General features: G+C 37.8%; 4 protein-coding genes, 1 non-coding gene and 1 pseudogene across 15 annotated transcripts; 3 read left to right on the forward strand and 3 right to left on the reverse strand.

Annotated features, from left to right (window-relative positions):
- The first annotated feature begins 7007 nt into the window (after positions 1-7007).
- Positions 7008-14242, forward strand: LOC104092176 (transcription factor GAMYB-like; annotated as a pseudogene).
- A 1576-nt stretch (positions 14243-15818) lies between these two features.
- LOC104092100 (fructose-bisphosphate aldolase-lysine N-methyltransferase, chloroplastic) lies at positions 15819-17632 on the forward strand. The gene has a single exon (XM_009597637.4). The coding sequence runs from the start codon at positions 16118-16120 to the stop codon at positions 17486-17488; it is 1371 nt and encodes a 456-aa protein (XP_009595932.1). The 5' UTR covers positions 15819-16117; the 3' UTR covers positions 17489-17632.
- A 469-nt stretch (positions 17633-18101) lies between these two features.
- On the reverse strand, positions 18102-25036 carry LOC104092026 (cyclin-dependent kinase C-2-like). The gene is made up of 12 exons (XM_009597537.4): positions 24704-25036; positions 22455-22536; positions 22227-22317; positions 21752-21781; positions 21500-21609; positions 21338-21410; positions 21135-21255; positions 20925-21042; positions 20122-20261; positions 19955-20012; positions 19127-19197; positions 18102-18982 (listed from the first exon to the last, which is right to left on the reverse strand). Exons 1-12 carry the CDS (start codon positions 24811-24813, stop codon positions 18457-18459), a joined length of 1530 nt encoding a protein of 509 aa, XP_009595832.1. The 5' UTR covers positions 24814-25036; the 3' UTR covers positions 18102-18456.
- A 1384-nt stretch (positions 25037-26420) lies between these two features.
- On the forward strand, positions 26421-29947 carry LOC104091407 (molybdopterin synthase catalytic subunit). Of its 8 annotated transcripts, none has more exons than XR_001968477.3 (4): positions 26421-26569; positions 27341-28007; positions 28864-29046; positions 29503-29947. XR_001968477.3 is itself a non-coding variant. In XM_009596767.4 (2 exons), exon 2 carries the CDS (start codon positions 27352-27354, stop codon positions 27934-27936), a length of 585 nt encoding a protein of 194 aa, XP_009595062.1. In that variant the 5' UTR covers positions 26421-26569; positions 27341-27351; the 3' UTR covers positions 27937-28130. The 8 variants fall into 8 exon arrangements, 1 of the variants encoding a protein (XP_009595062.1); XR_001968486.3 differs by having other exon boundaries at positions 29509-29947; XR_001968492.3 differs by having other exon boundaries at positions 29544-29947.
- A 5733-nt stretch (positions 29948-35680) lies between these two features.
- LOC104091706 (G2/mitotic-specific cyclin S13-7-like) lies at positions 35681-39456 on the reverse strand. Of its 4 annotated transcripts, none has more exons than XM_033655233.2 (10): positions 39128-39456; positions 38446-38584; positions 38246-38300; positions 37924-38151; positions 37709-37834; positions 37283-37531; positions 37027-37191; positions 36751-36932; positions 36527-36662; positions 35681-35976 (listed from the first exon to the last, which is right to left on the reverse strand). In XM_033655233.2, the coding sequence occupies exons 1-10, from the start codon at positions 39165-39167 to the stop codon at positions 35932-35934; spliced, it is 1365 nt and encodes a 454-aa protein (XP_033511124.1). In that variant the 5' UTR covers positions 39168-39456; the 3' UTR covers positions 35681-35931. The 4 variants fall into 4 exon arrangements, with proteins under 4 accessions (XP_033511124.1, XP_070033713.1, XP_070033712.1 ...); XM_070177612.1 differs by having other exon boundaries at positions 37924-38148; positions 38446-38587; positions 39128-39455; XM_070177611.1 differs by having other exon boundaries at positions 38446-38587; positions 39128-39455.
- Positions 39457-40195: 739 nt separating this feature from the next.
- Positions 40196-40268, reverse strand: TRNAA-UGC (transfer RNA alanine (anticodon UGC)). The gene has a single exon. It is a non-coding gene; the product is annotated as a tRNA-Ala (tRNA).
- Positions 40269-71890: the final 31622 nt, after the last annotated feature.

The following is a 71890-nucleotide window of genomic DNA, read 5'->3' on the forward strand; positions in this document are numbered from 1 at the left end:
AATGTAGAAAATTTCATTTTATTTTTCTGAAGGTTAATATTAACTGTTATTTTGCAAACTTATCATTTTCTTATACCTTTGTAATAATATTTTTATTATCAAAAATAAATTTTCATCTTGTGATCAGTTACAAATTATTAAATATACTCCATAAATAACCGATAAGTGAAGTTTACTCTACTATTAGACACTTCTACCACCCATTAATAAGTTAGGAAGTTTAAGCTGTGTGAAAGATAATTCGGCAAATTCGACTATCAATATTTTGTTACGAAAATAATTATATTGTGGATATTCATTTATTACTCCGCTATAGATAATCTTCCTGAAGAAGATTATCTATTTAGTACTTTGTTGAAGTTTATCTACAAGCAGCTGATGCAGGCGGGTTGCAAGCAGCTCAATGAAATGATTTGCAACAGCTTCTTATTAAACAGGCAGGTTGCAAGCAGCTCATGCAGACAGCTTACAAGCAGCTAAAGAAAAGCCTTGCAGCTGCTTCCTGAAAAGCCTTGCAGCTGCTTCCTTTCTTCTATAAATAGAGGAGTTTTTAGTTCATTATGTACATGAATTTGAAGTTGAATAATATATCAGTTTCTCTCTATACTTGTCTTTACTTTACAGTCTTTATTTTATAACACATTATCAGCACGAGACTCTGCCATCTCGAGAAAATACTTTGAAAGTTTCAGAGGTACAAACTTTCTTTTTCTAAATAATATCAAATCTTTCTAAACTTGAATTTGTAGCCCTAGATATATCGGGCAAAAGCTACATGTCTTGGGTGCTTGATGCCGAAATTCATCTTGATGCGATGGGTCTGGCAGACACCATCAAAGATAAAAATCAGGCATCAAACCAAGACCGTGCCAAAGCAATGATATTCCTACGCCATCACCTTGATGAGGGCCTGAAAATGGAATATCTTACTGTTAAAGATCCAGTCATACTGTGGAGTAATTTGAAAGATAGATATGACCACCTGAAGATAGTCATTCTTCCACAGGCACGTTATGATTGGACTCATCTAAAGCTACAAGATTTTAAATCTATCAGTGAGTATAATTCTGCTATGTTTAGAATTATTTCCCAATTGAAACTATGTGGTGATAATATTACTGATTATAATTCTGCTATGTTTAGAATTATTTCCCAATTGAAACTATGTGGTAATAATATTACTGATCATGATATGTTAGAGAAAACTTTCACCACTTTTCATGCCTCGAATATGCTCCTGCAGCAACAATATCGAGAGATGGGATTCAAAAAGTATTCTGAACTTATCTCACATCTTCTTGTAGCCGAGCAACATAATGGGCTATTAATGAAAAACCATGAAAACCGACCTACTGGTTCTTGTCCATTTCCAGAAGTAAATGAGACGAACTTCCACCAAGCTAAACGTGGAAGAGGACGTGGCCCCAGTCGTGGTCATGGCCGTGGTTGGGGAGGAAACTCTAATCGTGGTAATAATAATGCACCAAAGAACCCTCCTCACCACCAGCAGTGGAAAAGAAAGGAACAAAAGCATGAAGCGGTGCAAGCAGCAAAGCCAGAAAATGCATGCTATAGATGTGGAGGAAAAGGGCACTGGTCACGTACATGTCGTACGCCAAAGCACCTGGTTGAGCTATATCAAGCTTCCCTGAAGAAGACAGAGAAAAATGCTGAAGCAAATTTTATTTCTGAAGATAATTTAGACTTCATGCATTTGGATGTAGCTGATTACTTTGCACTCCCGGAAGGAAAAACAAGTCATGTGATCGGTAGTGAATCTGTAGGGATGTAAATATTTTAATTTCTGTTATTTGTAGTAGATAGTATAGTTATGTAATTGTTGTACATAAATAAAAGTTATAATGTTTACTATCATATTTATTTTGTTTATGTCATTTTGAAGAATATGGATAATCCTCAAATTATGTTTGGATCAAAGACCAATCATGGAGATATTTGTATAGTTGATAGTGGAACAACTCATGCCATATTCAAAGATCAGAAATACTTTTCTTATTTGACTAAGGAAAAAGTAAATATTTCTACAATTTTTGGTAATATAAGTTTGATTGAAGGCTCCGAAAGAGCTATTGTATTTCTGTCTAAGGGAACAAAACTTATTATCGACAATGCATTGTACTCCTCCAAGTCCCGAAGAAACTTGTTGAGTTTTATAGATATCCGCCGAAATAGATATCATGTTGAGATAATAGATGAAATGAATGTGGAATATCTTTATATTATAAAGAATATTTCTAGCCAAAAATGCATTGTAGAAAAGTTACCAACTTTATCTTCTGGCTTATATTATTCAAAGATTAGTACAGTTGAATCACACTCTATCGTAAACCAGAAGTTTACTGATTCAAATACTTTTGTGCTTTGGCAAGGCCGTTTGGGCCATCCTGGATCAATAATGATGAGACGAATTACTGAAAATTCGAGTGGGCATCCATTAAAGAACCTGAAGATTCTTACAAATAATGAATTTTCTTGTGATACTTGTTATCAAGACAAAATGATTACTAGACCATCACCAATGAAGGTTGGCATTGAGTCCCCTACCTTCTTAGAACGTATACATGAGGATATATGTGGACCTATTCACCCACCAAGTGGGCTGTTTAGATATTTTATGGTCCTAATAGATGCATCTTCAAGATGGTCTCGTGTGTGCCTATTATCATCTCGCAACCTGGCGTTTGCAAAGTTATTAGCCCAAATAATTCGATTAAGGGCACAATTCTCAGATTATCCTATAATATGCTGGAGAATTCTCATCTCAAGCTTTTGATGATTACTGTCTATCAGTTGAGATAAAAGTTGAACATCCGGTAGCTTATGTTCATACTCAAAATGGCCTTGTAGAGTCATTTATTAAACGACTGCAATTGATAGTAAGACCACTACTTATGAAAATAAAATTGCCCACTACTGTTTGGGGCCATGCTATCTTGCACGCAGCATCACTTATCCGTCTCAGACCAACACATTATAATAAATAGTCTCCGTCACAATTAGTTTTTGGTCATGAACCAAATATTGCCCATCTACGAATTTTTGGATGTGTTGTATATGTGCCAGTAGCACCACCACAGCGCAGTAAGATGGGCTCCCAAAGAAGGTTAGGAATATATATTGGATTTGAATCACCCTCTATTATTCGCTATCTTGAACCATTGACGGGAGATTTATTTACTGCTCGATTTGCAGATTGTCGATTTGATGAAACAAATTTTCCACAATTAGGGGGAGAGAAAAAGGAAATCAAAAGAGAAATTGTGTGAGAAGTTTTATCATTATCTCACTTTGATCCACGTACCCCTATATGTAATCAGAACGTCCAGAAGATCATCCATTTACAGAATATAGCAAATCAAATGCCAGACGCATTTACTGATTTGAAAAGAATAACTAAGTCACATATCCCTACAGAGAATGTGCCTATCCGAATTGATGTCCCAGCATGACCATCTATTAGCATGAGAGCTAGTGAACCTAAAGCACGCCTGAAGCGTGGTAGGCCTATGGGTTCTAAGGATCGAAATCCTAGAAAAAGAAAATCGATAAATGATCAAAATGATATTATAAAGGGATCTCCTAAAGAGACCCAAGATTTGATTAGTTATGAGATTCCTGAAGAAATCAATAAACCCGAGGCTCAAGTGAGCGAGAAACTTTTAATAAGTTCTACTGGTGATGGGATTAATTTAAATCGATCTAAAATAGTAGTGGATAATATTTTTGCATATAATATTGCACTTAACATTATGCAAGATAGTGAGAATTTTGAACCCCGATCTGTCGAAGAATGTCAACAAAGATCTGATTGGCCAAAATGGCAAGGGGCAATTCAATCAGAATTGAACGCACTTGCTAAAAGAGAGGTCTTTGGACCAGTAGTACAAACACCTGCTAGTATAAAACCAGTTGGTCATAAATGGGTTTTTGTGTGAAAAAGGAATGAGCAAAATGAAGTTGAAAGATACAAGGCTCGCCTTGTCGCACAAGGATTCTCACAACGACCTGGAGTCGATTATGAAGAAACATATTCACCCGTTATGGATGCCATAACATTTCGATATCTCATCAGTTTAGCCTTATGTGAAAGGCTTGAAATATATATGATGGATGTGGTTACAGCTTATCTGTACGGGTCACTTGATAATGAGATTTACATGAAAATCCCTGAAGGATTTAAAATGCCTGAAGCATATTCAAAATCTCGGGAAATGTACTCAATCAGATTACAAAGATCTTTGTACGGTTTAAAACAATCTGGGCGCATGTGGTATAATCGCCTCAGTGAATATTTGTTGAAAGAGGGTTACATAAATGATGTTATTTGTCCATATATTTTTATAAAAAAAATGGCATTAGAATTTGTTATACTTACTGTTTATGTTGATGACATAAATCTTGTTGGAACTCTAGAAGAGCTCCAAAAGGCAATTGAATATCTTAAGAAAGAATTTGAGATGAAAGATCTTGGAAAGACAAAACTTTGTCTTGGACTGCAAATTGAATATTTAGCAAATGGGATCTTTATGTATCAATCTGCCTATACAGAAAGGGTCTTAAAACGCTTTTACATGGACAAAGCGCACCCATTGAGTACACCAATGGTTGTTCGATCACTTGAAGTGAATAAGGACCCGTTCCGACCTCCAGAAGAGGATGAGGAACTCCTGGGTCCTGAAACACCCTATCTCAGTGCAATTGGTGCACTTATGTATCTTGCTAATGCTACAATGCCTGACATAGCATTTTCTGTTAATTTACTAGCAAGATATAGCTCTTCTCCTACACGGAGAAATTAGAACGGAATTAAGCATATATTGCAATATTTAAAGGGAACTCTTGATATGGGTTTGTTTTATGCTAACAAAGATAGTGCAGATCTTGTTGGTTATGCAGATGCAGGTTATTTATCTGATCCCCATAAAGCTCGATCTCAAACCGGGTACGTGTTTACATGTGGAGGTACTGTCATATCATGGCGCTCCATAAAGCAGTCAATTGTTGCTACTTCTTCAAATCATGCTGAGATAATAGCTATTCATGAAGCAAGTAGGGAATGCGTATGGTTGAGATCAATGATTCATTTTATTCAAGAAAAATGTAGTTTGGAGTGTGATAAAAGATCCACAATTTTATACGAAGACAATGCTGCATGCATAGCCCAATTGAAGGGAGGATTTATAAAAGGAGATAGAGCGAAGCATATTTTACCAAAATTATTCTACACACACGATCTTCAGAAAAATGGTGACATTGATGTGCAGCAAATCCGTTCAAGTGACAATCCGGCAGATTTATTCACTAAATCTTTGCCAACTTCAACTTTTGAGAAGATGGTATACAAGATTGGAATGCGGAGACTCAAATATTTGTAACAAGGTTTTCATCAGGGGGAGTAAAATACGCGATGTACTCTTTTTTCCTTACTAAGGTTTTTTCCCATAGGGTTTTCCTTATAAGGTTTTTAATGAGGCATCTAGAAATGCGTATTACTAAATATGTGTACTCTTTTTCCTTCACTAGAATTTTTTCTACTGGGTTTTTCCTAGTAAGGTTTTAACGAGGCACAATACCTTTTAATGAACATCCAAGGGGGAGTATTATGAAAATAATTATATTGTGGATGTTCATTTATTACTCCGCTATAGATAATCTTCCTGAAGAAGATTATTCATTTAGTACTCTGTTGAAGTTTATCTACAAGCAGCTGATGCAGGCAGGTTGCAAGCAGCTCAATGAAATAATTTGCAGCAGTTTCTTATTAAACAGGGAGGTTGCAAGCAGCTCATGCAGACAGCTTACAAGCAGCTAAAGAAAAGCCTTGCAGCTGCTTCCTGAAAAGACTTGCAGCTGCTTCCTTTCTTCTATAAATAGAGGAGTTTTCAGTTCATTATGTACATGAATTTGAAGTTGAATAATATATCAGTTTCTCTCTATACTTGTCTTTACTTTACGGTCTTTATTTTATAACATATTTAATTTAAATATCGATTTTTTTGTAATTAATTAAATAAATATTCAAATTGTGTGAAAGATAAGTGGAGATACTGTTTATCCTCTCTCCAATCGAAGAAGAAGAAATAAAAAATCTCATAAACGACACAAGACTCCATGTGGTTCTGTATAGTAGAGACGAAATTCTTGAATTGTGCAATTTTCAATAAATGAAAGATAATTCTTTATTGTCATGCTGTGGGGCCTCATAATTACTTCCAGTAGCTTAATCATTTAGTCATTAATAAATGATTAAACCCATGCATACTATAAATAAAGAAATAATACTCCCTCCGTCTTAAATTATTTTTCGTGGTTTTTAATATAGTTGTCTTAAATTATTTATCATTTTAAAAATTCAAGAGCAAATTAATTATTTTTTTCTATTCTACCCTTAATATTAATTCTTCTTGAAGACTACAAATACCTTAATTATGAGTAAGTATTAAATGAATACAGATTATATCTTAAGATATAACAAGGGTAAAATAGTCAAAAACCTTTCCTATTTAATATATTTTTTAAGGGATGTGTAGAAGAGAAACACAATAGATAATTTGAGTCAATTTGAGGCGGAGAGAGTAACTCTCTCCTTTCATTTTTACTTGTCCATACAAAACTTTACACACCTCCTAAAAAATAATAAATATAACATATATTTTACATAATACCTATAATAATAATAGCATTTCAAAATATCTTGCCAAATAATTTAAAAAATAAGTAGTTAATGATAAGAGTAAAAAAGAGAAAATTATTTTATGTTGATTTACTTAAATGGATAAATAAAAGTGAAAATATATATTTCAGTTTAATGAAAAATAAAAGTGAACGGAGGAAATTAATATCTTAATTAATACACTAATCATTAATAGAAATGATTAAATCCCCATCATGCTATAAAAAAAGGAATTCTCAACAAATAATTTAATAACAAAACTCCCACATGTTAAAAGTCCCATAATTTTTTCTTCGGTCCAAGATTTTCTCTCTCTAGAAGCTTCACCCCTATAAATGTCAATCTCCATCTTCCCTGCTACGCGTAGTAGTTGAGAAGAGAGAAAAATAGGGAGAGAAAAAAATGGTGAAAAAGAAAGAAGAAAAAGATGCCAATAAAACAAGCAAAAAATGATTGCAAAAAGAAGAAACTTTCTTTAGTTCATTCTTTTTAATCTAATGATGTTGTGTTAGCCATTCCTCATATTTCTCTTCTATTTCCCCTCTTCTTTTGCCATCTCTATTTTCTCTCTCCCCATTTCACATTTACCCTTTTTTTTTTTTTCCTTCTTTTTTTTCTCTTTTTCAAAATTCCATAATCAGCTGACACCTTTTATTTCTCTCTCTATCTCAAAAAAAAAAATCTTGAAAAATAAGTGGATCTTGCTGCTATCCATTTCTTTTCTCACCGACCCCTTATCAGGGTTTCAAAAAAAAAAACTTTTTTTTTCTTCAAAAGTTGGACATTTTCGGATTCACATTTTAGCTTCTAGGTTCTGGGATTTTAGGTGATGAATTTGAAGGTTCATATTTGCATGATCCATATTTAGGGTTTGGATTTTCATTTGAAGGTTTTTTTTGGGTAATATTGAGGTGGTTTAAGGGACTGGGTGTTCAATTAGATTGAATACTATTTACTGCTTTGAAGGTGCTCCACTTACTCCAAAGAGTCCTTGTGGCAACTTCATCAGCTTTCTTCATTCAGGTAAAAATAAAAATTCACAAATGATGTTATAATAGTAATTTATTTATGTTATAATAGTAATTTATTTAACTATCTTTAATATCAGTTTCAGCTTGTGGTATGTTATTGTTTTTCTTTTTTCAGTCATTATAGGGCTGTTAATTGTTCAGCATTTATCTATTTTGATACTTTCTTATGCTTTTGGTAATGTGTTATGAATTTGATTGGTCTTTAAGTTATAGAGGTTTTATTGACTTTAGCCTTTGGGGGTTGGGGATTCTTTATTGGTGTTGCTGAAGTTTCTGAATTGTTAATATGCATTAATTTGAGGTATTTCACGTATTGTAGGTGTTAGATTTGACAAAATTAGTATTTTGATGCTGAAGTTATGCCAGTGATCTAATTAATTGTGAAATTTGATATTTTTTTATCTATCTATGTATCTATTTATTTATTTATTTATTTATTTATTTATTATAATGCTTGTTTACTCATAAATGATATTTTTATTAACAAACACCCAATGGTGGAAGAGATTCACATATGCACGATTGATTTGCGTTTCAGCAAAATCATTTGAGTTTATTAGCTGATTTGAAGCTAAATGATTGGTCGATATTCTTGGCGGTTTCTTTATGTTGTTCAGCTGCTATTAGGTTTACAAAATATACTTACTTGAGTTTTGGACAAATCATTACTTTTTGGTTACAGCTGGACGTTGAGCTGAGTTTTTTCTTTTTATGAGTATGGGATTAAGTGGTAGTTGATCGATTAATTTGTAGATAAAGAACTTAAAGCCTCTCTTCGCCGTGTTTCCTTCATTTTATTTCAAGAAGTTATTATGTCACAGTATTTGGTAGTTGGATGTGATAAGGTGATGTGATGGGTTTTTAGAAGTTTGGTGCCCTGAATTATGTGTTAAGGAATTTAAGAATAGGTTAATTATTTGGAAATAATTTAAGCGTATCACGATATTTGAATGGTCTCTAAATGATAAAATCTTTTTATGGAGTTGAGAGTCGGGGTCTTTATTATATTTGACATTTCAACCTTTTGAGGCTGATAAACGGGGAATTTGAACTTTTTCATTCTAAATGTTTGTTTAATGATAATTAGTAATTGAATATTGGGTGTCTTTTGTAGAGAATCATATCTGTTTGTAGATTTTCTATTTTTTAGTATACAACTTGTATATCAGGGAGTTTTCTTTTCCAATCATCAAAAAAATTATTTTCCTTATTAAAAAAAAAAAATCTGATAAAAGTTATGATGGAACCGACAAATGCTTAATATGGTGTAAGAGGTTCTCCTATGTACAAATTGAATTCCTTATCAGCAAAATCGTTGAGTTCGTTGGCTGGTTAGAAGCTATATGATTGGTCAATATTCTTGGCTGTTTCTTTAGGTTTACAAGTTATTTTTATTTGAGTTTTGTCAAAACATTCCCTTTTTTGCTCACCTGGATGTTGAGCTCAGCATTTTCTTTTTTCAAGTATGGGATTGAGGTATAGTTGATTTGTCGATAAATAAGTTAAACCCTTTTTCTCCCCATGTTTCCTTCATTTTATCCCAATAAGTGATTATCTCACATTTTTTTAATAGGTAAGTCAACATTTTATTGAAACAAAAGGAGCACAAAGATGCTATTCATTATGTCTGTATCCTTACAAGTGTACCAATTTTTGGTTATGTCACATTAATTGGTAGTTAGTCGTGATAAGTTGATCAGATGGGTTTTCAGAAGTTTGGACTGGGATAATTCAGAATAGGTTATTCGTTTTTCGTCATGAACCTTTTTCCATCTTTGTTACTATTATTTAAAAATCTCAATCTTGCTTTTTAAAAGTTGGCAGTTTCTTTATTGTCATTCATTTTTATAGTAAGCGCAACTGGTTTGTCATGAATGATGTCACTCCTTTTGGATGTGTTCCTTATTACTCCCTTGACCTAGTAACAAACAATTTTATATCCCTTACATTCGCCGTCACTATTGCTTACTTCTTCAACCTTTTTTTAGGATATGAGTATGACAAGTGAAAGCGATGACAGGATGACATCAAATGTTGGTGTGGATTCGCCATCTGTCGAAGAAGCCTGTGGTGGAGGAAATACCGGAGGAGGTCTACCACTAAAAAAAGGCCCCTGGACTTCTGCAGAAGATGCAATTTTAGTGGATTACGTCACGAAACACGGTGAGGGGAACTGGAATGCCGTCCAGAAGCACTCAGGACTTGCTCGATGTGGTAAAAGTTGTCGTTTGCGGTGGGCCAATCACCTGAGACCAGATTTAAAGAAAGGTGCTTTCACTCCCGAGGAAGAGCGCCGCATAATTGAACTGCATGCTAAGATGGGAAACAAATGGGCACGAATGGCTGCTGATGTTCGTAACTTCTCTCAATCTGCTTCTTTTTTTGCAGTCTATATTGCTAATGGCTTACTTCTTTTCAAATCTTATCTCTGATAATAAAATCCATAAATGTGATCAGATATCATTATTTTAGCTAGATTATTTTCTAGAATTTGGTTAAACTGACAGTTCAAGAGAACTTTTGGTAAAAACAGCAATTTTTTTCATGTTTACCTTTCTGCGTTATTTACATGATCACATTTCATATACCCAAATCATTGTATTGAAAACTTTTAAGTCATGTTCTTTAAAAAAAAAATAGGAATGAAAACAGAATCATATGTGAAATTTGTTTTACTTAAAGAAAATCCTTGTTTTCAGTTGATGTGATGCACTACTATATTATCTAGTGGGGCAGTAAAATTTCTTTTCTTAAGTTGGTGGGTTGAGCTGGTTTAAAAGCCGTATCTGCCCCTTAAATAATTTAATCACCAGCTTATAATCATAGTACTTGGGAAATGACTGCTCATCCTTTCACTTTTAAGTTTCTATTTGATTTTGCTTAATTCTTTTTCTTAGCTGGATGTTATACCTGGCATTAATTGACAAAATCTATTATTAGATTGATAATCACCATAACACTTTCCAAACAATGTTAATAGTCCTTGATAAGCATTCTGCTTTTGGGAGAAGCAACTAGTGTTCTCAGATTTTACCTTTATATAAAAAAGTAGCGTTCTTTCAATATGTTTATTTAATAATGTGTTATCTGCTTGTCTTCAAGTTTTCAAGTGCAATGTTTAGAAATCTTGCTCATTGCAAGTTTTTATCATTAAAATAGTCTTATCTTTTCTTTTTGTACTCCCCTGTTTGTTGTTAAGCTCTCTGAACTTATCTTTTGTTTTTCTATTTGTTGTCAATTATTGGGTAGTTGATATGAAGTTAATGTCTGATCCTCAATGATATTAAGGTGTAAGAGTGTGGTCTGGTAAAACTATTAACATCATCTTTTGAAGGGAGGAGGAAACAAGCTGATCAACTGTACCTTTTTTTGCCTTATAGAAACTGACCTGGATGGTTGTTCCATCTGGTTGGTCCTAGAAATTGAATGCCGTTTGCCTGATTATTGATTCAAAACTGGTGACTTGGCTCAGATCGGTTTGATCCTCGTCTGGCTCTTATTAACCTCTTGCTCCATCATTTAGTAAATATAAACCCTTTCTCAGTCGTTATTGCTCTATATGTTAAGCAGAAGATACATGCACATCCTCCTACCCCTCTCTCGTGCGACTGAATGAAATGTTCCAAGGCAACACTTTTTAGGTGTTGGCCATTTATGTGCTCATTTATTTCCTTATTTTTCTGTATATAACATGTGCAAAATATGTGAATATTTTCTTTTTACTTTTGCAAGTAATCATTCAACTACACCTCAATCCATAATAATGAGGGTCAATCAATACTTCCGCAATTAACCGAAAAGAGGTGTTGGGGTGGGATTGGGTACAAAGTTATCCTTATCATTGTCTCAACTTACCGACTTCCTTGTGCAGTTATCCCTAACTTCTGTTGATAGTTTAGGTGCTATATATATCTAGATATTGCGAATATATGTGCAGCATATGATATGTTGTGAAATCTCTCTTTTTCTTGATATATTATATTTAATGACAGATGTGGGTTTTGTTTTAGATCCTGATCAGGTTATCAAATTAACAGTACTCTGAAATTTATTCAGATTATCCATTTAAGGAGTTCATTGTTCAATTGAAGTGCACACTTGTAGTTTATAGCCCTATCATGTGCTGGCCTTGTTGCTGTTTTTTGGAAGTAATGCTAGTACTTTCGGATTAGCTCTCCTCAGCTATAGTATTCTTTTCCTTCTCCTTTGTTCTTCGTTTTCTTGCTGTTCTTAGCACTGAGGAGTGTCAAATGTGACTAATCGTGGCATGGTGAGAAGTGTTGTGATATGAATTTATAGTCTAACAATCTTTTATCTTAAAAAGTTTTTAGAAACCAAATGTAGAAGTGTCTGGGTCATTGGGATTCAACATATTACAAGGGTCTTATCTGCCTTGACATATTTATCAATAATTTTATAATTCTTTTGCACACTTGGTAATAATCTTTTGACTTGGATAGGAGTCTTGATTCTGGTGAGTAAGAAAAGTAAGGTATTCTAGGGAGAAAGGGAAAGTACTCATAGTGAATGCCACATTGTTGGGAGCGCCTAACTCACGTGATAAATTTCTTTTCACTCTTTTTGCGACTCTTTTGTGATGTTCCAAGTTCATTATTCCATCATATAGTGCACATGATTTTTCTTTAGGTGGTTTCGTGCAATGTGTGTGACCAGATATGAATAGTGCTTTGTGCTTGGTAGAACCTGTATGTATGGATATATTTGGATAATGTTCTTTGTAGTCTGGAAATGTGGATTTTCCCCTCTTCTATCAGTACATTTAGCTCTGTAACTTCCATTATTTGATATGACTTTCTACAAAATAACAAAAACTGTGACCTCACCATGTTCTCAAATTGGAAATCTTGTGGTATGTCATTCGTTATTCCAGTTTAACATTTGATGCCCCTATTCTACTTTTTCAGTTGCCTGGGCGCACAGATAATGAGATAAAGAACTACTGGAATACCAGAATAAAGAGACGACAGCGTGCAGGCTTGCCAGTTTACCCTCCAGATATTTGTTTTCAGGCGATTAGTGAAAACAAGCAAAACGAGGAGTTGGGTGCATTCTCCTCTACGGATGCACAATATCCTGATTTCTTACCAATGAACAATTATGAGATTCCAGCAGTGGAGTTCAAAAATTTGGAATTCAATCAGCAGTTGTGTCCACCACCACTTCTTGATATTCCCTCCGGTAGCTTACTTGATATTCCTGCGAGAAGCCTGTTGGCACAGGGTCTTAATTCTGCCTATTACAGTCGGTCATTCTTCTCAACGGTGCATCCAACCAAGCGTATGCGAGGCTCCGAGTCTGAGTTCTCTGGTTTAAATGATGATTCTTCTCCATTAAAAAATGATGATTCTTTCCCAAGCTACCATCAATATCAGAATGATGGTTTTTTGCTTGCTCAGTCCTTGGGGTTTTCATCTTCATATTATCGAAATCTAACATCTGATCATCACCCGACATCCTTGGGTGTAATTCCTGGCAGCCATGCCCATTTAAATGGCAACTCCTCTTCTTCAGAGCCCTCACGGGCAAAGAAGCTCGAGCTCCCTTCACTCCAAAGTCAGATGGCAAGTTGGGGCTTATCTTCTTCCCCTCTTCCTTCACTCGAGTCCGTTGATACTTTGATTCAGTCCCCTCCAACTGACCAGACTGAGTCATGCAATCTGTCACCTAGGAACAGCGGTCTGTTGGACGCTGTACTTTATGAAGCACAAACTATGAGAGCTTCAAAGAATAACTTGCACCAGGAAAGTTCTGGTGATGTGGTGGATAATTCATGTCCAGATCTCCATGAGACTGGGTGGGAAACATATGGTGATCCAATCTCTCCTTTAGGTCATTCTGCTGCATCTGTGTTTAGTGAATACACCCCTACTAGTGGAAGCTCATCAGAGGAGCCCCAGTTAGTGACAATGCCAGGTGAGAGTGATTGTAATATTCATGTGTTAACAGTTGAAAGCATGAATTTTATGTAATTTGATTGTTTTGTGGTTGTGAAGGTTGCAAGGTTAAGCAGGAGAAGTTTGATTTCGGGCCGTATGATGGGAAGGATGACGCCTCAAACCCGATCTTTTCCAGGCCAGACTACTTGCTTGACTCCAATTGTTTCAGTCCTATGCAGAACTATGTAAGAACCATTTGGCGCTGAAAGATGCATTTGGCTCCGGTCTTTTTGATGATTATATCGGTGGTTAAACCATCAGGTAAAGTTTGTGGACATGGCTCTTGCACAGGGGATGCCATGTCTACCATCCAGTCAATAAGCTCAGCAAGATTATGGTACTTTTATGCTTTGCAAACATCTTTACGATACAAACTTTGATTGTCTCAGCTGTTAAATGACAATAGAAGACAATGTAATATTTTTCGATAAACTGATAATGACTTCTGCATGTTAGATTGTGTTGAGCTGTGGAGAGTGTTTGAGATTGAAACAAATGACACTTCTTGTATGTGGCATTGAATTGCCTGCCTTCTAATTCCGTTGTGTTGACCACAAATGCGACGTATCTCCTTTGTGCTGGGAGGGACAAGTTACTGTATTGCTTTTTCTTATACTCCCTTTCTCTGCAAATTAATTGGAGAGAACTTCTACTTTTACGGTAATTTGCCTTTTAATTTGTAATAGGATAGGATAAATAGAGCATAATGGATACAGAGGATTCATATAATTGGACCCAACTAATATGTGATTGAGAGAATATAAATTGGGAAGTGAAACCAACCTAAATACATCTAGGCTGCTTCAAAAGATCACAACGACCAATTATTAATAGAAGGATCCTTCGTCGCTCGAACTCACAGCTTCGAAAGAATATATAATCCTAAAAATTCTGAAGATGAAATCACCATTTTATTTTTCAAATAATTGAAAGTTTTTTCCAATCAAAGTAATAATGTATCAGAAGGTCGAACAATGAAAACCATCAAAATTTGTGATTTCCCGAAGTTGAGTGGTAACCTTTTCAATTTCATTAGGTAAATATATACACACATGTATTGGGAATAAGATATTTGTGTATAGGTCAAAATCTTCCGCGGAACATTTAGGGCAAGAAAGCATTAAGGAAAAATTAGCCGAGGTCGATCAGGAGATGGCGAAGCTCATGGTCGGGATGCTTATAACAGTCGAGGACGAAGTCCGCGGAGGGAATCGTAACGACTAGTTTTTAGAATAGGACAATAGATGGAATATTCTAAAGAATATTCTCTGCACATGTACTATCATGGTTTACTGGGGGTGTGTCCCATACAAGGAGAAAAAAGATAAGGACAAGGCTTTATGTAATATTGATCTGATGAGAACATTGGGGTTAAAAACAAAGATTCTCTCTCTAGAAAAGATAAATATCACCTTTTTATCAAGATCCTTGTTCATATTATTCCACAATTTCCATCAGATCCGAGAATAGTTCGATCTGAGAATAGTTCGAACTGTCTTGGATTTGTCTGTCACTCATTATTGTTTAGGGGAAACAATCACCCATTCCATTCTTTAGGGTGAATCACTCCTATTTACTTAAATGTCATTTATTGCTATTTATTATCAGTTACCCTTCCATTATTGCTCATACTTTGTGACTATTTAATGCTGGTTATTGTCAACCCCTTATTGGATTTGTCTCACCTTATACGCATTTTCAAGATTCGCATCTAGAAATATTGTCATTAACTAGGTTTAACCCGTTATTACATAAATATAATAGTTTCAACCGAAAGTTATATTTTTTGGTCAAACAATTTGGATATTCTGTTCCTCTTTTTTCCTTTTCAATCAAATACGTAGAAAGGAGAAAAGGTTTAAAAGAAGGCAACTCAGAATACTTTTGCTAAGCCCTTGGCAATATAGGACTTCACTTAAGTCCTTCCAATGGGCAAGGGAGTTTGTTTGCGTTATTTTTACCTTATTTTTAGCGTACTCCGATTCCTAACGTTAAAATATCTTTGGGATGACAATTGTAAACCCTTTCACGTCAGAAATAACATTAGTCCCTTCTTTTCATTTATGTGACCCAATTTAGCTGGAGATGAAGTTTAAAATAGAATGAGACACTGAATTTAAGAAAGAAAAAGAGACTGAATTTAAGAAAGGAAACTTTTTTGGAGCCAATTAGGATACAATTCTGGAATCAAAGCACGTTTGGATTGTCTAAAAAAAAAAAATGGCTTTTCAGCAAAAATAAATCAAAAAATAATAAGTTAGAGTTGCCCAACTTATTATTTTTAGTTTGTTTTAAGCAGTTTTTAACTTATTTTAACTTTGTCAAACACTGAAATTAGTGACATATGGTGTCCCTTCCTCGTCACAACATAACATTGTAACCGCACCTTATAAACCAATGCGCGAAAATTTGCATTTTGATTATTATCTTAAAAAATGGTAATCTCCCACAGAGTCAAATTATCAAACACCTGGCGACCACCATGCTCAGTCCTCACTGTCATCCGTCGGCTCCGCTGCCAATTCACCTTCTCCACTAGTTGTTCAGAGTGCAATGACGTTTTGCCGTGGTTGGAACACAAGGCTGGGTTGGAGATGTCTTCCTTGCTTTCAATTGGAAACTCCGCTCATGGAAAATCACTCGTTGCTCGTCACCCTATAAAACCAGGCGATTGCTTGTTGAAGGTTCCTTACAATGTGCAATTGTCCCCTGATAATCTCCCAAAAGGTATCGATACTTTATTGGGAGATAATGTAAGCAATGCCGCTAAAGTTGCCTTACTCATTCTATATGAGCAGAAGTTGGGCCAGAAATCTGAATGGGCCCCTTACATTACTCGTCTTCCCCGGCTTGAACATATGCATAACACTATATTCTGGAATGACAATGAGCTACAGATGATTCAACCAAGTTCATTATATCATCAAACAATTATGCATAAGCTGTTTGTTGAACAAGAATTTCCAACAATTAAGAAGGCTGATTTTATCCGAGATGTGTTAACGTTAGAGGACTTTAAATATGCATTCTCTTTAGTTACATCGCGAGCATGGGAAAGCTCTCGGGGTGTATCTATGATTCCTTTTGCAGATTTTGCAAATCACAGTGACCTTTCGGACACGATTGTATTGAGTAATGAAGAGGAACAGCTCTCAGAGGTTATTGCGGATTACAGTTATGCTCCTGGTGATGAGGTGCTCATAAGATATGGAAAGTTTTCAAATGCAAGACTCCTTTTGGATTTTGGATTTACTCTTCCTTGTAATAAGTATGAACAGGTTCAAGTTGAGCTGACTATACCTTATGAGGACAACCTCCGTCAGTTGAAGTTGGAGCTTTTGAGCAGACATAAGATGCCAATTCTTAAAGATGTCAATGGATTAAGCTCTTCTGAGAACTCGTTCGCGCTCAAGGAGGTTAGGGGGTATGCTCTTGACGGTCAAGGTAGGGGAATTCCACAGTCAATTCGTGCGTTTGCTCGTGTTGTGTGCTGCACTTCTCCACTAGAGATGAATGATTTGGCTGTGGAAGCAGCAGAAAATGATGGTCGATTGGCTCGGCGTCCACTCAAGGACAAGAGCAGAGAGATTGAAGCACATCAGTTTTTGCACTCAAAAATCAATGAGCTAATAGAAGAATATAATGCATCTATTAAGTCATTGGAGCTGCCCACTACTCTCTGTATGGTTGGAAAACATGATCTGCGGAGACAAATGGCTCAATGCCTTCTCATTGGTGAGCTTCGTGTGCTGAAATCTGCTGCACTATGGCTGGAAAACTATTGTGCAACTTTGTTCAGAGTTTAGACAACATTCTTCTGCTCATTCAAGAAGCAAAAAAAGAAGATACTTTTGAAACTTGTGACCTTAAACATATCATAATATTTACATGACTACAAAAGCTTGTCAGTAAGAGTGAAATGAGAAGTTCAAAGACAAATTATTTCCAAATTTAAAGAGCCGATCATTCTTTATGGAGTAGACTAAAAAGGAGATAATGTCACATAAGGTGGAAGAAAGGGAGTAATAATTTCTAGTAACAAAGGAAAGCTAAGAAAATAATCAAAATAATTTTAATAAAACAGAAAAGGGGGGCAAAGATGTCAAAACTATTCTTTCATTTTCTTAGAGATTTTGGATTTTTGTATTTCAAGGTAGACGACACCCATTCTAAAAAGGGAAAAATTTCCAAACAGAGCATCCTTATTTGATGTTATACCTAATTGTTCGTAGAGTTGATAGAATAGCATGGAAGTTGGTCCATTTAATTAGCTGAGATTGGCAATGTAATAAGATACAACTATAAAGTGTAGAGAAGGCCCCTTCTAATCTTCACAAAGAAATGGCCAATCAGAAGAGCTCTAATAAGAGTTGATGTGGCTCATCCTCGCAAATATATGACTAATCAAAGGAGCTAATACACATTTTAATCTCGACCACGATTAATAAAAGTAAAATTCAGTATTTAAACAACAGGAAGATATTCATCGAAAACGGATGAAAATAGAAGTCCTCCCTAGCCAAGTACGTAAATTTATGGTGGTTCTGTTTACAAGTAAATTTGGGCGTGGATAGAGAACATAAGACAATGTCCATAGAACATTATATATACTTTACGTAACCTTCAGTGTAACAGGTTTTCATATAAACAGGTTCCGCCGATGCCCTGCCACACATTGCCTGCTTTTCTTTGCCATGCATAAGGTGGATCAGAGAACCAAGAAAGCGGGAATATCCAATCCACACTTCGCTTCCTATATTTCACATTGCACATTTTACTGCTGCCAATTGTATTGTTGTTGGTTGCGATTCACATTTGAGCCACGTCCAGTGCCAGAAGCTCCATATGGAGGATAATTTGAGCCTCCGGCACCATAACTGCTACCTCCACCTCCCCGGGGACCAGCAGCAGGCATTCCTCCTGAACCATATTGGGAACCCCTTCCTTGAGGTGGATAGCGACCACTGCCATAAGCTCCACCTTGGCCACGAGTAGGGTGACCATATCCTCCAGAAGGATTTGCTCCAGCTGGATATCTGCTTGGCCCTGCTGGAGGTCCATGCGGCTTCCCGTAGTGGTGGCTCGGTCCGCCAGCAACCTGAGGTTGGGATGCATGCAATGGGGGATTTGGGCCTGGTCTCATTTGAGGATGTCCCTGCCCTGACTGCTGAACCGGTGGAAGCCGACCATGCTGCTGCTGGTGATGCAGTTTTTGGCGTTTAGCTGCTTCTTCGTGCTGCCTTTGCTGCTGACGCTTTTTCTTTGTCTGGAACTCATGTGAAGCTTCATAGGTTGGCAAACTGCTCAAGCAAATAATTCCTAATTAAAAGAATTGCTCGCTAGAAGAACATATAGGGAATTCATAAAGTGATTCTTTGTAATAAAGAAAAGAGAATCTCTTTTTTGATATTTTTAAGGAAAAAGGATTATCTAGAAAGAAATACCTCTTTGGATCGCATGGTAATGGATCAGTCCAGAAATACTCGGCATCAAGTGCATCCTTGGCTGAAATTCTCTTCACAAGATAAAAAGTAGAAAAGCAAGTCAGTCAGGACATTCACATCATAAGAACAGATCCTTAACGTAGAATTGGGAGTGGAATCTAATGGCACACATTTTTAGTGCACAAAGATAGTGTTTGCTCATGCAATGAGACTATTGCAGATATTCACACTTCAGCTGGTTAGCAGGTGCAAATTGCACAGGCAGATTCTGCATCTCTTTGGTCCCTCAGTGGGGGAGAGGATATTGGAGGGAATGTTCACTACGAGAGTCAGTCAAATTACTAGCATCATCAGTGCACTGAAAGCCCAATTCTTACAAGAATCAATAGCAATTCCGCGTGGCCAGATTTCAAATATAAGATGGTTTAGGCACCTAATTAACTTAGATCAAACATCCCAAAAAGATCATACCTTTAAGAAATAATATGAATTATCACCGAACTGAATTCTCCCAAAAATCTGGTTATTCTATGAAATTTCTTGTACAGGAAGTAAACTGTTAAGTTCATTGGAAAATTGCAATGAACTATACAAGCAAAAGAATACATGTCGTATTTTATTTATTTGTCTTCCTCCCCCCCCCACCACCACAAAATAAGGCCTGAAAGAAGTAACAACATAAGTAGAAAATATGATGAGCTTGGACATGGGATTCGTAGGCTAGCTTTGGTCTAAAAGCACCATGTCAAATATATGTTTCAACATTGTCTTGTACTCCATTACTTAAAACAAGCAAAATAGTGACATGCATGCCAGAGAAACTGATACCTGAGACGGGTCCAGGGTCAGCATCTTGTCAAGCAACTCCAAAGCATGTCGATCAAAGCTAAAGCCACAGACACAATGATATAAATACATGAACAAGATCTATTTAACACAAATAACTATGCTGTGGAACTACAGCAAATATAGCACACCATATATAGTTTACTTACTGTCTGAAAACCTCCCTTAGACGTCTTTTCAATGGCCTTGATGGTTTGAAATTGTTATACCATGGAATCTTGGAAACTCCAGGCCAGTTAACCTCGTCTGGAGCACCACACAGCTCAAAAATCTTATTCAACTGCTCTGGCTGAAATCATTGTTAAAGAGGGTTATTCACCTAGAAATCCGACACAGCCCAAAGTCACATTCAGACATGGTAGTGACTTTTAGCAGGTTGTTCAGGAAAAAAGAAAATTGTCATTGCACAAAATATCACACAGCTTTTAAGCTCCATATTGACAAGTAGTTTGAAAGTACTAATTAATTTGGATTTATGCAGATACTGCAGCTTCTGTTTTTTAAATCCTTGGCAAACAAGTGTAGAATGAAGATCTTCAAATCTTGTCATAAGCTGGTGCACCAGCTCAAATATAAAAGAACTCTAACGGTGAATATTTAAAGATGCAACAAATTAAGTGTAGAAGCAATCAGCTGTCTTGAACAGACTTGAGACTCGATGATTAATCAGGCATACCATCAGCCAACCAGAAGTCAGACGTAAAGGAACACCAGACACATACATACTTATTTTAAAAAAAAACAAAAAAACAAAGGAAGTACACATTGGGCAAATATCAACACAACACAATTCTTTTCAAGCGGAAGCTGTTATTATTTTTCCTAAGACTTTAACCGAGTCTTTGTCAGGCCGAGAATACTGAAGGAAGTGCATTTTAGTTAGACTAAAAACTTACATCTTCACTACTTTTGTAAGATTTAGGACATTTAACCAATAGAAAACATCAGCTACCTCATCCTTCCCTGGAAAGATTGGTTTTCCATGAAGTAGCTCAGCGAAGATGCAACCAACCGACCACATATCAACGGCTGGACCATACTTTGTGGTCCCAAGAAGCAGCTCAGGTGGTCTGTTTGATATACCACAAGTCACCACTCACGCGAGAAGAGAATTTAAAATGAAATCCAGCTTACCCCAAAGGATCAGTGTCACAAATCATACCTGTACCATAAAGTAATTACACGATTTGTAAGATTTGCATTGTGATCATTTGAGAAGGATCGAGCAAGCCCAAAATCGGCAAGCTTCAAATTGCCTTTGTTGTCAATCAGAAGATTGGAACCTACAGGGAAAAAGAGTAGCCTTTATCACCACATTTAGAGAGATTGAAATTAGAAAATCAGCATCAATTTCCTAAATCAAACCTTTAATATCACGATGAAGCACTTGATTCACATGACAATAGTGAAGTCCAGTCAAAAGCTGTTTCATGTAACACTGCAAAAGAGAGAATGAAAATCAACATCCCACTCGCCATCTAATTGCTCGGAAATGGTACCAAACATGTTCAAGACAAATTACGCTACCTTAATCTGCGGAACTGAAAATCTCATTCCAGGACGATCAGCAAGCCCAGTCAAATCATGGTCCATGTACTCAAAGACCATGTAGATTCCACCTTTATACTTGTTACCATCTGCAAATGAAGTCATATTGTTACTTCAAATATGACAAACTCAATTAAAGAAGTGATATCAGGACCGGCAGTTGTGGGGTTTGGGGGGGAGGGGGACGCAAAAGCACCATATGAAACTAAAACTGAATTTAAAAACACTTGCCTGGCCTCCCTTGCTCATCCTTCTCAGGACCTGCAACAATTAAAAATTTGATATTTTCACATGACTGTTCATCACAAGATAAAGAACAATAACAAAAGAAAAGACTCATACTCACTAAAACATCATTAAACTATTAGGGCCTTTGTATAATGTCAAATCTGATATCAAAAGGACGTATTTTGCAATTCAGTTTCGTCCCGTAATTGAATACAGTTGGATATTGGCGAAGACCACAGTCAATGCAGGCAAAACTTAATGCATTAGCTGCGGAAAATATAAGAAATATTTAATAAGGTAAATAAATACTTGCTGGCAATGCAATTGCAAGCGCAGAAACTTTTGTATTGGTTCTTTATTAGTGGAAAAAAAAGGACATATAACTTTTGTATGTTGCTTTCAAGTACGGGTAACTAAGGGAAGGTAGTAAACAGTAAAAGAACACAAGATGAAAGCATGTACATTATTTATATCTTACCTGGAGATGTTACAATCTCTTTCAGATTAATCACATTTTCATGGTGCAGCTTCTTCAAGATTTTGATTTCACGTATAGCAGTTATTGGAAACTGCATAAGAACATTAAGAAACACTTCAGAACAACGTATTCTCAAAAGATAACCTTACACCCTTGAATAATCAGTGAGACAAGAGTTTGAACTTGAAAGGAATTAGGCAAACGCAAATCATACTAAAATAAGCTCACCCCTTCTCTTTCGTTGTCCATGCGTATCTTCTTCAACGCAACAATTTCCCCTGTTCTAATTTCTTTAGCCATGTACACTTGACTGCAAGGTAAAAGATATGCACCATTAACAGTTGTACATACAATGATCAAACTAAAGAATGGATAACTAACTACTCCCTCCCTTTCGATCTAACAACCACTTTTGCCTTTTGATTTGTATTAAAATCAAATCCACTTCCAGAAATACAGTATAGGGCATCAAAATTACATGTTCCCACCAGTAAACTTGTCAATAACAAACTTCTCTGTCTCTTATTCCACAACATTCAAAAGAAAAACTTATGACCCATACATGTTTCCCTATTGACATAAACAGCATATACTAATCGTACTCTTAATAACTATGCAAATTTATAAAGGAACTCAATATAGCGTGGGTGGGACAGAGGTGTAGGAAAGTAGAAACTTAAATTCCACAGACCTAATAGGACAGAGAGCATAAGTCTCAGTTAGATAAATTTGAATATATTAATATTGAAAATTCTCCATTTATATTTTGAATATGTAAATTATTTTCATCTATAAAATATCGATCCTGATAGAATTCATTCGACTCATGATTAGACCAAAAACTTGAACAGGCATGCTAACTGTTGGTACCCCTAATCTGACTGATTACCTAATATTCTTCATATTTGGTTTTGAATGTTCTCATAGGTAGTCTTTTGGTAAGTGAATGTTAAAACCAGTTGGATATAGCTGAAACCTTCCATTCTTGGGTTATAAGAGCGTGGTGTGAGGCAATCTCAGAGTTTCCATGAAGCGCATGCGATATTTCATACTCCCTACTCCTTATTAAGGATATATTACATTAGTGAGATAAATGGGCAACAAGATAAGGAGCTGGAAAAAGGTTTCTCACCATCTATCCTTGATTATACCTTTTAGTGTTAAAATAGAACAGGAAAAGAGTCTGCTCTTTCTTGTTAAGATGGTGCAAATCGATTTAACTAAAAAATGTACTAATTTAACTCTGTCTTTTCTTTTTGTGGTCGAGATAGTGTTAATTGAATATGCCATCTAGCATGATGTTGCCAAAGATATGAACACTAGAATTGAATGCCTTTGGGGGTCTACATATGTGAAAGGGAGACAGAAGATGCACAGTGTCTCTTCCTAATTGATCGGTTACGGCAGATGCCATTTTTTATAAGAAGGGGGTTATGCAAAGATCAGTGAAGGAATCTTATTTCGTTGGACAAGAAAAGGAGTTGGAAAAGGCAAGAAGGGGATTTGGGATACCATCCCGCCCTGTATATGGTGGTTAGTATGGAAATGAAGGAATTAGAGATGTTTTGAAAGCAGAAAGGAGAGCACCTAAATTGAAGTGTTTTTTTTTTCTTCTTTTTTTAAGGTACCTATATTGAAGTATAACAGTCTCTTTTTTTAGCATTTTGGTGTAAGCTGAAAAAATGGACATGACGTAGATAGCTTAATAGAGTTTCTGAGACCTCACGAGCTAGACTAGTCGGGAGCTGAGGTTTTGTAAGGTTCCTGATGTACCATACTGCACCAACTTGGTGCAGATTGAGATCAATACAAGTTTTGCTACATATATCAATAAAAAAATGAAAAGAAAAGGTCTACTCTTTCGATGAGACAGAAAAAGCTTGGAACTTCGAGCTGAATTTTTTTTTTGTCGGCGACGCTAAATGCAAAAAAGCTGAGACCTTTAGCTGATTTTCACTATTAGCTAAAATACTGCTTTACTAACCTTTGAGCTCACAAACACCAGATGTCTTTAATTTGCTGAATATCTACGTTTCTCACAATAGAGTTACTAATTTGCAATTGATTCTGGATATTGCTGAATATCTACGTTTCTCACAATAGAGTTACTAATTTGCAATTGATTCTGGATAAAAGGAATACACCAATTATCCTTCTCTTCCAATTCCTCATCTCTATCCCTACCCACAAAGACCAAAAGGAGCTCAAGACTAAAAGTTGCGGCAAGCAGAGCCCTAATCCACAAATTCTCTAGTACAGTTGATGAAATTTTAAATATGTACAATCAATTAATCAACTACACTTCAATACTAAACTAGTTGGAGGCTACTATATAAATCCTATATATTCGTTCCTTTCTGTTCTTAACCATTTCACTCCAATACTAAACAATGTGTCTTAAACCCAGAAAAAAATCTATAACCTTAACATATATATACAATTATGTTGAAGAAATAGATCAAAATAGAAGAACTGACCCGTAAGTGCCTTCACCAATCTGTTCCAATTTCTCGAAACAATCAACGGTCCGAGATCCCCATGTTGGAGCTTCCGTAAGGTTCAGCTGTTCCGGTGCAGCTATCGCCATTTAAAATAACTTTTTCGGATCCAATTCCTCCAAAATCCCCAATGATTTCAGCTATAGAAGAATACTAGGGTTTTGATTAAATTAAAGGAAGATCAAATCAGGAATTGGGAATTAAGGGAATATATGGAAAGTGGTGGATTGACTTTAAATTCAAGAAAGAGTATTATGGAATCTCAAAACCAGGAAAAAGAAAAAGACAATAGATAATTGGGAGTAAAGCTATAGGAGCAGTGAACAGTGAATGCTATATTTATGTCCGAATATACACTTTTGTATGAGTTAGGTGTTAAACACTCATCCTTATTTAATGTCAAAAACATATTTATGTGATAATACCAAAGATATTTTTCATAGTTTTATTGTAGATATCTAAAGTAAATATGGTTTACCTATCAAAAAAGAATATCTATATTTATGTGAAGATAATGTTACATACATAAATCAGTTATAGAAAAAGTTCATTAAAAGAAATGGAACAAAATTGATTTCACAGTCCCTTCGGAGATGGTCAGTTGGTTTGGAGGGCGGTCATTCATATAGATGACTTGGGATCGATCCCCTCAATGCCTTCTGGGTCGCGTATGTCGCACAGGGCTTGCCTAGTGCGGTTTACATTCCTTGTATGTTTTGCAGGCTATTACACAGTAGCGGCTGTCGCAGAGACTGTAGTGACTGCGAATTTTCCTGGATTACAAAAATAAAAAAAAATGATTTCACAAAAGTTCTTTTACTCATTATCTTTAAATGATGGCGAGATCGATGTTTATCAAATCTGGCGCAAGTGACAACCTTACTTATATATTCAAACAAACATTTTTGGATGCAAGTTTTAGAAATTTGTATAAGAAATTGAATGTAGAGGCTAATAGATCAAAATTGATATGTTTGCAAAGTGTATGTACATTAAACCATTTTTTTCTTTTACCAAGTTTTTTTTTTTTCTCTATTAATATTTTTGGTAAATTTTTTACTGAAGAGAGCATATTCTATGAAGACTTACATACTATCTTTCTTTCAATAGGATTTTTAACTGATTTTTTAATAAGATTTTAACGAGACATATTCTTTAAGCATTAAACATTCGTGGGCGTTGTTATAAATTCAATGAATTATATTCGATATCCATGCAACATATTGGATCTGAACATTTTGCATCAAAATGCACTTCTACCTATCTCTTATCTAGTTAAACTTTCCTTTCAAATCTAATGTAACCATAATATAATAAGTTAGCTAAGAAGCTACTCTTCTTCCTATGGTCCTTTTCAAAGGAATTGAAACAAAAAACTCTCGCACTTTACCATTTCTTACTTAACTTTTTATTGATTTGTAACTTGCTAGAATATTAAGAGTGACATATATTATATATAATAATTTAGTGAATAGAGTTATATGACACACAATTTGAACTATATCGTCACTAATTTGAATGTTAGAGCCTAGAGAATAGGGTTGCGGTAGCAATTTATTGTCAAAGTTAAATACAAATTAATCGATCCCCAAACAAGATACAAGATGAAAAACAAAAACAAAAAAAGGAAAAAAAAGGTGAGGTGGGGGAAATAGGAATTAGGAAAAGTGGGTGAGAACCGAGAACCCAACCCATAAGTGCATACACGAACCTGACCCGAAGTCAAACATATAAATAAACTCAGCATATGCCAAAAATTGCAAATCCTCTTCTCTGGATCAGAAATATATGCTCCAACACTGCGGTTTCAACAACCAGCCACTTCCTAAATCTTCTCTTCTACTGGTAAGTTCTCAAAAATTCAATCTTTTTCGTGAATCCGTTAAAGGGTAAAGAGTTCTGTTCTATAATTAAATAAATGAAAAAAATGGAATATTTATTTCTAACCATCCCAAATACTTGCACTTGAAATCAAGTAAACTAAGATATTCCTAAAATCTCGACCTGTTGGCCTTCATTTGACTTGAGGCTAATTTGTTAAAGATATTAACATCTCAAATAACTAATGAGTAATTATTCTGTGTACTAACATTATTCTCTTAATGATTAGAGAGTGGACCTCAATTTGTATAAGAGTTAATGAAGCAGTCTTTTTGATAATTATAATCCAAGATCATTAGCTGAAGTTGATTGATTAGAGGCCATGGCGAAGCCATAAATTTTTCCAAGGGTGTTCAAACTGGGAAGAAGTGAAAAAATTCCTTGAAAAAGGGTGCTCAATATATGTTATATACCTCTAAAAACTAATATTTATCTAATATACAATGTAATTTTTAATGATAGCTTTGCCCCTGATTAGAAGTATAGTTGGATAATTAGCCTAATGTAATAGATAAAACTCTTATGAAACTCAAACTGCTGGTGCGGTCCTGGTTAATACCTTCCCTGTTTAATTTGATTTTTACATTCTTAATTAAATTTGATGCGATATACTTTCTATCAAATACAAAGAATAAAAAAAGAGAGGCGGAAAGCTAGTTGAAGAAATATTTCTAGAGTGGATTATAATTCTTAGAAGCAAAAGTGAAGTTTTTGAGCTGTTGTTTGGAATTATAGGTCTGATTCAAATGGCTGATGAGGAGAGAGATCTAATTGAGATCTTGGAAGAGAATAACCCAATAGACACCAACAAATATACTCGTTATGTTCGTTCTCCCAAATGCGGAGCTATAGCAACGTTTGAAGGTACAACGCGTGACACCTTTGAGGGCAAGGAAGTCTTAGAGTTAAAATACGAAGCATATGTTCCAATGGCGATACGTTGTTTAAAAACCCTATGTTCTTCTGCCCGAGCATCGTGGGATATACACTCGATTGCAGTTGCCCACTGCTTGGGTACTGTTCCTGTCGGAGAGACTAGTGTATTTGTTGCAATCTCGGCTGTCCATCGAGCGGATGCATTGGATGCTTGTAAGTTTCTGATTGACGAGCTTAAAGCATCAGTTCCGATATGGAAGAAGGAGGTATATACAAATGGAGAAGTGTGGAAAGAGAATAAAGAGTTTATAGAGAGGATCCCAGATCTTGGGAAGACATCACATGATCAAGCCGGCACTTGCTCTGCTAAAAAGAAAGTGGAGGCACATGAGAGAAAGAGTTGCTGTGGGACAAAGGTTAAAGTCAATGATGAAACTTCAGATTCTTGTAGCTAGTTCTGAAGCACATGTTGTTGTATTTCGTTCAAACACCGTCACTTCTCAATGAAACCGGAAAAAAAGAAATGGTAATTCATTCTTCTTCCAATTTCCTTTTCCTCTCTTGCTCTCATGTGACAGGTTTTTGTTATGTGTGTAATACCAACTATGAAATGCTCAGATCATAACATAAGGCAGTTTACATACTACAATGTGCTTTCATTTAACTCGACAAATATTAATGCTTGCTTATGCCTCTACCTCCACAAATTTGCTCATTTGTAGCTTAATCATTCTCAATATTGTCTTTCAAAATCAGTTCTCCCAAGATCTTCTCTATTTTTCATGACACAATAACATGCCATACTGCAGGACAACTTTAGATAATCTGTCATCATTGCTGTCATTTTGGTGGTGTAAAAATCATTTTCAGTCTTCTTTTCCACAAAAGTTATTGTATGTGTTTATAGCCAAATCATTCATAATGTCCTCAAATCAGTAGGGGGGGGGGGATAAGATCCTTGCCAAATCGAAGTTATTCATTTCATTCGCTACTAGAGCCTCTACTATTACTATGCAAGACGAAAAGAGGATTTGCCAATCAATCAATTCAAACTAATGTGTAGGAACCTGACCTCATTGAACTGAATGTGCATCCTTCCCGCATTTGAAGACGGACTAATGTTGTGCAGCCAAATCATTCGTAATGTCCTCCAAATCAGTTTCTCGAGTTTTTTCCCCTTTTTTTCCCCAGTTAACAACATGATGCTAGAGTGAACAGCAATTATAGATCATCTGTCTTCGGATATAACTTTCATTTTGTGGTGTAAAAGTAATCTTGTGTCTTTCTTAGTATGTACATATTGCTAAATCATTCTCAATGTCCTCTATATCAGTTTCCACTTATGTTATTGACAAATCATTCTCTATGTTCTCTAATTTTAGTTGTCGAGTTTTCTCCCCCATCTTCCATGACACAACAATAGCAGTTCATCGAGAAATTCATATATTAAGCTCAAATGATAAAAGTCTTGGATAATAATCTACAACGCACTAGAACGCCCTTGTTGACATCCTTTACTCCGACAGCATCTAGGGTTCCTTGAACAATGTGATATCTCATCCCAGGTAAATCCTTAACCCTTTCCCCTCTTACTAAGACTATAGAATGTTCTTGTCCAATTTATTTGCTTTTAGAAGGCTTATGTATAGAGCCAAGCCATTGTTAACAGTATGATATTTTAGTTAATAATATGACGAGGAAAAGAAAAGCTTCTACCATATAACTTTACACTTAATATAGTTTAAGATACTTCTATTATATGAGCTAAAAACCAAGGGAGTGAATTTGTACAAATTGTGCATCTAATGTGGATTGTGGATATGCAATGTAACTGTATTGTGCCCCTTTGCTTTCTTGCGAAATCAATGAAATATTAGTCGTGTTTCTCAAACTTAGATTTTAATGTCAATCTCCTCTTTAACATGAGGAAACGTAATTATAGGAAAATTATATTGTTCAGATAAATCTTTTTCTTTTTCTTTTTTTATTACGGTATTCTCAGATTTGTTGTTCATTCAAAGGGGCAGCTCGATAAAGAAAGTATTCCGCCGCATGTACGCAGGGTTGGGGAAGGGCCACAAACTTCAGGGTGTGACGTACACAACTTACCCTAATTAAGGCAAATGCCTTATCATGTAGTAGCAGCAGGTTCAAGCTAGATCTGTTTGGCTTCTCAATGTATCTTTAGGAAACATAATGAAGTTACTGTTTCGCAAAGCTTCAAAGTACATGATTGTATGAATAACGTACAAGACGTAGAAGGCAGCCCCAGCTTGGCGAATCTCATCCCCGCTTAACGAATTGGATTGCCTACCTCCTATCATTTTCCGTTTCATGTTTAGAATACGTTTGACTGCTTTTTGTTTTATCATAATGGCACCACGTGTAAAGAGCTTAATATATAATTTGCTGTTCGAGGCTACTGCATATGTCCGTGGAAGAGAATAAAGAGCTTTCGGTATTCGATTTCGGTATTCGATATTTGATATTTTGGTATTCGGTATGTATATATATCTAGGGCCGTGCATAATTTGGTAAATACTGAATTACCGTATCGAAATCGAAAATTTTGGTATTCGGTATTCGATATTTTGGTATTTGGTATGGTATTTGGTTTAAGTTTTAAAAAAGAATTGGTATTAAGTATGGTATTTGATATTTTAAAATAAAATATCGAAATACTGATACCGTACCGAAATATATATTATATTACACAATACACATTTTATTAATTATAACATAAATATAAGAAATCTAAAATTTTACTTTCCTTTATTCTCTAAGTTCATCAATTAACTCTAAGCAAGTAACAAGATATTTCTCTAAGTTTTCTCTATCTAGGTTGGTATTTGATGGTTTTGGACAAAACTTCTATCAACAAACGTTTTTAGTTTTGTATTTTTGAATACTTTAATTAAGAATACTACCGTCTATGATTCTATGCACTAGTTAGTATTCAAACCGAATAAACCAAAGTTACCGAACAGAATAAACCGAAACCGAAATAAGAAAAACCGAACATTTAATTAGGTACAATATTGGTATAGCATTTTACGGAACCTAATACCGAAAATATCGAACCGAAATATCTAAATACCATACCATACCGACCGACGAACACCCCTATGTATATCTGGCTACGTAAGTATTGTCAAAGACAGATCAAAGTGTTATTGGTAAAGTTGTTCTAAATATGTCGACTTCATCATCAAGGCTAGCATCAATAGTTATTTCCAAGAAAATTATCAAACCCTCCATTCCAACCCCATCTACTCAAAGATGGCACAAACTTTCCCTTCTTGATCAAGGCATCTGTAACAACTTGTTTGGATTGTTGTTACATGTCGTTTCATAATATATCGTATTGTATTGTACTGTATTATACCATATTGTTTGATGAATACAACGTTTGGATAGATTGTGTCATTTGCCGTCGTTTCATGATGTCACACACCAACAATATGAAGAGTAAATTTGTAACATTACTAAGAAAAAATAGAATACATAGTAGAATTATTACATAAAAAAATAGGATAAAAGATAAAATATGATTATTTAATAATAAGGGAGGGCAAGATGAGAGAAAAAGGCAAGGTAACGACGCCACCACACTAAATCCGTCGTTTCACAAAGTGACACTTTTCGTCGTTATGTAACGACGAATTTAACGATCCAATAAAACAAAATTTAAGTAACAATTAAAATAAGCATTGTATTTAAAGTAATAATACGATACAATACTGTAAAAGGTGACCTTATTTTTAGGCTTTTTATTTGTGAGCCTTGTTGGCACATTTGGAGCCTTTTATTTAAGGCCTTGTTGGCCAAATAAATAACCTTGTATTTTGAGAGGATGTGGCCAATTGTTGGCCAAGCATTTCTTTCTTCTCTTCCTATATAATGAGGACTCTCTACTCATTTGGAAACACACCAACAAGACTTGAGTATTCATTTCTTGTTTCTTCCTTTCTTCCTTTATTAAGAGTGTTTTGTATGAGAGTTAGTGTTGGGAAGCACTTGTGTGAACCCTTTCTTTGGAGTGATCTTGTGAGGTTATTCCCTTAGGGTATTTGGGATTAATTAGAGTATTTACTCTAATTTTGTACTCTCTTTTGTACTCTTATTGTTATAGTGAAATTGCCCCTCTCCGCTTGTTGACGTAGGTCACTTTGACCAAACCACGTTAAATTTGTGTCTTCTTTATCTACTTTAATTGTCGTTGTTATCAACTTCCATTGTCTTTGTTATTGCCATTATACCGTTGTTTGGCTATATTCCGCACTACCCGGGTTCCCGATCCTAACAAATTGGTATCAGAACCGGATCTAACCGAGTTAGTTTCAATAGCCAAAATGACTCTAACAAAGACCTATGTTGAGAAATTTGATCGAAGTGCAAACTTCGAAATGTGGCAATTAAAGATGAAAGCTATCCTAATTCAGGATGGCATAGACTTGACTTTACAAGGAAAGGAGAAGAAGCCGGATAAAATGACGTATGAGGAGTTTGCAGTCATAGATAAAAGGGCAAAAGTAGGTATTATTTTAAATCTCTCAAATGAGGTTTTACGTGAAATTTCTGTAGAAACCACAGCCAAAGGCATGTGGGAAAAATTGAAAACCTTATATATGAAGAATATGGTGAAAAATAGACTTTACGTGAAGCAGAAGCTTTATACAATTCGTATGGGTGAAGGTACTTCTATTTTCTCTCATCTTGACACCTTTGATTCCATTCTTATGGATTTGAGTAATATAGATGCTGAAATTAAAGATGAGGATCAAGCCGTGTTACTGCTTTGTTCTCTACCCCCATCTTTTAAGCATATAAGAGATACTATGCTTTATGCAAAGGATAATATCTCTTATAAGGATATTAAATCTATCTTAAAATCTAAAGAACAGATAGATAATGATATTACTGGGGAAGCTAGTGGAACTCAAGTGGAAGTTGGCTTGTTTGTTAGGGGTAAATCCGACTCCATATCTAGATACAATAATTTACAGCGTCGCTATTGTCATAAGAAAGGTCACAATATCTCTGAATGTTATAAACTGAAAAATAAAGAAAAGCATAAAGAAAGAAAAAATGAGCACAAAAATACTGACACCGCCGAAGCTAGTGTAGCAACTGATGAGATTGAGAGAACTATATTTTTAGCAACTGAAACTAGTTTCAGATTAGACAATGAGTGGATTTTAAATTCCGGTTGTTCATATCATATGTGTCCTAGCAGGGACTTATTTTTTACATATGATTCAGTTGCAGGTGGAATTGTCCAACTGGGTAACAATGTTACTTGCAACGTTATTGGCAAAGGTACAATTCGGTTCAGAATACATGATGATGTGGTGAGAACTCTCACCAATGTTAGATATGTTCCTGAGTTGAAGAAAAATCTCATATCTTTGGACACTTTAGAATCCCTTGGGTGTAAATTCACTAGTGAAGGTGGAGTTTTAAAAGTTTTTGAAGATGCTATTGTAGTCATGAAAGCACACAGATCTGGTTCGTTGTATACTTTATTGGGCTCCACTGTTATAGGCCCTACTGCAGTTTCGGTATCAGACAACTTGTCTGATTTTGATGGCATTAAATTTTGACATATGCCCATTAGGGCTTTTGCGGAGAAGGTAAAGCAAATTTACTATATCAGCCAAAATTAGGCGTGGAGATTTCTAAAAGGTGGCCTTATTTTTAGGCTTTTTATTTGTGAGCCTTGTTGGCACATTTGGAGCCTTTTATTTAAGGCCTTGTTGGCCAAATAAATGGCCTTGTATTTTGAGAGGATGTGACCAATTGTTGGCCAAGCATTTCTTTCTTCTCTTCCTATATAATGAGGACTCTCTACTCATTTGGAAACACACCAACAAGACTTGAGTATTCATTTCTTGTTTCTTCCTTTCTTCCTTTATTAAGAATGTTTTGTATGAGAGTTTGTGTTGGGAAGCGCTTGTGTGAACCCTTTCTTTGGAGTGATCTTGTGAGATTATTCCCTTAGAGTATTTGGGATTAATTAGAGTATTTACTCTAATTTTGTACTCTCTTTTGTACTCTTATTGTTATAGTGAAATTGCCCCTCTCCGCTTGTGGACGTAGGTCACTTTGACCGAACCACGTTAAATTTGTGTCTTCTTTATCTACTTTAATTGTCGTTGTTATCAACTTTCATTGTCTTTGTTATTGCCATTATACCGTTGTTTGGCTATATTCCGCACTACCCGGGTTTCCGATCCTAACAAATACAATAGATAACAATTACCCAAACAAGCTGTAACGTCTATATGCCCTTTGTGTTTTTCTACTCCAAACAGCTACTAGAAACCATATTCCCAGACCGACCTAAACAACGATCCCATTGTTTAACTTGTTACTATCCATGGGCTGGATGTCTAAAAGGTAACGGTACTATTGAGTGTGATGATAAGGGGACAGAGTTGTTGGAAGTTCAAATTGACTCTCCAATGGACAGTGTTGGGCAATGTTGTATATCCTGGAGTAATAATCAAGGTGATTGATGGTCGCTCAACTCAGCCGTTTTTAATGCGGAGGAATAGCACTTACTGTCTGTTTGTCACACACAGTGGGAGATGCATGCAGTGCTTACTATTTTTTGAGAGATTGGTCTTATAACAACATGATAGGGGTCCAAGAATTACTAAAGAAAATCAAGAAACGTGCGGAAGCTAAAAGAAAATAAAGAAACAAAAAAAAAATGAAAAATTAAAGATAGATTGAATTCAAGAAAGAGTTTCTTGAATTCAAGAAGTCTATTCTTGAAGTTGAATCCTAACAACAACAATTAGCTAACAAAGAACTAATCGCCTTTGGTAGAGAATTAAAAACAAGAGATAGATTTTGAAACCGAACCCTTTAGAATAACAAGAACAACAATAAACCTAAACTTATCACCTTTCTTGAATACCTAGAAGTGATCTAAGATTTCGAAATAGTTTAATTTTACCACCTTAAGTTGAGTCTTGAAGGTTGAAGAATAAATCCAAGAGTAGCCACACACAAGAGTGCAAGAAAAATCTCACAATTTTTATTGATATTGTCTATAATAATCTAAAAGCTAAAAACAAAGATGACACCCCTTTATATAGAGAGGGGGTCACGAAATTCCTACCTAAAAATAAGGAAATAAAGTCCTAAACTACTTTGGACAACAAGTCCAAATACCTTAGGAAAAGGAAAAACACTAGGAAACAAAAACCAAGTCAATCTTGGAAAGTAACTCCAACAATCTTAGGAAAAGGAAAAACATAACCTTAATTACCTAGGAAAGCAATAAATCTAGTATCAAAATATATGGAAATAAGTTAAAACCAATCTTGGATAGAATCTTGAAAGTCTCAAACCAATCATGAATAGGATCTTGAAGGCAACTTGCAAGAAACTTGGCACCAACTTGTACCCAACTTCTATCACGCCTATTGAGCCTTTCTTGGGCAGAAAGTAAGTCTTTTTTATGTTATAAAAACGTGGCTTCATGTAGGACTTATTGGGCTGCAAGTTTGGACACATTTTTAGGTTCCAAATAGGTCCAATAGTGGCCTGATCTGGACCTTTGTTCGGAGGATGTCTTTTGGGATCTAATCCACCTTTTCTTGGACATAAATTTGGACCATAAAATAATTATAATACCTAGACAACTTATATCCTTTATCCTTGAGCTCTCCATCCTAATTAACAACTTCTTTATTTGCACTTGAAGTCTAATGACCTTGTTTTGCAACTCTTTAGCTTGACATCTTGTTAAAGGCTCTATTTGAGATTCCAAAGCTTTATTCTTGTCCTTGAATAGATTTGAGCTTCCTAGGATGCTATCATGGTCTGCACCAACTTGAAATCAAAATGCAAAAATATCTCCACTCTCTTCCTTTGGTTTTATGCTTACTTTTATCAGTAAATTAGTTTTGATTTATAAGATTATTACAAGTGTTTTTATTATTTAGCTAAATGTAGAGTAGTTCGATTCAGAAATTTTGGTGCACCCATTCATCGAAAAAGTTTTTACTGACTTCTTTAAAGTTTGAATACCCTTGGCGAGATTCCTGGCTAAGCTACTGATTGCAGTGCCATCTTAGTTGGTCCTACTACGAAATGTAATTTCACCACCACTACCACCTAGCTCCATTGGGAATATGGTCACAACCTTTCCCACACCAATACATTAACAACGAAGGAGATCTTAGGTTGCCAAAGTTAGTAGCTGGTTTAAGGAAAGTCCAAACAAAATCTCTACAGCAGAGACTCTCAAAGAAAGTGAGCGAGTTTTGGAGATTCTAAATGCATAAAGTACAAGAGATGAGCAGCCCTTTCACCAAAGGAATTGTGATTAATACTCTAGTAGCATGTGTAACTTACCATTCCAAGATTTAGATTTTGGATGGGGGAAGCCTAGTAGAGTAAGCCTTGCAAGTGCTCCATACGGCAAGCTGTTTGTGTCAATGAGTGCAGCACCTGATGGTGGAATGCAAGTGCTTGTCAACCTGCAAAATAAAGAATACATGTCCATATTTGAGCAAGGCAACAACCTTCTCCGATTTCCTAACCCTGCTCATGTTCAGGACCTCCTTTTTTTTTAATTAAGAGAAATTAATGGAGGCTCTCAACAATACTTGATGCAAGTGATGAACAAATAATTCTGGAGAAGGAGCTTATACAATTTTGATGTTCAATATATTCTTTGATGTCAGCGAACCACTGTTGCCGACCCAAAGTTTCTGTTAGGTTGCAATATATACCGGGTAGCTTCTGTGTGCTATCATGATTAGGCGGACTTTTCGTCAAGAATATTTATCGTGGAGTTTAAAGAGGCTACCCGCTTATAAAAGTGGATATTTTACACACAGAAAGACCAAAGAATAAAAGTGGTATTATTGAAACCAAGCAATAAAATTCAATATCCACAGAACTATACATGTTAAAAGGGCACATGACTTTACTAGTAAGTAATCATATAAAAGTAGTATGAATTTTTCAGGTTTCAAAACAGAGAGATCAGATAGCTGACATGATCTCACACATTCACAATCTTACTTCCAGAGAAGATCTCTTGCAGGGGGGAAGGAGGGCAACAGCACCTCTATTTGGACTTGAAAACTTCCTATAAACTGCACCCAGCTTGTTTTCAGCAGCACCTGAGTGGAACCTAACTAATTCCATTGCACATTCCCTGTTTCAAACAATACAAACCCAATTAGTGCTTAAATCTGTAGGGAGTTACCAATCCCGAATGGGAATTGTTTAAACTATTTTCTTACATCAGCTGGTCCTCTGAGTAGCCGGTGTGGTGCTTCAGTGTGTCGGTCCATCTAGGACTCTTGTTGAGAGTAGCACGAGCAACATAAACAGCAGAAGCAGCAAGCTTTGACGGGCAGTAAGATATCACGGTCTTGTAGTTCATCAGCCCGAGCTCAGCCAAGAAAAATGTCATATTCTCCATCTTTTAAACATAAAAGGAAAACACTTATATCAGCTAAACCGGGCTGTCTTTATTTGCTTAAGTAGCACAATTCACATTGAGAATAGATCAATACCTCCTTCTGATCAGATGGAAATGAAGCTTTAATGTATCGAACCAGAAAGACGTATGCTGTTGGAACAGTTAAATACCACTCCAGCTTTTCCAAGATTGCTTTCTCCATTACAAGTATCTGGTCCCTGATATAACCATTGTCTGTTATTGTTAGGAAGTCATTAACCTGCAGGTACATAAATAGCATAGAATCCGAGATTATGATAAATTTGAATGAACATATTAATCACATTTTCAGAATATACTTCATATTATACCTCAGGAGGCCAAATCTCTTCATATTTGCAGGCAATAAGCATTGAGCTGATGCAAAGTAACTGAAGTTCCCTTCTAAAGACAGTCTCCTTTGAAAAGAAACGGTCCATTATGTTAACTGTGAGGTATAGGCTTTCAGGACTCAGCTCAAACCTTTTGTGTGCTTCTATCAGCCAATCCACAACAACTGCTCTCACACTGAAATTGATCTCTGGTTGTAAATCCATGTAATCACATGGTCGCCCCTCGTCCTGAATCAGCCAAATCGTCAAAATAACAGGATATATTTCACGTATGATTAGTGAATTTTATCCATTACAACAATAAAGTCACAAAACTAATTTTCAAATTAAAGTAACTGAATTTTACCCACTATAATGGTAAAGTCACACGAACGTTAACATAAAGACAGATGATATTCACCATACCTCTGTAAGCTTGTAAAATTTGTAAATATCGTCAACATATTCCACAACAGCCAAGTGATTATCAACATCAGCAGCATCAATATCAACAATCTGTATCTTTGGTTTGGTGGGGAGTCCACATGCAGCCTGAAAGATAAAAATTGGTCAATTTTACTGTATACAGATCTTGCTTAGTACATTTTTTCAGCTAAGGGAAGAAGAGGTAAAAGAACAACCTTGCTTCTTGAAGTTAGAACAGAAGTTAGAGTCTTTCCACTCTTCTTTACTTTTCTTCTATTCAAGGGGATGTCCTCTTCAATGGTTTTCACATCCTCATCACGGCGTTTAACAGTAAATATTTCAGCTTTTGCTTTGACAGAAACCTTTTTAGACGCTTCTGCTTTTGTCGGAACACCAGCTTTCGTTGCTGGAACTCCTTTGGTAACTTCTACTGGAGGCTTCTTCTACAAACAAACCAAGACGATAATAAACCATCTAAGCGCTATCCTTCAAAACTTTTACAAGAACTATTATCCGCACTATAATGATGTAAACTACCTTATTCTTCTCCACTGGTGCTTGTCCCTTAACTATTAAGTCTGCAGCAAACCTCCTGAATAGTGAATGTTTTCATTTACGTTACACGGCCTTATACAAGAGAAAACCAACAACAAGACACAATAACTACGCCTCAATCTCAAACGAATTGGGTCGGCTATAAAAGAAGAAACCAAAATGCATAAAATTCTTAGTTCTACCTCGTGATGGGGCGAGAAATCTTAGTTTGAGGCTTTGCTCCAACAGCAGGAACAGTGACAAGGTTCCCAATATCTCCCAAAGCACGCCTATTTCTTCCATCTGCTTGTACATTCTTCTTCTTACATTCTCCCTCTCCAACTACTAAATATCTCAAACTCACATATTAGTAAAGATTATAAACTCACTAATAATATGCAACTCAAGGAAACTAAACCTTGACCAAGATAATGAGTTCTTTGGCCCAAAAGCAAATTCTGGGAACAAGAAAATAAAACGAAGATTTACATGTATCATAAATAAAAGGACAGTCAGTTTTCACAATTCTTAAAATTTCGTTACCAGTGATCATTTAAACAATTACTACTCATATCAATAGGTACCAAACTAAAAACGCGCAAGAAATATTGATACTCATAATTATGATCAATCAACACGTCAAAATTTTGTGTGAACAGTGAAATATTCAAAAATGACTATTTGCAATAACAAAAAACAAATAAAATTTTTCATTACGAATCCCAGAAAAAGAAACAACAAGAACAACAACAGACAATTAATTGGAAATATAGATTTCACATGAAAAAAAAATTGACAATAAAGAAACCTCATGCAAGAAAAATACCCAATGGAGCATGCATCAATAGAAGAAAGGGGATGACGAAAAAGACTATTTTCACTCACCTTTGGGTAAAGTTTTTGGAACTGCGTCTCTGTTAGCCATTTCAATGTCTTTCTTCAATTCTTGATTCTTTTTTAGTTTTCTTGCTTATCTATTTCTAATAATCTTTTTTGCTCTACGAATTTTGGGTTTTTTCACAGATTGTGAATGCAAAGAGAGGGGTTAATTGAGGTGATTCGTCTGAGTTTTATAGTAGCTTAACATGCCGCTTACTTTAACGGTCTTATTTTCATTTTTTTTTACCTCTGAAATGAGGAGCGTTGGATGGGATCTGATCGGGCGGTTCCTGAACGTTGGATTCTTGTCGAGCGCCATTTCCCGTTTCTCCTTCGGTGCATGCAAGTTATTTGATAAATAAACTTCGGTATTTAAATGAGAATACCGATAATTTCTCTTTTTTTTTTTGAACTGTCCAAAATTTTATTTAACAAGTATAAGTATTTACAACCGCTAGCTCAATTGGACTCTAGAGTTACACCCTATCTAATATAATGTCTTTAATCCTCTAAGTGCAGACAGTCATCTTTCCTTGAAATCTCTTGTGGTTTTCTCTGTCCAGGTGAAATAGAAACACTAGCATATCACCTCTTATTTTGCTGGTAGCCCTCCTTGTTATTTATACAATCTCCTCATCCCAACTTCCAATCTGGTGTCTTAATTTCTCGTTAAAACAAATTTTCAATCAAATGTATGATTCATCTCTTTGGCAAAATAAAGTGCTTCAAATAATCAAAATTCAAAATATATTTAGATTAGAATTTATTATCACCGTAAGAAAATAACATTTATCTGATGTTCCACCATTCAATACCATTATCTTCACTATATAATTTGCTGAGAACTTTAGTAGCAATTTCTAACTATAAAAGAAAATTCACTTCCAAAATACTCTTTTTTTGAATTCAATCAGTTTTTTTTCTTTCCAAACTTCAATAAAAAGTTTTTTTTTTTTATAAAAAAGAAGCACAGTACAATAAGTTACTAGGAAAGGAACACAAAATTTCCAAGTCCTAATAATACCAATTTGGATTATTTTTTTATCAAAATAAAAAGCACAGATACGTCAAAAGTGGAGATGCAGGGGATCGAACCCTGTACCTCTCGCATGCAAAGCGAGCGCTCTACCATTTGAGCTACATCCCCAACTGGGACATGTATATTAGCCATTCATTTGAAGTCATCACCAAAACTTTTCCCACCCTTTTGCTGTGGCGAAACTTCGTTTGCAAATTTATTTCAACGTTGCTCGTGTATGTATATATATATATATATATATATATATATATATATTAGCTTTAGTGTTTGTTGCACGTATTTCTAGCGTCAATCAGTAAAATATATACAAAAAGAATATGTAAATTAGGTTATCAAATACTAAGTTTTAAAATGTCTACATTAAGTTAATATAATAAAATAAATAACTAAGTATATAAAAAAAGGAATTGTCATTTGTTTAAATGAATATCAAAATAAATTAAAATAATTAATGTCAACTCATGTAAAATATTTTTTGTCTTCCAATATTTCATCCTTATAATTTAACATTTGTACTTTTACAATTTGATTCTTAATACTATATTATAACTGATTATATGATGAATGTCGAAAAGAACGACTTGATTTTTTTGCAAATTAGTTAATTTACAGATTTCCTTTGGTTAATTAATTTAAGAGCTTAATTTTTTGTTCTTCACGTTAAAGAGAATAATTTATTTTTGTTGATTCAATTCTTAATATTAGCTCATCCCAAGTTTTAAATATTTAAATATAATTATAATTTTTATCCAATAAGAATTTTATGTTAAGAGTAATAAGAAAATCTCTATGACATATCACTTATGAATTTTTATGTTAGTATAACCATTAGTGTTACTGAATCTTACCAACACTTCTCTTTCTTTTATATTCTTAAAATTAAAATATTTTCTTAGTTAAGCTTGATACTCGAATTTAAAAAAAATAGAATTAATAAACTTTTGAGATTACTATGTTTGTTATTGCTAGATATTTGTTTTTACTCCCATGCATGAATTATTAACAAAAAATTTAGTTAATATAAAAATTTTAAATATAAGAAAAATAATTGAATGACTATTCTGTTATTTAAAAGAAATACATGTAAACCTTGAAACAAGACTCCTAAACCTGGAAAAAAATAAGTGAAAAGGAAAGTAAGGACTACTAAAATTTTATAACAAAAGATACTCGTAAGCCTAATATTAAAAAAAGATACTTCTGAAGTGATTGAAATTTAATACCCTAAATCTAAATGTAGTTTATATGAAGGACTCCAATTAAATAACATAATTTTTCAGATCAAAGTCCTAGGTATTAGAAAAATAATTATGTGACTGTTCTTAAATATTATGAAAATAATTAAATCACTATTCCTACAATTTAGCAAAGTAGCTTAAATTACTATTTTGTCAAATGTGAAAGCTAGTTAAGATTTTACCTTCTTTGTTTTTGGTAGGAAAGATTTTACCTTATAAACTAATAGTAAAAATTAAATACTAAGGGCTCTTAAAATCTTTTTAACATTATTCTTTTATTAATGAAGAAAGTTGACAAAGGTAAATATACATAAAAGAAAGTTTTTTTTATAGATTTATTTTTGTGACTCAAGTAAAATTATCATTGTTTTTGCATGTTTATATTAGGAAAAGGAGACTCAAATTCAAATGCATAGGACGACATAAGAATAATTGATATTTAGTATGTAAAGTTCATATATTTATTGTTCATTATTGTGTTATTTTTTTAATTAATAGATTTATATATAATATAATATAGTAAAAATAACTAAATTAGTAACAAAATAAATAGAGGAAACAAACAAAAACTCGGGAAGAAAGTAATTTTTCTCGCAATATTCCGTGTTCATTAAAGTCTCCAAAAAATAGTACAAATTAAATAAGTTATATTATTAGTTCAAATTAGGAAGGATACAACAACAACAACAACAACAACAACAACAACCCAGTAAAATCCTACTAATGGGGTCTGGGGAGGGTAGTGAGTATGCAGACCCTACCCCTACCCCGAAGGAGTAGAGATGCTGTTTTCGAAAGACCCTCGGCTAAAAAAAAATAAAAAGATAAAAGGACAAAAAGGAGACAATATTAGTATCACAACAACAAAATTAGGAAGGATATAATTAGTTCAAATTAGGAAGGATATAATACACAAAATCTAATTGATTGCGAAACATAGATATTTGAAAATAATTAATGTATATTCCTAAATATTAGATAAATAATTCAAATGACTTTTTTGCCTTGTACGAAAATAACATATTAAGAATAAAAAAAAACGAACGATATTTCGGTAACACCTTTCGTGCCTGTGCCTGTAATATAAGTATGATATAGCTAGCTTAGAGGTAAAGAACCGATGAGAAAGGGTTATTAATCTTGAAATGTCGAGTGCATCAAGAATGCCATAAGCAATTTCCAAGAAAATCATCAAACCCTTCTCTCCTACCCCATCTACTAAAAAATGGCACAAACTTTCCCTTCTTGATAAAGGCCTGATCACTATCATTTACATGCCCCTTGTGTTTCTCTACCCCATAAATATAATCCGAAATGGACCTAAACAGCTATCAAATATTCCAGCAAACTTTTTGTCAAAAACATTAACGTATTACTATCTGTATACGGTCAAAACTGAGTCTGCCCTTCGTATGACTAATCGAGATTGGAACATGATGGTCCAATGTTCCTCATTGTAATATCGAGCCATTATACGAAGTTCGGTTGTCGAGCTCGAACCCTAAAGACCGATCAATATCGAGATCAAGTCAAGATCGATCTCGAGACTCAGAGACCGATCAATACCGAGATCGGCCAAGATCGAGATCGAATCAAGGTTGAGCTCGAGATCCAGAGACCGGTCAAGGTTGAGATCGGCCAAGATTGAGATCGAGCCAAGAAATAAAAAAGCCGTTATAGCCGCATTTGGGGAGAGAATCTCGACGGAAATCACGACTTGAATCAAGGAAAAGCTAATTAATTAATCTATCATGGGATCTCCACTATGTATTTTTAATTATATCCAAAATGGGATTCCCCCACTATATTAAGAGTGGTTATCATTTGTAATAGGTGGAGTTGAGACACATATTCATTCATTTATTCATTTAGACATTATTCTTTCTGAGATACATAGCAAAGAGATCAAATATTATTCTTTTTGACTTTTGATATATAGTCATATTATTTTTTTTATCAATCGTTCTTCACTCAATTTGGAGGTGATAAAACTTGAAGGCTTAGGCCAACTAGTTCATTCGGTTTGTATTCATTTCTTTAATAACTAATTTCGATATTTATTTATATATCTTTCGCGATTTATATCAATTTATATCACGTATCCTTAAAACTACGTATAAATTCAACTCTATTTATTTTTCGGGTAAAGAGTTTAGCGCCCACCGTGGGGCTAAGGATAATAGTGGTTATTTGGTATGAATCCCTGCAAAACGCACTATTTTACACTTGATCTTGGAAATATCTTTGATTTCAGGTTAAAAATGACGAACCCTCAATTAATGGCCCTACCTATCGATAACGAAGCTGGCCATCAAGGTGAGAATAACAACCTGATGCCCGGGGATAAAAGGCTACTCGTTGACCCCGTTGGAACTCGGGTCGTAGATCCAATTGATATTAATTCACATGTGGCCATTGGGGCGAACCAACATTCTATGATGACCCAAAAAGTCATCTTTAAATTTAATAATTATTTCTGTATTCTAAGACCTCGAAAAGTACTATTCATCATTTCTCGACTTGCGTGCGCAATCCCTATAATTTTTCGGAAAGTTTTTATTTAAAAAATTGATTAAAATGTGAAATAGAGCCTTAAAACTCAACTGAGTTGACTTTGGTCAATATTTTGAGCAAACGGACTCGGATCAGTAGGCCCGTATCATGATTTGGAACTTGAACGTATGCCCGAAATTTAATTTAGAGGTCCCTAACTTGAATTATCGCCAGTTGGCAAAAACTAGAAGCCTAAAGACTTAAAGATTTCAAAGATTGACCACAAATTGACTTTTATTGATATCGGAGTCGAATTCGAGTTCAGAAAATTTTCATAGGTCTGTTATGTCATTTATGACTTGTCTATCAAATTTGGTGAGAAATATAGTTGATTTGTCGTGATTCGGACGTTCGGTTGTGAAAATAAAAATTCTAAAATTTTCTTAAAAATTTCATTTGATTTGGGGTCCGATTCGTAGTTCTAGGTGTTATTTTGGTGTTTTGATTGCGCGAGCGAATTCATATTAAGTTTTTGGACTGGTGTGCATATATGGTTTGGAACCCCGAGGGCTCGGGTGTAATTCGGATCAGGATTGGCGCATTTTGGAACCATGAAACTGCTGAACCCGCTCCTACTGGTTTCCTTCTATGCGATCGCGTGACTGTGTCCGCGATCACGAAGGCTTAATGGTCACGGATGAAATTTGTACTATACGATCGCATAGTGAGGTCCGCGATCGCACAGTTGCAGCAATTAAGTCACCGCGAATGCGAGGGCCAAGCCGCGTTCGCGAAGAAGGAATGAGGCAGAAGCTGAAGCACAAAATTTGTGCTACGCGATCGCACAAGGTAGTCCGCGATCGCGGAAGGCTGACAAGCTGTGCTTCGCGTTCGCAAGAGCTGTGCCGCATTCGCATAGAGTTAAAATGGATAGGCAGAAATTGTTCTACGCGATCGCGAACGAATTTTCGCGATCGCGATGAGTAAAAATTTGGGCAAATAGAACTTAAGTTCTGGAAATGGGATTTCGTCCCATTTTCCACAATTTTCGATTTTGTGCTCGGATAAAATAATTTTTGGGCGATTTTCACGGGGAAACATTGCGGTAGGTGTTCCTCATCCTATATTGATTATATTTCATGATTCCATACTCATTTACATTATGAATTCGTGAATTTATGGAAGAAAAATCAGATTTTTATAAAATCTTTCAAAAATGTAAAATGAAGATTTGAAAGCCAATCCGATGTCGGAATTCCATAATTTTTGTATGGTTGAACTAGTATCGGAACGGGTGTTCGGATTTCATGAGTTTTTTCGGGATTCGAGTTGTGGGTTCCATTATTGATATTTTAAAATAAATTTCGGATTTTTATCCGAAAAATTTATAAATTCATATGGAATTAATTCCTACGATTTGTATTGAGTATATTGAATTGTTTATGACTAGATTTGAGGATTTCGGACACGAATTCGCGAGGCAAAGGTTTATTGGATTCTTGAAATTTGGTTGTAAAGCGAGGTAAGTGTCGTGGTTAACCTTGACTTGAGGGAATAGAACCCTTAAATTATTTGTTATGTGAAATGCATGTGAACGACGTATAGGCGAGGTGACGAGTGTCTATACGTCGTCAAATTAATTGTTTGCATAATTACTTGAAAAATCATAAATCGTTTTAAATCATGAATTAATTATTATATTAATTGTTTCTCTCGTGTTCTTTGCTCAATATCATGCCTTGAATCCATGCTATAATTGCTACATGCTTATTTGATTTATGTGACTTAATTGCCACTTGACGTTTAGCATACTAATTATTAAAATGCCTATTACATCCTTAATTTCCATAATTAATTGCTACTTGTTATTGTTTGTTCATAATTAAATTATAATTATTGTATGCTTGTTGTCTTATAATTTCATATTAATTATTCCATTTATTTGAGTAATTTCTTTTATAAGAATTAGTAAATAAATATATTGGAGGAGCGGGTTGCACGCCGCAACAGAATTGATTGAAATGAATATATTGAAGGAGCGGGTTACACGCCGCAACAGAATTGATTGAAATGAATATATTGGAGGAGCGGGTTGCACACCGCAACAGAATTGGTTGAAATGAATATATTGGAGGAGCGGGTTGCACGCCGCAACAAAATTGATTGAAAAGATATATTGGGATCGAGTTGCACGCCGCAACAGAATTGAATATGAATATATTGTGGGATAGGGTTGCACGCTTCAACGGAAACGGATTGAAATAATAATTGGTTACGACTGTCGAGTTGGCTTCAACTGTTGAAAAGAGATACTTGTTTTATTTCTATTGTTGTTGTTATTATTGTTATTGCATACAAGTTAATATGTGTGACCTACCTTAGCTTCGTCACTACTTCATCGAGGTTAGGCTCGGCACTTACCAGTACATGGGGTCGGTTGTACTGATACTACACTCTGCACTATATGTGCAGATTTCGGAGTTGGTCCTAATACCATAGACTTGCTTAGATTCAGCTACCAGTGGAGACTTGAGGTATATCTGCACGACGTTCGCAACTCTGAAGTCCCCTTCTACTGTATTTTAGTTGTGTGCTTTCTTTCAGACAACTTTATTTCGTTCAGACCCTTGTTTGTATTATTCTAGAAGCTCGTGCACTTGTGACTCCAAATTCTAGGATGGTATTTAGATATCGCGTTTATTATGAATTATTCACTTTATTTTAGACTTTGTTTCCGCACTTGTTTTTTTGTTATTAAATAAATTTTAAATTGTGTTAAATTGGTTAATTATATTCTAACATTGGCTTGCCTAGCAAGTGAAAGGTTAGGCGCTGTCATGGTCCCGAAGGTGGAAATTTCGGATCGTGACAAGTTGGTATCAGAGCACTAGGTTACATAGGTTTCACGAGTCACGAGCAAACTTAGTAGAGTCTGAAGGATTGGTACAAAGACGTCTGTACTTATCTTTCAGAGGCTATGAAGTTTAGGAACAATATCACTTCTTTCTTATCATGTCATGCGATTTTATTCTATCATCAATGATTGAACCATTCTATTCTTATTCTCCCGCAGATGGCGATGACACGTAATATATCTACCGACGGACAGGGACCAGAGCCCCCGGTGGCAACTATGGCCAGGGGTAGAGGTCGAGACCGATGTCGTGCTAGAGGTCGAGGCAGAGGTAGAGGTAGATCTCAGTCTAGAGATTGAGTAGCAACACCTATTGTAGAACCTCAGGTAGATCTTCAGGAGGAGGTTCAAGTTCAAACTGTACCGGTTGGACCAGTTCAAGTTCTGGAATGTTTCATAGCTACTCCAGTACTTCAAGACGCTTTAGTCCATTTGGTGAACCTAATGGAGTGTGTGGCCCAGAATGGTACATTTCCAGTGGCACCAGCCGTCTCACAGGCTGGGGGAGGAGCACAAACTCCCACTACTCCCGTTCCGGAGCAGATGGCTCCCCAGAATCAGGCTCCAACAGTCTCGCCAGTTGGGGTAGTTCAACCAGTTGTTGTGGCACAGGCCGATGATAGGCCCGCCATGTCTTTTGAGGCCTTATTGAGACTAGATAAGTTTACTAAGCTCTTTCCAGTTCACTTCAGTGGTACACCTTCTGAGGACCCCCAGGATTATCTTGACCGCTGCCATGAGGTGCTGCGGAACATGGGTATAGCTGAGACCAATAGGGTCAATTTTGCTGTATTTCAGATGACGGGTTCCGCCAAGAGGTGGTGGAGAGATTATACATTGACCAAACTAGTTGGATCGCTTGCACTTACCTGGGAGCAGTTCTCACAGCTATTTCTGGAGAAGTTCCTTCCTATCACACTGAGAGAGGATTACCGCAAGCAATTTGAGCATCTACAGTAAGGCAGTATGACTGTTACTCAGTATGAGTCCCGTTTGTAGATTTAGCCCTTCATGCTCTCCTTTTACTACATACTGAGGGAGAGAGAGTGAGGAGGTTTATTGATGGACTCACTCACCCTATCAGGCTTCAGATGGCCAAGTAGTCCAGAAGTGAGATTTCCTTTCAGGCGGCTGCTAATGTCACGAGGAGGATAGATCGGGTCCAAGCCTGCACTACTATTGAGTAGCGAGGATGGTCGATGCAGTTTTACCCAACAAGGTCAGGATCGAATCCACAGGGAGTTAATTGATTTGGAATTAGGTTTATATCTAAGTCTAGATGCGTGTTTTGTTCCTAATTACGCTTCCACACATTTTGGTTTTGATTCTACTTCTAATTCTATTCTATTGTATGCAATGATTAAAGTTATGTACAATATTTTTTTGATGTTGGTTTTCAAGTGTTTAAAAGGACTAGGGTATTGACTTTCTCCTAGTTGAATATCTAACGGGTAGCAAGAATCTAGGGCATGCTTGATTAATTTGGGGTCGTAACATAGCTATCACACCCAAGTACTCACTCTATACCTCTCGATAATTTGAGTGATTTTGCCCAATTTGGCTTTCTCAAGTCCAAATGGGTATTCATACAAGTCACGTGATATTAATTCAAGTCGGGTATTAGTATCTCTAGGTTTAACCCTTTAATTGGGGCTATCCTTGTTAGCCTAGTTTTTCTAGACTTAGTCCCTCTTTCTCAAGAAGAGACTAAGTCATAAAGGCATAAATCAGTGTTTGCAATCACTAATTCTACAATTCTAGCAACAACTAGGCTAAATATCACTAACCCATAAACATTCAAGCCCTAAAATTCAGTACCTATTAAATACCCACACTAGGGTTGGGTTACAACCCTAGCTATGGGTCTAGCTACTCATAGAAATAGCAAAAATCAAAGATGAATAGAAGATAAAATTCATAATACTAGATTAAAAGAAGAAAATCTAATATTATAAGGTGAATCTAATATAAAATTGCCCAAAAGGGAATTTCCAACCGTCTCACGTGCTCAGCAAATACACAACACCCTCTAAAAATGACAAAAAGTTCTATTTATACTAAGCTGAAATTTTCGAACAAAAATACCCCTGCGGAGGTTACGCTGCCACGTAATTCTGACCGCGTTGGCACTCTTGCTTTAGCGGCCGCGTAATTCTGATCGCGGTCTGCATTCTTCACTTCTGGATCTGGGTTGAGCATGGTTTCGGAGACCGCGTAATTTCCACCGCGGTCACGTAGGAGACTTCCGCGGCTACATAATCTTGATGCGGATCACACTTCTTGTTTTTGCTTAAAATGTAAGCTCTCTGAACCTCAGCAACCGCGGTCTGCGTGATTCCAATCGCGGCCGTGCAGGTACTTTCGCGACCGCACCTTTCTGACGCGGTCCGCGTTCATGTTTTGGCCCAAAAATCCATCTCTCTGAATCTTCCTTTTGCGGACTTCGAAATAGTGCTCGCGACCGCGTTGTAGCTTTTGCGGCTGCATAATATTTGTGCGGTCCGCGTTTCACTTCTTTTGGCCCAACCTTGTTTTTTTTATTCAAGTTTTGACTCCTTTATGAGTTGATTATGACTCCTGTGGCTCATTTTGAACAATCCCTGCAAGCAAGCATATTACATTAGTTTCCGAGAATACCTTCACGCATTTTTGGCCCTAAACACAAGTAAAAGAGAGCAAATAATAGGTTAAAATCCCTACTTATCAACTCCCTCAAACTTAAGCTTTTGCTTGTCCTCGAGCAAATAGGGTAATTCCCACCTCCACAAGAAAAAGAAAAGGATATTTCAGCTGGCCTAAGGTGACTCCATTACGCATCAATTGGGACTAACAATTACCCTCAACACAAATGAATTATCAACAACATCATGTTATGACCTTTTGAGTACTATAGTTCTAATGTGACACTAGAGCATCAAGAGTTGACTCAATTCATCAAGGAAGCTCGCTCTATCACGTAGGTCATTGTGGATCCCAAAATCCTCCTCCTCTACTCTCCATGAGCAAATCTCACTTTTTAGAATGTACCACTCAAAACAAGGATTGTGAAGAAGTGCGCTCATCACTCTCAAAAGAATGCCACAAGTCTGACTCTAAGTACCATAAGCTTGCCCCTTATTTAAATCACCACTAATGTAAGCTCACTCAACTTGAAATCATATAGTGCTTTAATGGGATGTAATGAAGGCTTTTGGATCAAGGTAGGACTTATCGAACTATGATGGTTTCATCTTACCTTAAGCACTCTATTTTCTCATTTTGGCTCATACCTTTTTGACTCTTTGAGTCATTTTCTTCTTCTTAGGGGAATTAGAGAGACACACCGTCACTCTTTCTTACTCATGACAATCAGTTTTCTCCTTTTCTCATCATTCCATGCCTTTCATCATTGCGTTCTTTGAATCCCTTCAACCTTCACTTTCTTTTTGACGTATTTATTTTTGGCTTTTATTCATTTTCTTTGCCTTTCCTTTTCATCAATTCTTTTTCTTTTTTGAACCTTTTATCACTTTCAAATTCCTCGTCTCTCCCCCAAACTTATTCTTTTGCCAATTGTTCATCATGAATGCTAAGGAAAGATTAGGTGCTAAGAGAGGGTCATTATAGAATGGATAAAGACTTGTAATGTAGCTATTGAATGGAAAAGGCTTTAGCTCAAAGGGGTTGAATAGGGATATCATATTGGTAGGCTAAAGAACCTTTCAAAGTTCAAATTGGACCAAGGAGAGCCTACAATCATTTCTCAAATCGAGCTACACTTAGAATTTCGCTGAGACAAACATTCAGGGCAAGTTCTAGACATATTGGCACGGGACTTGGACTTGCAATTCAATACCTCACCTCTCAAGCTGTTGGATTGTTAAAGAGAATAGAGTCGAGGGCCCACAACAACCCTAGCTATGATTGAAAATCACAAATGGCTCAAGAAAACCACTCGATGATTGTTTCAGTTAACTCAAGAGTCTAAAGGTCACAACTAGAGCTAATCTTTGCCAATCAACTTGTCTCTAACCATGAGGTCGAAGGTAAATGTGTTAGTACCAAGTGAATCCTGCTTGAGACACTTTTATTCATTACTACTACTATATACACCAAAACAAAAAGAAAACGGACTCGATCCCTTAAAAAGGTTGTCACGCCATCTATCGTTGGGAAGAGCCACCCAGTTCACACAATATCCACCTTTGGAAAGAACCGTGGCATTAAGAAAACCAAAGGCTTATTGTTCACATAAAATCTAAAAAGAAGCTAAAAACTTAAAAAGAAGCTACTATAGGAAATAAGAAGCTAAGCTATTAAGGAAAAATAACGAAAAAAGTTATGAAGTAAACTGAATATGTACAAAATGGAGTAAACGAATATATACATAATGGAAATGAAATACATCGAATGGTGAAATTATATACATACCAAAAGTGAAAATAACGGCAAATAAAGATAAAGAAAAATAGTATCATAGTTATTATATACCAAATGTCATCACAAATCAAATCAAAATGGACCAACCCCCCCAAATAAAAAATAGCATTGTCCTCAATGCTAATATCAAAATAAGATCAGGGAAAGGTTAGAGAGTAAAGAGAACTCCATATGTGGTCTCTGTCTGCATCGGGTCAGGAACATGAGTGGGGTCCTCAGACTGCATAGAATCATCAGCTCCCTCCGTGTCCTCTAACTAGATCTCCACATCCTCTGACTGGGGGACCGCGGGGTTGCTGAGCATCTGGATCATCTCCTCAGCAATATGTGTAGTGGCAGCCGGTTCCTCAGACTGGCCAGCTGCTGCATCTGATGCCTCATGCTCTGCTGCCTGTGCTGATGGGGATGTCTCTTCCATGAGCAGGTCCAATGGGATATCTCCAGCAGAAGCAATCTTCTCTACCTCCTTTTTCAGTATCTCCACTGACTCCTTTGAGGCCTGAGTCTTCCTCACCTTCTTCACCTGCTTTCCCAGATCCTTGATAACCTTACCATGTGCATCTAAAGTCTCCAGTATCTTCTTCTGATTGTCCAGGAGCTTCTTCTGGTTGCCCAAAAGCTCTTTCAATGAATCCTCCACTGATGGAGGTACCTGAAGCTGTGCTGGGGCTGACTGTGCTGCTACTGCACTGGATAGGACAGTCAGCTTTGTAGTAGCTGCTTGTATCCAGTTGTTGAGGCTAGATAATGTCTGTAAAACCCGCAGTGCAGTCTGAGGATAGGTGGAAGATGAAGGCACAAATAATGGCACTTTGATGGATGGCCTGGAGGAAGGAGGAGGCATGGCAGCTGAAGAACTTTTTGCTGTGGAAGGCTGTGACCCGGTGGCCACTACCCTTGGCTCTTTAGACTGGCCAGTGGAGGTAGTGGCTTTACCCTTGGCTTTAGGGTTGTCCGCTCCTTGGAGGCTATACCAGGAGAAAGGCTTTTTAGGCCTCATCTTCGTATCAAAATGCCTCTTTTCTACCCCTTGGTCTTCAAGATACTCAATGATGAAGTTGGGGTAGGGATAGGATCTTTCTTCTTTGCCAACCGCCTTGGAGATATGGTAGGATATCAGGTTCCCCACATTAATTGGATACCCCGCCATGATAGAAGCTATCAAGATTGCCCGGGTGAGTGGGAGGACATTATCATGTTGGAAAGGGTCAAGCCGGCTGCACACAAATGTGGACCACCCTTTGGCTTCAAAGCTAAGGGTGTTTTTGACTATTGGGACTCCAGCTGTGAGCCATGCCGGTGTTGTCCCTGGAATAGCTAATGCCTCCGCTAGCCATGGACGAGCTGCTTTATCCAAGGCCAACTTCTCTAAGTACTGCACTGCCTCTACATCCTCAAATCCGACATATGAGTTTAGAGTGTGGCCATCAAACCAGATTTTCAAGTTCCGGACCTTTGTCACAGTGGTACCCTTTTTGATGTGGAGTAGAACTCCTTGACAAGGTACTCATTTGCATCCACCACTTTGCCGGTGAAGTACTTCCACCCTTTTCTCTCCTCAAATTGTTTTAGGACATTTGGATTATGGGGAAGAAGGTCTCTTGTTATGAACTGTCGCTCAAGTGTGAGAGACCTTTGGGGCCACCATTCCCGGAATTTTGCTTAGGCCTTCTCACTCATGAATCGATCCGCCCACACCTCGGGCTTCCTTGACCTGGCCAAACCTCCCACATTAGTATCACCCCTCTCCCGTCATCCGGGACCTCGTCATCATCATCAACATTTATTGGGGAAGCTGTTGAGGCAGGTGTTATAGCAGGTGGGGAAGATGGCTCCGATGCCTCACTACCTCCCTCTGAGCCATCAGACGACCCAAAAAAAGGAGGTAGGCTCATTGATCAATCGGAATGGTTTTGATTGAGCCTCTGATTGTTGTTGTGCAGATTCCCCCTCGGAAGTCTCCCGAGATGGGAGGTATTCACTTGTGTCAGAGGAGTCGGCAGGAGGTCTAAAGAGGGTAGCCTTTTTGCCTACTACCCTTTGGGCTGCTAAGGGTAAGGTTTGCTTTCCTTTACCCCGGCCTCAGGAGGATTCTTCCCTCCCCTTTGAAGTGTCTCCTCTCCCACGAGAACGCACCATTTTCTGCAACACACAAGTAGCGAAAGACAGTTAGAATTGGGGTTCAATCATATGTTAAAGTAGTACAGATGAAATGAAAAACAATGCTTCTCAGAACAGGGCATCGCGGACTGTATAAAAATGAGTGCGATTGCGAACTGCCCATCGCGGACCGCCTAAAATTGAACGTGACCGCGAAGAGGCCAGGCTCAGACTACTGGCTCTCTGAACTTGATCAATCGTGGACCGCACAAAAATGAGTGCGGCCGTAAAAGACCAATCGCGGACCGCATAAAAATGAACGCGGCCGCGAAGGCAAATGATAGAGTCTCTGAAGTTCAAATGCGTGGACTGCAAAAAATTGGGTGCAACATTGAAAGACCAATCGTGGACCGCACAAAAGTGAACGCGGCCGCGAATTCTAAACAACCATCAGTGCCTTGAATCTAGGGTATCGCGGACCGCGTAATTTTGGATGCGGCCGCATACCCTATCGCGGACCGCGGAAAAATGACCGTGGCCGCGAAATTCAAAATAAATCGGCACTGATGAACACTCAAAACTAAAGTTTTCACTAATTACCCAAGAATTGTAGCAATTAAACATGCAAAGTTACTAACCCTAACCCCCATTATGCATACAAACACTGCCCATATGTTGTTAATGAAAAATTAAGCATTAATTTGACATTTTGGCATGATTCTAACCCTATCTAAAAAGAAAAATTAAAACAAAGAGAAAATAAAAGAAAAGATAAAATCAAATTATTGAAATGAACATACTAGTTATAAAATGTGGTAGGAAATCGACAATTGATGAGAATAGGATGAGTTTGAAACCAAGTAAGGATGCACAGTGCTTTAGGTGAGTTTGAGAGGTTAGGGTTCGTAAAGTGTGAAAAGTTTCAAGAACTCCTATTTATACTCAGAACCCAGTGATCCCACCATCTTACCTGAGTGCGGCCGTAAAATTTTGTCGCGGTCCGCACTCTTTACCTTTCTGTAGATCTGCCTCAGATGCACGGGCGCGGTCCGCTAATAACTGGCTGCGGCCGCACAATTTGTTCGAACCACAAAAATTTGAAGGCGGCCGCGAACTCTAAAGGAATTTTGACAGGCCAACTTTAGAGAGTTGGCGTTTTGCCCATTTCAGCTATGCGACCGCGCACGGAATTGTGTGGCCGCAAAGTGCTCATACGGTCCGCAAAATTTTGAGCGCGGTCCGCAAAAGTTCACCACTTAGCCAAATTTTCTCCTTGTCAATTTCCTGCACTGCACAACCAATTCCCACATACACTTCACAACCAGTTAGTCCAAAACAATGTCTAATCTACGAAGAAAATCAAAAGAAAGAAAAACACATGGGTTGTCTCCCAAGAAGCGCCTGATTTAACGTCGCGGCATGACACATGTTACCATCATCATTTGAAATGGATCAATGCCACAACGTGGCTATCATCAATCTTGCTAAGGTAGTGCTTCACTTGGTGCCCATTGACTCTAAAGATCTCACCATTCTTGTTTTTCAAATCTAGAGCACCGAAAGGAGTCACATGTACCACTTCGAAAGGACCACTCCACCTCGACTTGAGCTTTCCCGAAAACATCCGTAACCGAGAGTTGAATAGAAGAACTAAGTCACCTTCCTTGAATTCTTTGTTCCGGATATACTTATCATGTAAGTACTTCATCTTGTCCTTATTCAAGGATGAGCTGGAATAAGCATGAAACCAGAACTCATCAAGTTTATTTAGTTGCTCTACCCGGAGATTGGAAGCTACATCCCATTCAAGGTTTAATTTCTTCAGCGCCTACATGGCCTTGTGCTCTAATTCAACCGAAAGATGACATGCTTTCCCAAATACCAACCGGTACAGAGACATACCAATTGGAGTCTTGTAAGTTGTTCTATAGGCCCATAAAGCATCTTTAAGTTTCCTTGACCAATCAGTCCAGTTTGCATTGACAGTCTTAGATAAAATTCTCTTGATCTCCCTGTTGGAGACTTCAACCTGTCCACTTGCCTGGGGATGATAGGGGGTTGACACCTTATGATTGACACCATACTTGGAAAGTAAAGTGTCAAAGACTTAGTTGCAAAAATGAGAACTCCCATCACTAATGATAGCCCTTGGGGTGCCGAACCTTGTGAAGATATTTTTCTTTAATAAAGCCACCACACTCCGTGCCTTATTGTTGGGCAAAGCCTCAGCTTCAACCCATTTGCAAACATAATCCACAACAACAAGAATATAAGTGTTCCCACATGAACTCACAAATAGTCCCATAAAGTCGATGCCCCACACGTCGAAAATATCAATCTCAAGTATGGTGGTGAGAGGCATTTAATTATTCTTGGAAATTCCACCGGCTTTTTGGCACTCATCACAATGCCTAACGAGCTCGCTAGCGTCTTTGTACAAGGTAGGCCAATAGAATCCACTGCTTTGGACCTTTGTAGCAGTTCTCGCCCCACCATGGTGACCACCATAGGGGGAGGGATGGCAAGCTTCAAGAATACTTAATTTCTCTTCTTCCGGAACACATCTCTGGATAACACCACCATTGCAAAATTTGAAAAGATATGACTCGTCCCAATAATAATCCAAGCAATCCCATTTGAGCTTCTTCCTTTGGTTAGAAGAGAGCTCATTTGGGATAATGCCGGTCACAAGAAAGTTAGCCACATCATCCAACCAAGGTATCCCAGTCAAAGACACGGAGATGAGTTATTCATCCAGAAACGAATCATTAATCTTGAGGCCATCATGGGGCCTCCCCTCCTCTTCCAAGCGGGACAAGTGGTCCGCCACTTGATTCTCACTCCCTTTTAGGTCTATGATTTCAAGATAAAACTCTTGTATAAGAAGAACCCATCTCATCAACCTAGACTTAGAGTCCTTTTTACTCATCAAATAACGAAGTTCCACGTGATCGGTGTGCACAATCACTTTGGTACCCATGAGGTACGGGCAAAACTTTTCTATGGCGAAGACAATGGCTAATAGCTCTTTCTCGATCACCGTATAGTTGACTTGGACATCGTTTATTGTTTTGCTTTCATAATATACCGAATGAAATATCTTGTTGATTCTTTTCCCCAATACCGCTCCTAACGCAATGTCGCTAGCATCGTACATGAGCTCAAATGGTAAGCTCCAATTGGGTGCGGTAATGATGGGAGTGGTAGTCAACCTATACTTGAGTAGCTCAAAAGATTTCATGAAATCATCATTGAACACAAACATGGCATATTTTTCCAATAACTTGCACAAGGGGTTCACCACTTTTGAGAAATCCTTGATGAACCTACGGTAAAACCCCGCATGACCAAGAAAGCTCCTCACTCCCTTGACTAAAGTCGGAGGAGGGAGTTTTGATATCACTTCAATACCATTCTTGGAGATCTTATGGCCGAGGACAATGCCCTCATCGACCATAAAGTGGAACTTCTCCCAATTAAGCACTAAGTTAGTCTCTTCACATCGGGCCAACACTTTATCAAGATTATCCAAGCATTCTTCAAAGGAATCCCCCACAACACTGAAATCATCCATGAACACCTCGAGGAAGTCCTCCACCATATCCGTAAATAGTGCCATCATACATCGCTGAAAAGTAGCCGGTGCATTACACAAACCAAACGACATCCTTGAGAACGCAAATGTGCCATACAGACAAGTGAATGTGGTTTTCTCTTGTTCTTCAGGTGCAATGAGAATCTGGTTATATCCGGAATACCCATCCAAAAAGCAATAATAAGCAAGTTCGGCAAGTCTATCCAACATTTGGTCAAGAAATGGCGATGGAAAATGGTCTTTCTGGGTCACTTTGTTCAACTTCCTATAATCCATGCATACCCTCCAACCGGTGACAGTTCTTGTGGGGATCAATTCATTTCTATCATTTGTGATCACAGCCATGCCCCCCTTTCTTTGGGATAAATGTACCGGCGAAGTCCATAAACTATCAGAAATGGGGTACACAACCCCTGCATCTAGCCACTTGATGATCTCTTTCTTGACTACCTCTTGCATGGCCTCGTTCAACCTCCTTTGATGTTCCATGGAGGGTTTGGCATCTTCCTCCAATATGATTTTGTGCATGCAAAAGGCGGGGCTTATACCCCGAATATCCGCCAATGTCCAACCTATTGCCTTCTTCCTTCTTTGAAGCACCTCAAGGGTGGAATCTACCTGCACGTTAGTTAAGCACGAAGAGAGAATAACATGTAATGTGGAACAAGGGCCTAAGAACTCATACCTGAGGTGTGAAGGCAAGGGCTTCAACTCCAATGTGGGTGGCTCCTCGATTGAGGGCTTTGTTGGTGGAGTCTTTCGGTTCTCAAGGTCCAAGGAAAGTTTTCGGGGTCCATATGTGTAGGATCCAGTCCTTGCAAAGCATTTGCACATTCTACCAAGCCTTTCTTCTCATCCTCATCATGATTCAACAACACAGCTTCCAAAGTATCTTCCATATTAATCATAGCACTTGTTTCATCAACAATCACCTTAGTCACAAGATCCACAAACGAACATACTCCGTTGCTATTAGGCTGCCTCATTGACTTGCACATATGGAACACAACTTTTTCATCGCCCACCCGGAAGGTGAGCTCCCCAGCTTCCACATTAACTAAGGCCTTCCCTGTAGCTAGGAAAGGTCTCCCCAATATGATTGGCACCTCATTGTCAACCTCACAGTCGAGTATCACAAAATCTGCGGGAAGTATGAACTTGTCGACCCGAACTAGTACATCATCAATTATCCCCAATGGCCTCTTCATTGTTCGGTCCTCCATTTGCAACCTCATGGAAGTAGGTCTTGGTTGCCCAATCCTCAATGTCTTGAACACATAATATGGCATCAAATTAATGCTCGCTCCCAAATCACACAAGGCTTTGGCAAAATCGGCACTACCAATAGTGCATGGAATTGTAAAGGCACTGGGAACTTCTAGCTTTGGAGCCATGGAATGCACAATTGCACTTACTTGATGTGTCATTTTGATCGTCTCACAGTTCATTGACCTCTTCTTGGTTACCAAGTCCTTCATGAAGTTGGCATAGCCTGGTATTTGTTCTAGAGCTTCAACCAAAGGCACATTTATGGACAAACTTTTCATCATATCAATAAATTTCTTGAATTGGTTCTCGTTGTTTTGCTTTTATAGCCTTTGAGGATATGGTGGAGGAGGCCTTGGCAGAAGAGCCTTGGCTTTGGGCACTACCAGATCCGGTATGTCTATCACGTGTTCCCTAGACGGGTTCACATTATTTTGTGTCTCCTCCACGTTTTCATCAATGTCTATCCTCACTTCATCGTTCACATTCTCATTATTTCTTGGCTCAACCTCTTCTTGCACAACCACATCATCATTCACGATCTTTCTTGGATTAGAGGTACTAGCAACTCCACCTCTACCACTTCTTGTAGTCACCACCATAACATGGCCCGTATTGTTTCCACCCTTAGGGTTTACTACCGTATCACTTGGTAGTGCCCCCTTAGGGCGAGTATTCAAGGCTTGAGAAATTTGACCCATTTGGACTTTCAAGTTGCGGATAGAAGTGTTGTGGGAGGCTATTTGGGCATCGGAGTCGGCGTTTCTTTCCATCATTTTCTTGAACATACTTTCTATCCGTCCCATCTCATTGTTGGAAGAACTTTGCCCTTGTGACGGATATGGAGGCGGGTTGTTGTGTTATTGATACATTGGGGGCCTTTGAAAGCCTGACCCCCGGTTCTCTTGATTATTGTTGTTCCAACCCCCTTGGTTTCCATTGCCTCCCCAATTACTATTATTGTTGCCACCCCAATTGCCTTGGTTATTTCCTTGATTCCCCCAATTTTGATTGTTGTTCCCCCAATTGTTCGGATTGTTGTTGTTGCCACTATTCCAATTCCCTTGGCGTTGGTTGCCCCAATTTTGATTGTTTCCCTGTGATCTCCACTGTTGTTGATTTGGAGCATTGCTCCGTTGACCTTGATAATTGTTCACATATTGAACCTCTTCACTTTGATCATCATAAGAGTCATCTTGGTTGTACCCACTACCACTTTGCTCAAATTGATCCTGATTGTGTTGAACTTGTTGACCTCTTTGTCTCCTCTTGTTAACCATTACGTTCACTCCTTTCATGGCATTTACTTGCTTTGGCCCCTAAACCTGCTGAAGTTGTGCCTTGGCTAACTGATTCATGGTAGTTGTCAACTCTGCTATGGCTTGTCCGTGATCATGAAGTTCTTTGAGAAGGTGGATAACATTAGGGTCACCCTGAGGAACGTTGGCCCGACTTTGCCAAGCTGAAGAGGTGTCTGCCATCTCATCTAATATTTCACATGCTTCTGAATATGGTGTGTTCATGAAGTTACCCCCTGCGAGCTGATTCACCACACACTGGTTAGTTATGTTGATACCCCTATAAAAGGTTTGCTGGATCATTGCTTCAGTCATATCGTTGTTGGGGCATTCTTTGACCATTGTCCGGTACCGTTCCCAAATCTCATGTAACAGTTCATTTGGCTCTTATTTAAAAGCAAGGATTGCATCTCTCAATGTTGCCATATGTCCCGGAGAAAAGAACTTTGCTATGAACCTCTCGTCCAACTCATCTCAAGTGGTGATGGAATGGCTAGGTAGCCTCTCAAGCCAATCCAAAGCCCTCCCTCTAAGTGAGAAAGGGAAAAGCCTTAACCTCAAAGCGTTCTCAGATACATTCGTCTGCTTGCTCCCCAACATGTGTCTACAAAACCTTTGAGATAATTATATACGTTATGATGTAGAGCTCCGGTAAAGAAACCCCTTTGTTCCAATAGAGTAAGCATGACATTGGTTATTTGAAAATTGCCCGCCCGAATCCGGGGCGGGACAATTGCACTTGCGTAGACTTCATTGGGCAACACCCGATGTGCTGCCCTTGGAGGAGGTGGGGGAGGTTTTGGAACGTTTTCATGAGGCATCCGGCCTCTTCTTTGTACTTGAGGTTCAAGATAAACCTTATCCACTTCATTTTCATCTACCTCCTCCCCTGAGGAATATGTCCGAGGGCCTCGTTAAGAGCCATTTGGTCCCTAAAAGCAATTGACACACAAAACTTAGAAAAACAGAAGGAAAGAAGAACAAAACACATAAATAGTTAGATATATAGCTAAGACCGTCTAACTCCCCGACAATAGCGAAAATAATTGATTGGGTCCAAGCCTGCACTACTATTGAGTAGCGAGGATAGTCAATGCAGTTTTACCCAACAAGATCGGGATCGAATCCACATGGAGTTAATTGATTTGGAATTAGGTTTATATCTAAGTCTAGATGCGTGTTTTGTTCCTAAGTACAATATTTTTTTGATGTTGGTTTTCAAGTGTTTAAAAGGACTAGCGTAGTGACTTCCGCTTAGGTGGATATCTAATTGATAGCAAGAATCTAGGGCAAGCTTGATTAATTTGGGGTCGTAATATAGCCATCACACCCAGGTACTCACTCTATACCTCTCGATATTTTGAGTGATTTTGCCCGATTTGGCTTTCTCAAGTCCAAATGGGTATTCATGCAAGTCACGCGATATTAGCTCAAGTCGGGTATTACTATCTATAGGTTTAACCTTTAATTGGGGCTATCAATTTTTTGAGTTCACCCCAATTCCTTGTTAGCCTAGTTTTCCTAGACTTAGTCCCTCTTTCTCAAGAAGAGACTAAGTCGTAAAGGCATGAATCAGTGTTTGCAACCCACTAATTCTATAATTCTAGCAAGAACTAGGCTAAATATCACTAACCCATAAACATTCAAGCCCTAAAATTCAGTACCCATTAAATACCCATACTAGGTTTGGGTCACAACCCTAGCTATGGGTCTAGCTACTCATAGAAATAGCAGAAATCAAAGATGAAAAAAAGATAAAATTCATAATACTAGATTAAAAGATGAAAATCTAATGTTATAAGGTGAATCTAATATAAAATTGCCCAAAAGGGAAGTTCCAGCCGTCTCACGTGCTCAGCAAATACACAACACCCTCTAAAAATGACAAAAAGTTCTATTTATAGTAAGCTAAAATTTCCGGACAAAAACACCCCTATGGAGGTTACGCGGCCGCGTAATTCTGACCGCGGTCGCACTCTTGCTTTAGCGGCCGCGTAATTCTGATCGCGGCCACACTCTTGCTTTAGAGGCCACGTAATTCTGATCGCGGTCCGTGTTCTTCACTTCTGGATCTGGGTTGAGCATGGTTTCGCGGACCGCGTAATGTCCATCGCGGTCGTGTAGGAGACTTTCGCGGCCGCATAATCTTAACACGGGCCGCACTTCTTCTTTTTGCTTAAAATGTAAGCTCTCTGAACCTCAGCAACCGCGTTCCGCGTAATTCCAATCTCGGACGCGCAGGTACTTTCGCGGCCACACCTTTATGATGCGGTCCGCGTTTATGTTTTGGCCCAAAAATCCATCTCTCTGAATCTTCCTTTTGCGGACCTCGAAATAGTGCTCGCGGCCGCGTTGTAGCTTTCGCGGTCGCACAATATTTGTGTGGTCCGCGTTTCACATCTTTTTGACCAGTCTTGGTTTTTTTGTTCAAGTTTTGACTCGTTTATGAGTTGATTATGACTCCTTTGGCTCATTTTGAATAATCCCTGCAAGCAAGAATGTTGCATTTGTTTTCGAGAATACCTTCACGTATTTTTGGCCCTAAACACAAGTAAAAGAGAGCAAATATTAGGTTAAAATCCCTACTTATCAAGGATCGAGATGGTTCTTGCATAGGAGAGAGGGCAGAGGTCTGATAAGATGCCTCGTCAGTTTGGTGGTTTCAATGGTGCCTTGTCTGGAGGTAGGGGTAATTTTGGTAGAGGTCATCCTCCAGATCATTTTATTCAGCACTTCAGGCATCTCCCAGTACTTGAGGGAGTCATGGTCCTATTATTTCTTACTCTAGGCAGCCAACATTTAGTGCACATTTAGCTCCTATCAGTGCACCGCCACTCTAGAGTCACTACAATGGTTATCCGGCCCGTTCGGGTCAGCTTCAACTTCAGCAGCCACGACATCAGGATGGGGGTTATGAGTGTGGTAACATTGGCCACATAATGAGGTATTGCCCTAGGTTGTCGAGTAAAAGATCTTGGTAGGATTCTCGTGCCATCATACCAGCACCGGTTGCTTCACTGCCTGCTCAACCAGCTAGAGGTAGAGGTCATGCAGCTAGAGGTAGAGGTCAGGCAATTAGAGGTGGAGGTCAGTCCGTTAGAGGTGGATGCCAGCCAGTTAGAGGCCGTCCCAGAGACACAATTCAGAGTGGTGGGGCCCAACCCTAATTTTATGCTTTTCCAGCTAGGCCTGAGGCCGAGTCATCCGATTTCGTGATCACATGTATTATTCCAGTTTTCCATAGAGATGCTTCAGTTCTATTTGATCCAAGATCTACTTATTCCTGTGTGTCCTCCTATTTTGCTTCATATTTGGTTGTGCCTTGTGATTCTCTGAGTGCTTATGTGTGTGTATCTACACCGGTGGGAGACTCTATTATAGTAGACCATGTCTATTGTTTGTGTGTGATTACTATTGGTAGTCTTGAGACTAGTGTGGATCTTCTACTTCTTGATATGGTAGATTTTGATGTCATCTTGGGTATGGATTGGATGTCACCTTATCATGCTATATTGGGAACTCCTGGTCATTCTACCAGCAGGGTTATTTCTTATATGAAGGCTCGGCGTATGTTCGAGAAAGGGTGTCTAGCCTATTTGGCTTATATTCGTGATCCCAGTGCGAATGTTCCTTCTATGGACTCAGTACCAGTTGTTCGTGAATTTCCAGAAGTATTTCCTGCAGATTTGCTAGGGATGCCACCCGATAGAGATATTAACTTCTGTATTGATTTAGCTCTGGGCACTCAGCCCATTTCTATCCCACCATACCGTATGACGCGGACAGAGTTGAAAGAATTGAAGGAGCAATTACAAGACTTGCTGGATCAGGGATTCATTAGGCCCAGTGTCTCGCCTTGGGGTTTACCAGTATTATTTGTAAAGAAGAAAGATGGTTCTATGCGGATGTGTATAGCTTATTGTCAGTTGAATAAGGCCACTATCAAAAACAATTATCTGTTGCCAAGGATTGATGACTTATTCGATCAGTTTCAGGGTGCCAAGGTGTTTTCGAAGATAGATTTGAGGTGTGGTTACCATCAGTTGAAGATTAGGGCATCTGATGTCCCTAAGACAGCTTTTCAGACTTGGTATGGGCATTACGAATTCCTAGTGATGTCATTTGGGTTGACAAATGCCCCAACAACATTTATGGATTTGATGAATCGGGTGTTCAAACCCTATTTGGATTCTTTTGTGGTTGTATTCATTGATGATATCTTGATTTACTCCAGAAGTCGAGAGGAGCATGAGCAGCATCTTCGGACTGTGCTTCAAACTTTGAAGAATAATCAGTTATATGCCAAATTTTCAAAATATGAATTTTGGTTAGACTCAGTTGCCTTTTTGGGGCATGTTGTATCGGCAGAAGGCATAAAAGTGGATCCTAAGAAGATTGAGGTTGTTCAGAATTGGCCTAGACCTACTTCAGTTAGAGAGATTCATAGTTTCCTGGGTTTGGCAGGTTATTATCGTCGGTTCGTAGAGGGGTTTTCATCTATAGCAAGCCCATTGACCAGACTGACCCAGAAAGGTGTTCCATTTAGATGGTCAGGCGAGTTGAGCTCAAGACCGCTTTGACTACTACGCCAGTGTTGGTATTACCCACATGTTAAGGATCTTATACGGTGTATTGTGATGCATCTCGCGTGGGGCTTGGTGCAGTATTGATGCAAAATGGCAGCGTAATTGCATATGCATCACGGCAATTGAAAGTTCATGAAAAGAATTATCCCGTTCATGACTTAGAATTGGCGGCCATTGTTCACGCGTTGAAGATAGAGGCATTACCTCTACGGTGTCTTGTGTGAGGTATTTACTGATCATCGTAGCCTTCAGTATCTGTTCAAACAAAAAGATCTCAATTTGAGGCAGAGAAGATGGTTGGAGTTGTTGAAAGACTATGATATCACCATTTTGTATCACCCCCAAAAATGCCAATGTGGTGGCCGATACTTTGATTAGAAAGGCTGTGAGTATGGGAAGTCTTGCGTATGTTCCGGTTGGTGAGAGGTCGTTAGCTGCAGATGTTCAGACTTTGGTTAATCAGTTCGTGAGGTTAGATATTTTAGAACCCAGTCGGGTTCTAGCTTGCACAGTCGCTCGGTCTTCTTTATATGAGCGCATAAGAGAACGAGAATATGATGATCCCCATTTACTTGTCCTTAAGGATACGGTGCGACACGGTGATGCCAAACGGGTTATTGTAGGGGAAGATGGAGTTCTGCGAATGCAGGGTCATATTTGTGTGCCTAATGTTGACGGGCTTCGTGAATTAATTCTTGACGAGGCACACAGTTCTAGGTATTCTATTCATCCAGGTGCCACCAAAATGTATCAAGATTTGCGGCAACATTATTGGTGGAGGAGAATGAAGAAGGATATAATTGCATATGTAGCTTGATGTCTGAATTATCAGCAAGTTAAGTACGAGCATCAGAGACCTAGTGGTTTGCTTCAGAAGTTAGAAATTCCTGAGTGAAAGTGGGAGCGTATCACTATGGATTTTGTTGTTGGACTCCCACGGACTCAGAGAAAATTTGACGTAGTTTGGGTCATCGTAGACATGTTGACCAAGTCAGCACATTTCATTCCAGTGGCAGTTACCTATTCTTCTGAGCGGTTAGCTGAAATTTACATTCGTGAGATTGTCCGCCTACATGGTGTGCCCATGTCTATTATTTCAGATATAGGTACGCAGTTTACCTCACACTTCTGGAGGGCTGTACAATGTGAGTTAGGCACGCAGGTCGAATTGAGTACATCATTTCATCCACAGACAGACGGACAGTTAGAGCGCACCATTCAAACATTGGAAGGTATGCTTCGCGCTTGTGTTATAGACTTTGGAGGTTCTTGGGATCAGTTCTTGCCACTTGCAGAGTTTGCTTATAATAATAGCTACCAGTCAAGCATTCAGATGGCTCCATATGAGGCATTATAAGGAAGGCGGTGTCGTTCGCCAGTTGGATGGTTTGAACCGGGAGAGGCTCGGTTGTTGGGTACCGATTTGGTACAAGATGCCTTGGATAAGGTCAAAATTATTCAGGATCGACTTCGCACTGCTCAGTCTAGGCAAAATAGTTATGCCGTCCACAAAGTTTGTGATATTGCATTCATGGTTGGAGAAAGAATATTGCTCCAGGTTTTACCTATGAAAGGTGTAATGAGGTTCGGAAAGAAGGGCAAGTTGAGCCCTAGGTATATTAGACCCTTCGAAATTCTTGAAAGGGCGGGGGAAGTAGCCTACAGGCTTGCATTACAACCTAGTTTATCAGCGGTTCATCCAGTGTTCCATGTGTCATTGCTCCGAAAATATCATGGTGATCCGTCCCATGTGTTAGATTTCAGCTCAGTCCAATTGGACAAGGATTTGACTTACGAAGAGGAGCCAATAGCTATTCTAGCCCGGCAGGTCCGACAGTTGAAGTCTAAGAGTTATCCTTCAGTTCGGGGACAATGGAGAGGTCAGCCGGTAGAAGCATATACCTGGGAATCTGAGTCGAACATGCGGAGTAAATATCCACACCTTTTCACCAGCTCGGGTACTTTGTTTTCTAACTTCGTTCGAGGACGAACGTTTGTTTTAGAGGTGGAGAATGTGATGGCCCAAAAGGTTATCTTTAAATTTAATAATTATTTCTATGTTCTGATACCTCGAAAAGCATTATTAATCATTCCTTGACTTGCATGCGCAGTCCGTATAATTTTCTGGAAAGTTTTTTATGAAAAATTGATTAAAATATAAAATAGAGCCTTAAAACTCAACTGAGTTGACTTTGGTCAACATTTTGAGCAAACAGACTCGGATCAGTATTTTGACAGTTCCGGTGGGTCCGTATCATGATTTGGGACTTGGCGTTTACCCGGAATTTAATTTGGAGGTCCCTAACTTGAATTATCGCCAGTTGGCAAAAACTTAAAGCCTTAAAGATTTTAAAGATTGACCACAAATTGACTTTTATTGATATCGAGGTCGGATTTGAGTTCTGAAAATTGTCATAGGTTCGTTATGTCATTTATGACTTGTCTATCGAATTTGGTGAGAAACAGAGTTGATTTGACGTGATTCGGACATTCGGTTGTGAAAATAGAAATTCTAAAGTTTTCTTAAAAATTTCATTTGATTTGGGGTCCAATTCATAGTTCTAGGTGTTATTTTGGTATTTTGATTGTGCGAGCGAGTTCGTATTAAGTTGTTGGACTGGTGTGCATATATGGTTTGTAACCACGAGGGCTCAGGTGTAATTCGGATCAGGATCGGCGCATTTTGGAACAATGAAACTGCTGAACCTACTGCTATTGGTTTCCTTCAATGTGATCGCTTGACTGTGTCCGCGATCGCTAAGGCTTAATGGTCACGGATGAAATTTGTACTATGAGATCGCATAGTGAGGTCCGCGATCGCACAAGGTAGTCCGCGATCGCGGAAGGCTAAGAAGTTGTGCTTCGCGTTCGCGAAAGCACTGCCACATTCACGTAGAGTTAAAAGGGATAGGCAGAAATTGTTCTACGCGATCGCGAACGAATTCCCGCGATCGCGATAAATAAAAATTTGGGCAAACAGAACTTAAGTTCTGGAAATGGGATTTTGTCCCATTTTTCACCATTTTCGATTTTGAGCTCGGATAAAACGAATTTTGGGCGATTTTCATGGGAAAACATTGGGGTAAGTGTTCCTTATCCTATATTGATTATATTTCATGATTCCATACTCATTAAATCATGAATCCGTGAATTTATGGAAGAAAAATCAGATTTTTATAAAATCTTCCAAAAATATAAAATGAAGATTTGAAAGCCAATCCGATGTCGGAATTCGATAATTTTTGTATGATTGAACTCGTATCGGAACGGGTGTTCGAATTTTGCGAGTTTATTTGGGATTCGAGATATGGGTCCCACTGTTGATTTTTTAAAATGAATTACGGATTCTTATCCCGAAAATTTGTAAATTCATATGAAATTAATTCATACGACTTGTATTAAGTATACTGAATTATTTATGACTAGATTTGAGGATTCCGGACACGAATTCGTGAGGCAAAAGTTTATTGGATTCTTGAAATTTGGTTGCAAAGCGAGGTAAGTGTCGTGGTTAACCTTGACTTAAGGGAATAGAACCCTTAAATTATTTGTTATGTGAAATGCATGTGAACGACGTATAGGCGAGGTGACGAGTGCCTATACGTCGTCAAATTAATTGTTTGCATAATTACTTGAAAAATCATAAATCATTTTAAATTGCATAATTACTTAATTTTCACAATTAATTGCTACTTGTCATTTTGTTTGTTCATAATTAAATTATAATTATTGTATCCTATTGTCTTATAATTTCATATTAATTGTTGCATTTATTTGAGTAATTTCTTTTATAAGAATTGGTAAATGAATATATTGGAGGAGCGGGTTGCACGCCGCAACAGAAATGAAAGTGAATATATTGGAGGAGTGGGTTGCACGCCGCAACAGAATTGATTGAAATGAATATATTGGAGGAGCGGGTTGCACACCGCAACAGAATTGATTGAAATTAATATATTGGAGGAGCGGGTTGCACGCCGCAACAGAATTGATTAAAAATATATATTGGGATCGGGTCGCACGCCACAACAGAATTGAATATGAATATATTGTGGGATCGGGTTGCACGCCGTAACGGAAACTGATTGAAATAATAATTGATTATGACTGTCGAGTTGGCTTCAACTGTTGAAAAGAGTCATTTGTTTTATTTCTATTATTGTTGTTATTATTGTTATTGCGTACAGGTTAATGTATGTGACCTGCCTTAGCCTCGTCACTACTTTGTCGAGGTTAGGCTCGACACTTACCAGTACATGGGGTCGGTTGTACTGATACTACACTCTACACTATTTGTGCAGATTTCGGAGTTGGTCCCAGCGGCGTACCATAGACTTGCTCGGATTCAGCTACCAGTGGATACTTGAGGTATAGCACGTTCGAAGCTCTGACGTCCCCTTCTACTGTATTTTAGCTGTATGCTTTCTTTCAGACAACTTTATTTTGTTTAAACACTTGTTTGTATTATTCTAGAAGCTCGTGCACTTGTGACTCCAAATTCTAGGATGGTATTTATATCGCGTTTATTATGGATTATCCACTTTATTTTGGACTTAATTTCCGCACTTGTTTTCTTTGTTATTAAATAAATTTTAAATTGTGTTAAATTGGCAAATTATATTCGAGTCGTGACACATTCCGACCCCAAAAACAGCATTCATGGTGGAACTCGATCTGCAGTTCGGAAAACCCAAAATGTTGGAGAAGACGGGATCAGCCTGCGCATGATTTTTGAAATGTTGCACGCTCAACAAGTAGCGATAGCTCAGCTGCAGAGCCAAACCCAGGCACCGAGCAGGCTCGAGCCCGGTCCACCCCAAGAAGTCAACCACAGAACGGGGCCAGTTATAGCAAGGTCAAATGAACAGGAATCGGGGACTAACCCCAAAATTATAAGGATGCTCGAGGAACTGACAAAACGGATAGAGTCAGGAGAAAAGAGGATTGAAGCAAACGACAAAAAAGTAGAGACTTATAACTCCAGGGTTTGATCAAATCCCGGGGCACCACCAATATTGAAGGGTTTTGATTCCAAAAAGTTTGTACAAAATCCCTTCCCCCCGAGCGCAGCTCCCAAACCGATCCCCAAGAAGTTCCGCATGCCCGAAATTCCTAAATATAATGGAACGATCCCCAACGAACATGTCACCTATTACACATGTGCCATTAAAGGGAACGATCTAGAGGACGACGAGATCGAATCCGTATTATTAAAGAAATTCGGGGAAACGCTGTTAAAGGGAGCAATGTTATGGTATCATAATTTACCGCCTAACTCTATCTATTCTTTTGCCATGCTTGCAGATTCTTTTGTAAAAGCACACGCCGGAGCCATAAAGGTCGAGACTAGGAAGTTGGACCTTTTCAATGTAAGGCAAAAAGATAACGAGATGCTAAGGGAGTTCGTATCTCGTTTCCAAATGGAACAAATGGATCTACCACCGGTCACAGACGATTGGGCCGTTCAAGCTTTCACCCAAGGACTGAACGAACGAAACTCAATGGCTTCATGGCAGTTGAAGCAAAACTTGATTGAGTACCCGGCTGTTACCTGGGCCGATGTTCACAATCGATATCAATCGAAGATTAGAGTAAAAAATGACCAGTTGGGTTCTGGGTCCGTTATTAAAAAGGACATCGACCGAGAACCGAGGTCGAACAGGGACCGATACCGACCATATAACGGGGATCATAGGGGTAGTGAACCAGGACGTAACTCCGTAAAAGGCAAAATGAGAAGTGATCGAGGCCAAGGGTCTCGAGGGCTAATGAACAAGAATGGTTTTGATAGGTATATCAGACCTAAGGAAGCACCACGGTTATCAGAGTATAACTTCAACATTGATGCATCCGCCTTCGTGTCGGCTATCGGGAGATACTAAATGGCCTCGACCTCTGTAGTCCGATTCGGCCTAGAGAAATCCCAATCAAATATGCAAGTATCATGGCACCCATGTCCACAGAACGGAATATTGCAGGCAGTTGAGAGAGGAGGTAGCCTGGTTATTCAATGAAGGGCACCTTCGAGAGTTTTTAAGTGACCGAGCCAAAATCATTTAAAAAATAGAGAATTCAATAGGCAAAATGAACAAGAAGAGCGACAACACATTATCCACATGATCATCATAGGGATCGATGTCCCCATGGGCCAGTGCTTAAATGCACTAAGATGTCGATTATAAGAGAGAAGCGATATCGAACTCAGGATTACATACCTAAAGGAACCTTGTCCTTTAATGATGAAGACGTAGAAGGAATCATGCAGCCTCATAACGATGCATTGGTAATATTTGTACTTATGAATAAAACTCAAGTTAAGCGTGTTTTAATTGATCCAGGTAGTTTGGCCAATATCATTCGATCGAGGGTCGTAGAGAAACTCGGTCTACAGTACCAGGTCGTGCCCGCAACCCTGGTACTATACGAATTCAATATGGCATGTGAAACTAGGTGAGATAATTTTTCCATTAAACATGGCCGGGACCATCCAAGAAATGAAGTTCCATGTGATCGAGGGCGACATGAGATATAACACCCTTTTCGGGAGGCCATGGATCCACAACATGAGAGCAGTACCCTCGACCCTTCATCAGGTTCTAAAATTCCCAACACTAGAGGGAATCAAAACAGTCTACGGGGAGCAACCAGCCGCAAAGGAAATGTTTGTCGTCGATGAAGTGATTCTGATATCATCACTCTCATCGACAAAGGGATCAAATTCGAAGGAAAAATGGGATACCAAATAGCAATCACTAACGTCAGCCTCGACCCAACTAGAGAAGCAGAAGACTGACGAAGATGATGATTATGGGATCCATCGATCCTTCATGGTCCCCGATGATTCCAACACTACCAAATCAACGATCGAAGAACTGGAGAAAATCACGCTAATCGAATATCTGCCCGAACGAAAGGTATACCTGGGCACGAGGTTAAGTCCCGAGCTCAGGAAAAAGTTTATTCAATTTCTTATAGCTAACATGGACTGTTTCGCTTGGTCCCATCTTGACATGACAGGGATCCTACCGGAAATCACCACTCATAGACTAAGTTTGGATCCGAAATTCCATCCGGTAAAGCAAAAAAGAAGGCCCCAGTCCGAGGTTAAACATGCCTTCATCAAAGACGAGATAACCAAACTTCTCAAAATAGGATCAATTCGAGAAGTAAAATACCATGAATGGCTAGCAAACGTGGTGGTAGTCTCTAAGAAGGGAAACAAACTTAGAATGTGTATAGATTATAAAGATCTAAATAAAGTATGCCCTAAAGACTCTTTTCCTTTGCCTAATATCAATCGTATGATCGATGCCACGGCCGGCCACGAGACTCTCAGATTTCTCGATCCTACTCCGGTTACAACCAGATACAGATGAACCCGGAGGATTAGGAAAAGACCTCGTTTATCACTAAGTACGATACCTACTGTTATAATGTAATGCCGTTTGGTCTAAAAAATGCTAATGCAACTTATCAACGCTTAGTAAACCGAATGTTCGAAGAACAAATAGGAAAATCAATGGAAGTTTATATTTATGACATGTTAGTTAAGTCCCTGCGAGCAGAGGACCATTTAAAGCATTTGCATGAAACTTTCGATATACTAAGGGAGTACAATATGAAGCTCAACCTCGAAAAGTGTGCATTCAAGGTTGGCTCGGGCAAGTTTCTCGATTTCATGGTGTCCAATCGGGGAATTGAGATTAACCCCAATAAAATCAAATCTATCGAGGATATCACGATAGTGGATAATCTAAAGGTCGTGCAGAGGCTAACGGGACAAATAGCCGCCCTAGAACGATTCATTTTGATATCCTCAGA

The sequence above is a fragment of the Nicotiana tomentosiformis genome, chromosome 6, assembly GCF_000390325.3.
Source record: "Nicotiana tomentosiformis chromosome 6, ASM39032v3, whole genome shotgun sequence".
Classification (NCBI taxonomy): Eukaryota; Viridiplantae; Streptophyta; class Magnoliopsida; order Solanales; family Solanaceae; genus Nicotiana; species Nicotiana tomentosiformis.

What these genes read in the sequence shown, in the direction of transcription:
- LOC104092100 (XM_009597637.4), top strand. Translation starts at nt 16,118, where the DNA reads ATGGTAATCTCCCACAGAGTCAAATTATCAAACACCTGGCGACCACCA.
- LOC104092026 (XM_009597537.4), bottom strand. Translation starts at nt 24,813, where the DNA reads ATGGCGATAGCTGCACCGGAACAGCTGAACCTTACGGAAGCTCCAACA. An exon ending in AGAGATTGTAACATCTCCAG is followed by an intron (nt 21,782 to 22,226) that starts GTAAGATATAAA and finishes TAATTGTTGCAG; the next exon opens with GTCCTGAGAAGGATGAGCAA. An exon ending in GTAATTACTTTATGGTACAG is followed by an intron (nt 21,043 to 21,134) that starts GTATGATTTGTG and finishes TATATCAAACAG; the next exon opens with ACCACCTGAGCTGCTTCTTG.
- LOC104091407 (XM_009596767.4), top strand. Translation starts at nt 27,352, where the DNA reads ATGGCTGATGAGGAGAGAGATCTAATTGAGATCTTGGAAGAGAATAAC.
- LOC104091706 (XM_070177611.1), bottom strand. Translation starts at nt 39,167, where the DNA reads ATGGCTAACAGAGACGCAGTTCCAAAAACTTTACCCAAAG. An exon ending in TTCTAACTTCAAGAAGCAAG is followed by an intron (nt 37,835 to 37,923) that starts GTTGTTCTTTTA and finishes TTTATCTTTCAG; the next exon opens with GCTGCATGTGGACTCCCCAC. An exon ending in TACTCAGAGGACCAGCTGAT is followed by an intron (nt 36,663 to 36,750) that starts GTAAGAAAATAG and finishes TGTTTGAAACAG; the next exon opens with GGAATGTGCAATGGAATTAG.